Below are 72,089 nucleotides of genomic sequence, written 5' to 3'. Positions count from 1 at the left end.
AATCTGGGGTTAAACCAATCAGTTTTGAACAATCTTATCATGGCATCTCTCCCTAGGTGAGCCTGTCCATGATAGAACCGCGCTAGCTGCGATAAGAGACTATTTGGTAAAACAAATTTTCCTTCATTTGAAACCCATAACTCATCTGGTCTCCTTGTACATTGTGACTTAATCCAGGAAACTCTTTCATCCTCCCTGACGCTATTCTGTAATGCTTTTAGCTCATCCATTGTATCCACGACCTTCAAGGCAAATGCTTCAGCTGGTTCGAGCTCTGGCTCACTTATCAAATTCCATTCATCCCTGAGCAATATACAGTTCAAGGCACAAAATCTTGCGACTTGATCCGCATATGCATTTCCCAGGGAAACATAGTCCTGTCCTTTTGTATGAGCACTACACTTTACCACTGCAATTTCGGCTGGCATCTGAATGGCGTGTAACAATTCCCTTATTCTCTCCCCGTTTTTCACTGGGGACCCTGAAGAGGTCAGGAAACCTCTCTGTGACCATAGTTGCCCAAAGTCGTGCACAATTCCAAACCCGTACTGACTGTCAGTGTAAATGGTAACCTTCATCAATGTAGACAGTTGGCATGCTCTTGTAAGGGCTACAAGCTCTGCTACTTGTGCGGAATAGACTCCTCGAAGCCAGGACGCTTCCAAGACACCTATTACAGTACATACAGCATATCCTGCTTTCAAAATTCCCAACCCATCTCTTAGACATGAACCATCAACAAAAATAATATGGTCATTTTCATCAAGCTTAGTATCCCTAATATCAGGTCGGGGTTTTGTGCAAAATTCATTCACCTGAAAGCAGTCGTGCTCGATGTCTTCAGCGTTCTCAATTTCAGCATTTTCACTGGGAAGCAAGGTTGCTGGATTCAACGTAGTGCACCTTTTCAGCTGCACATTCGGTGAGCCCAGAATTATTGTTTCATACCTTGTGAGTCTTGCTCCAGTCATGTGTTGCGTTCGAGAGCGGGTCAAAAGTATCTCAACTGAGTGAGGGACCATGACTGTTAATGGGTGTCCCATCACTATTCCTTCACTCTGAGTGAGGCTGATACCAACTGCTGCTATGGCGCGCAAACACCCTGGCAGTGCTGCTGCAACCGGATCCAAAGTAGCTGAAAAATACGCTACTGGTCTGTTTATGCCACCATGGGCTTGGGTCAAGACAGACAAGGAACACGCATCACGTTCATGACAAAACAATGTGAAAGGCTTTGTATAATCAGGCATACCTAAAGCTGGAGCCCTGCACATGCATTCTTTCAATTCAATAAAAGCGTCCATCTCATCTCCTTTCAGCTCAATTTCATCCAATGCATCCTTCTGGGTCAGTTTCAGTAAAGGCTTTGCTAGAGTTGAGAAGTTGGGAATCCATTGGCGACAGTAGCTCACCATCCCCAAAAACTTCCTCACCTCCCTCCTCGTCTTTGGTGGACTCATTTGAAGTACACTTGTTATTCTTTCCTTCATTATTCTCCGTGACCCTTTCTCTATTTGATGACCCAAATATTTCACTTTCTTCTGACAGAACTGCAACTTTGAAGGAGACACCTTGTGTCCATTCCTTCCCAAATGGTTCAATAGGGCAATGGTGTCGGCTGTGCAGTCACTTTCTGTCTTAGATGCAATCAGTAAGTCATCAATGTACTGTACTAGGGTTGACTCGAATGGCAATTCTAACGCTTCCAAGTCTTTCTTTAGAATCTGATTGAAAATTGACGGTGACTCCGAAAACCCTTGAGGAATTCGACACCAACTGTAAACTCTGTCTAAGAATTTGAAACAAAAGAGAAATTGGCTGTCCTCATGAAGAGGCACCGAAAAGAATGCTTGTGACAAGTCGATGACTGAGAACCACTCGGCATCGCAAGGGACTTGAAACATTATCACAGCTGGATTCGGTACTACAGGGCAGCATTTAATTATGATGTCATTTATTTTCCTCAAGTCCTGCACAATTCGGACCTTTCCTCTCGGCTTTATTAGTCCCATGATTGGTGAATTACATGGACTGCTTAACACTTCTTTCAGTACTCCCTGTTTTACAAACTCGTCAATGAGTTGGGCGACTTTCATGAGGGTGTCTTGTGCCATATGATATTGTGGGGTCTGGGGAAAGGTTACATTGGGTTTTATGGTCACTTTCACTGGGTCCACTCCTTTCACCAATCCCACCTCTTTTCCTGTCATATCCCACACTTCCTTTCCGACTGTTTCCCGTAATTCAGCTGGAATATCTGCTTCAGTTATCATCGGAAAAAGGGTAATCAGAGGATATTCTTCATCGACAGTTTCCATCTCATCCCCTTCTACACTGTCCCCTTCTTCCCCATCACTGCTCGTCTGAATTCTAATTCCATCGTTCGAACACATAATCGAACATCCCAATTTGCACAATAGGTCTCTCCCTAACAGTGATATCGGGCTTGAGTCACATACCACAAATTTATGTGACCCTTGATAGTTACCAATTCTGACTTGTACTGGATCTGTGATTGGGTTCGTCAGGTGCCTGTTTGCTACTCCCACTACTTGAACTGTTCTACCTGAGAGTGGCAAATTTGGTACTTCAATGCTCCTAACAGTTGAGCGTGTGGCTCCTGTGTCAACCAAGAATGAAACACAATGACCCATAACTCTTCCCTCCACATACGGACCCTTTTGATCAACTTCCAAGGATGCTGCAAGCACACAATTTCCCTCCTCATCTGAACTTTCACTCTCCCATGCATTGTTTATTCCATTCTCACTGTGTAATGGGAACTGTTGTACTGTGCCATTTGTATTCATCACCTGACCCGAGACCTGTGGAGGAACCATCACTTGCTGCTGACTCATTGGTGCCAAAGGTATTTGCATTTGCTGATTAGGTACCATGGGAAACTCCTGTTGCATTGGCTGCATTTGCGTCATCTGCATACGGGGCATCTGCATCTGCTGCGGCTGCATGGGCTGTAATCCTCGCAGCTGATTTATGGTCTGGAAATTTGGGTTTGGACCTCTCATTTTCGGTCCCCTCATTGTCTGGAATGCATTGACATCATTGTTTTGCTGACCAACACCTGCACCTTCCTGCATCACCATCGGGCACTCGCGTTTCCAATGCCCGACGATTCCGCACACGTGACACGGCATCACCCTTTTCATTGCCTGCACACCATTCGGAATCGCAACAGTGTTCAAATCCGGACCATTACTCCCAAAGCCTCCTCTGCCTCTGCCTCTCGCCTGTGGCTGAAACACCATGTTTCCCTGCGGCTGCGGCTGTGGCATCTGCTGTTGGAACCCTTGCAACCCTTGCAAACCTGTCTGAGCTGCTTTAAGTTGCATCAATATCACTTTCTCTTTCAACCTTTTCTGTTTCACTTCAATTTCGTCGCTACAGTATTTCGCATAATTCAACACCTCATCAATCGGTTTCGACTGCCAACAAATCAAATGCGTCTTTATCATCTGACTTATCTCTGGTCTCAGCCCTTCCACAAATCTAAACACAAAATGGAGCATGTCCTTCGCCTCTATTGTTTCCGTGCCACTGTAGTTCTTGAACGCCTTCAACAACCTCTCATAGTAACCATGAATCGACTCTTTAGCCTCTTGGGCAGTCCGATCAATCTTCTGCCAATCCACATTTTTCGCGGCAACCTTCGTCTTCAAGTGCTCAATCACCTTATAGTACAAACTCATTACCATAGGTGATGGTGCACCCGTATCCCTGTCTCTCTCTGGTTCACTTGTCGGCCAACCTACAGCCCTTTTGCAGTCTTCCCACAAATCTGCCGGAACCACAATCTCAAAGAGGGTGTTCAGGTCTTCCCAAAGACATTTTGCAAGCTTCACAAACCTATCAGTCTGTTGATACCATTCAATCGGTTTCTCTCTCAGTTTGGGAAAATCATCCGTAAAAGACTGAATGTCGCTCCTGTGCCACGGTACATGTATTAATTTTCCCCCTGCTGTCTCCCTCATTGGTAACATAGTTATTGCATCACTACTCTGTGGTCTTTTCTCCTTGTGCTCTGGGACACTGTCTTTCTTCTTTTCCTTTTTCCTTGCCCATCTGCTCTCCCATTTGTCTAAGCACCTCCACACTTGTGCACTCTGCAGCAATTCTCTAAGGTGCGTTTTCATGCCTGCTGACCTCATGTGTTCAAAGTCTGTGGTCCCGAAATCCAATCTATAGCTCCTGCTCAAGTGTTTTGTCTTGTCTATCTCAACCCCGTTTTTGTCAGCTATCTCTTGCAACCTTCTATGTACCTTGTTCACTTCTCTCGTAATCCTGGGACATAGATACCTCAGCTCTTCTTCCGAGTAGGACTCTAACCTATTCAAACCCATAGTCCCTTCCACCAATTCTTCTGCTTCCATGTTCAACCTGACCTTATTCAGATAGTCTTCTCCCTTCCCACTGGCTGAGCTTTGTGTGGAATTCAGACTGTTGAACCACTGCGTCAGCTGTTGCGCATTCAACCCCATCAGTGTAGCATTCACATCGACTGCCTTTGATGGTTGCGGCAACTTTTCAGTGTTCGATGATAGCGGTATCATCAGTGGGGGACTCGACCTCACCACTGTTGACTGAGCACATATGGGACTAAACTCCATCAAGGACCCAGATCCAGTCGGCAGAGCCGCTATCGGAGTTGTCTCTGGAGTGTTTTCTATGCACCTCCTTTCCGTCCCACTCTGCACCATTGATCCTTGACCGCTCATACCTGAGTTAGGCTGAATGTACAAAGGTACCGGTGGACCTACAGTAATGGGTAGGGATATCGCATCTGAGTTCTGTCCATTCCCCAGGTTCTGAGGCATGTTCATTCCCACACTATGGGTCATCATTGCCGGCATGCCCGTCTGACTCCCCGTCATCTGAGCATGTGCGGTTCCCCCCTGCATCTGCTTTTGAGACATCAAAAGCTGGGTTGATTCAGCTTGTGCCAATGTTGGGTTGCGACCATTCTGTACTCCCATTACGGTTGGATCTAGAATCATTCCCGTACTGTTGTCACTGCTGTAGTACCTTGGGACCTGCGGCTGATAATTTTCTGCTGTTTTCAACATAGGCACATCTGGATATATTCTCCTAACCTGCGGTATCTGCGGGGTAAACAGTAAACTCGGGTCCTTAGATCCCAATGGCGTTTCTGAATTCGGAGTTTCATTATTCTGTACCGGTGCCGGAGGGGCAGGACTGGTACTTGGACCTTGTTCACTCTCTGCATAAGGTGGTGGATGGTCGTTCAGCAATTGCATGATGAACTCCTCATCCTCTGACTTGTCTTCTCTCCTTAACTTTTTCTCGTCCTCTCTATCTTTGGAACACCTCCTGTTTGTCTTACAGGTAGCTTTCTTGCCTGTCGCCTCTTCTTCCTTAGCAATTGCGGGAAACAATTTTATCCCCTGCAATATATCTGACCTCCACACCTTCTGTGCATTATCCCACCTAGCGTCCGCTAGTCTCTTTTCTACCTTTCTTATCCTGGCCTCGAACTTCTTTTGCTGTTGCTGTCTAGCCATTAGTTCCCAAATCGCTAGAGCCTCAAACTGTGCTGGCCTTGGAGGTACCTTCATGTCGTACATCGCGAATCTCAAATTCTCTAGGATCCTTATATTGAATGTCCCATGGATCGGGAACGCTACGCTCCCATGTCTCTCTGTCAGCTTGTGCCATTGCTTTAGCCAAAGGCACGGAGCTACCCCCCTTTCCTCCATTACAATGTAAGCTGGTGTACCTTCGGGTGGCGTCTCCTCTCCTACGCTCGCTTTAATGTAAGACTCCCCCTTCATCGCACTCTTTAATGCTTTAAAAAATTTCATTTTCTCGTCTTTTATTTCACAAAGTTTGTAATCAATAAGTGACTTTAATTCCCGGAATACTCTTCGCTTGCCTTTCCCCTTCCAATCGAGCCCCACGGACTGCGTCCAATCCGTACGCGGCCCTTCTCTGCAACCAACCTATCCCAGCGCGGCTCCTAGTGACGTCACACTCACACACACTGCGGCTGACAAAGCCTCGCGGCTTGTCCTCCTTCACTCAGCTCCTCTCGTAACAACTTCTGGCATGTATCGCGAGCAACCAAATAATAATAAAACAGATCTGTCGGTTTACTACAGGAAGGGTAACACAATCGCTTCAGGACCTTAGGGATTTTTCACTAGCCTCGGCAGTTATTCCATCTTTCTCGGTCCCCACTTTCGCAAGCAAATCCTGGCCCGCAGACTCTGCTCTCAACTTGTCAATGATCTATTCTAGTGCACTTAGAATTTGTCAAAGCCCGAAGTCGAAGTTTTCTTTCACTCCCTTAACACACGTACCGACTCGTTGACCACGCCCGGTCAACCTATTAAACCGACCAGACCACAACATAAAACAAGTGTCTCAGACACTTTTCAACATACTCCGGAGTCTCTTGACCTCGCAGGGCCCGTCTCAACATCAACAACCACGTGGACATTTTTCTGCACAAAGCGCCACATGCACATGAAGTTCGACGACTTCCCTACTCTCACACTCGGAGTCGCAGCTCCGCTATTCTCTAAAATCCTCGCAACCTTTTCACACAATCTGCGGCAATAAGCTGTGCAAGCGCAAAACCCTGACTTCACTCATACCGTCACTAGTACCGCCAACGCCGATTTCACACCTCCATTCTCTCCATTCGCAAGCTCCGAGATCCCGGGAAAGTCGCGGGGGACTTAGGGCATCATCATTCTCTCAATCTGTTTTACCCAAGAAAAATCTAATTCAACACCATATACCTCTCGAGTGGGGTCTCAAAGGGCGCAACCGTTACCTCTCGAGTGGGGTCCCAAAGGGCGACACCGTTACCTCTCGAGTGGGGTCCCAAAGGGCGAAACCATTACCTCTCGAGTGGGGTCCCAAAGGGCGAAACCGTTACCTCTTGAGTGGGGTCCCAAAGGGCGAAACCGTCCTCTGCTACCATCTACTGATAGAGCGTTCCGTCCTAATAAATTACCTGTATCTGGACGCTCTTGGGTCGATGAATCTTTTGACCAAGTGGGGCTCTCTTCACCCGAGAGTAATCAATTTAATCAAATCAATAATCAATAACGAACATAAGCAATGCCCTGATCAACATAACACTTCACAATTAATCCAGAAAACATTTCGGCGAACCATGACCTTTCGGCCATGAATAACCACACCAGTTTATTCAAAATTAATGAATTTATTTCCCTATATTAACAAAGCTAGCACGATATAAATGTGTCTCAACACCAAATGATATATGTAAATGAACATTAATAGCTGTCCATAACGGCGAAAAAATGCAATCTATGCAGCATTTGAATAGCAATGCATTCGATGATAGCAACGCAAACCACTAAAATGATAATCTGTAATAGGCTAATTGCATACATTAGTCAGCATAACAAGGTCTCAAATTGCATCGTGCAACAAATGAATCCTCATCTAACATCAAATTAGCATCTGCATGTGGGACTTCATGCAAAAAAAAACAATTTAGCAACATTAATTTGGAAAAAACTCTTAACTAGGGCTCATATCAAAAATCAGCAGTTGGTTACCCAAAAAGAAAACACAATGCAATTGTACATTTTATCCTTTCATATTTACCAAATTCAATCAGCATTCAAAGAAGTCTTCGTCTCACAGGTACCGGTTGATCAGCATGGGACGGGGGTAAAGGGCAGGGTGGACGGGGCAATTGCCTCACAGCGGCAAGATAAAAGGACAAAACTACTACTTTATGCAAAGGGACGAATCAAAGTTAAAGTCTCTAGGGTGAGAATTTCTTAAAGTCTCTTTCTCTCGATTAGAGAAAGCATCAAAGTCTCATTCAAAATGGCGTCGAACATCAATTGGCATCGTAGAAGATGGCAAAATGACGAGGTCGGCAAGATGGGCCATAATGTCTGCAATGTCTAATGTCCTCAATGGGTGCAATGGGTAATGGCCGCTTTCTTCTTGTGCACCAGGTTTAAATAATCAACAGTTCAAATCCAGTAGGGTCTTCCATTGGAGGGTTCATAGGTTGGCTTCAAATTGTCCAATCAAAAACAACAATTTACAAGCTTCTACCTAGGCCTACATTATCCTTGGAGTCGGGAACGTAAGTTGCAACATATTTTACCAATGAATTCACTTTCAGAGCTTCCATTGTCTGCACCTGCAGATTGACCTTGGAGCAAAGAAGAAGATGCCAGGCTGGCACGAAACCTTAAAGATAAGCATGTGAACCGATCTCACTGGAAAAGTACAGCTTCAAGCAAGAATACACGTTTTATTAGCACATTAGAAAAATACGAGCATCTAAACCGTGAGACAAGGCAACTAGGCCGAAGCCTCCACTAAAGTTATGCTAAGTTAAAACATTTCAAACAAGCAAATCATGGCACACGTTTACGGTTATGTCAGATTAGTACAATTCTAATACATCACGTTATATAAAGCACGCTTATAAATGTTGGCGAACTACTCTGAGGGCACATTTGTCCCCGTACAATCTTTATTAGTTCGGTTAAAGTCACACTTGATTATTGCAGCACTACGTTTTATGCGCTAATAAAAGTAAAACCTTTGTTTCTGCGTCATCAAGTTTATATGCACAAAAAGAATAAACAGTCAACTCTAGGATTAATCAGTATGGTTACTGTCAGAGTTGAGTGGAATAAACTTAAAGTGGAGTTGACTAAAGAAGATCATGGATATGTAGTAGCCAGAGTCGGGTTTGTCTAAGAAGGCATAAGTCATTCCACAGATACAGATGTATACATTTATGGAGGTTCACAATGGGTCGTAGAGGCATCAAGAGACTTCCACATGAGTCTGTGAGGTCGGTGCCACGGGTAGCACTGTAATGAAATGTTGTCAGAACCTCTCAGGAAAATGAGCCATTCACTTCACATGTGACATTAAACTATTGTACAGTTCTTCCAATTGTTAAGAATGAGCTTGCAGGCAAGAGTTAGCATTAGATCAAGTAAGTCCCTTTTTGACTAGTTTTTTTATTTGAGGATCTAGTGGTCCGAGAAATATACATGTGAATTTGTGTGTAGGTATAATATGTAAGGTGTTCTGAAAAAATGGAAAAATGCTATCCCAGTAATTCTGGAGAATAGGACAATGGAAGAGCATATGAGCTAGGTCACCTACATTGTCGTTACAGTTCCAACATTTGGGGTTTTGTGTAAGGTTAAGCTTTTGGAGCTTTTCTGGTCTCCAATGGCATCTATGTATGATCATGTATTTGGTCTGGGAGAGCATTGGTGCTATCTTATTTGTAAAAGTGGATCTGTATTAGGCCTGGGCAGAGTGCGCGGAGTCGCACTACGCAAAACTCCATGAAGTGGCAAAAACACCTCTGCACGTTACGCAGAGTTCTACTATTGGGTGGAGTTCTCCGTTGCACCCTTTTAAGTTGCATTTGATGTCACTGGTAATGCGAAGTGCATACTCTTGTTCTAAATTTCACATGAACGGCAACACACGGTTCGCAATGGTGCGGCCATCTTGTTTTCTTCTTGGTTAATGGTGCTGGGGCTTCTACTTCAATCTGCCCTCAATCTTTGTAATCGTCTACCCCATACTTCATCTACCCCTATTTTTTAGTTATTGTGTTAATGTTTCTTTTTGTGTCTCATTATTTTTAAGTTGTTTTAATTTTTGTTTTGTGTGTTTTTGTGACTTTTTGTATTTTTGTTTATGTTTCCCTTTTTCCTTCCTTTTCCTCCTGTTTGTTTACCTTTTCTCCTACCCTACCCACCCATCATCATGGCAGAGCAGCAGCAGAGCAACAGCGGCAGCCTGACTTGTGGGCGGTGCCACCATGAAAGGGTGCAGCCCTGCCCAATCTTCAGCAAGGTGGAGGTGGCAGCACTTGTTTTTTTATGTGCAGTACCACCTCCCATCCATGCTGGCAGCAGATGGCTGGCCTGGAAGTGGGTACCCCCTGTGGGAGCATCCGCAGCGCTCTGCTATGAAGTGCTGGTTGGTCAGGGCTGCCACCCAGGTCCAGTCACCCCCCCAACGGCTGATGCACCGCTTGGCAGGTATCATCAGCTGTGAGCAGGACCTGCTCGACGTGCTAGGCGTAGAGATCCCTAGACTTGATAAGTATTATATTTTTATTGTACTTGTGTTCTATAATGCTAACTTTTTTTTCTGAATGGCATGCAGCTTCTACTCAGAGGTAAGTTATGTTTAGTTTACATTAGATTATTGTTTATTATGTGATCCAGTCAGAGCTAGCCAGGTGCCCGGTGCTACATCATTGATTTTTGTACTCGCAGGTAGGCACTTGCTTTGGCTGATTATTTAAGAAGTCATTGCAGAGCAGACTCCTCTGTACTCCTCCTCAATCCTTAGTTAATTAGTGATATCAGTGAGTTAGCGTTCTCTGTGACAATATGTAGCTCATACAGGCCCAAGCAATTTCACTTTGATGCAAGTATGCCTGCATTGCAAAAAAGGGAGACTGAGGTGGGGGCCATCAAGGGGCTTGGTAATCAGAATAGAATGAATGTTCATTCATTACAATGCATTAGTTTTAAAAGTCCATTGTCTTAAGGAAATTTCGAATAGGGATTTTAGGAGCATAGCCAACTCAACAATAGTTGACCATACTAGTAGAAGACCATAGGTGATCTTATTTAAGTACAATGTTATTGCATTTCCATGTTAAATAATAATTTTGTGGAGATTAACGGTACCACAAATGTATTTTTTTTAAATCTTCTTTCTAATCTTACGTCAGCACCCAAGGCCAAGAAGAAGGGCACTGCACCGGCGGGTCCTGCAGGAGCTGGGGAGCCACCGACCACCAGCACTAATGCTGATGGCTCTGCTCATCCCGGTACCACTTTTGATTTGCCTCATTTACTTTTTCTGTACTTTCTCCCTTTTTCCAACTCCCCTATTCAAGTTTTATAGAATTAATTCCTGTCATCCCTGCATTATCTTTTTTTCTGTCTTTTATTGACCATTTTGTATTCCACCCCTTTGTTGTTCTTCAATGATTCTGAGCTATCGTCAATCATAAGCTATGGACCTGCCCCTCTATTACATGTAGCTTTTGGTTGGCTTGTCTGAACCTCTATTACAGAAAGCTTTTGGTTGGCTTGTCTACCAGGCTTTTCTAACGTTCCCTCAAAATGCCCAGAGTGATATTTTTGACAGAAGATACTGTAGTGATCACTGAACTGTAACGATTTTGTTTGCATGTTTTTCTTTTAAAAATTAAGAATAGGGTCAGACATCTAAAAAATGTATGAAGTTTTTTTATAGCCACACCAACCACCTGTGAACTAGGAAGAGCTGGTTCAAGTTTGACCACTGCAGGAGCAGATGAAGCAGGGAGAGATTTGGCAGCAGGAATCAGTGCTGGCAAGTAAATTGCTTGCATATTGACAATTATTCACACTCACTTGCTACCAGGACATGATCGGATTCATTAACCTCCTGCATTACAGCTACAACGGTGGTTGGGTTACCTATGGCCTCTTCTATCTGCAACTCAGTAAAAGCAAATAATGTATGCTAAAAATGATGGTTTGATGGAAACGGGAAAGAATGGAAGGTGAAATGAAAATGATGGGTAAAAAGAGTGAAAGGAAAGGATTCATTAGTGGATGAAAAAGGATGCGTGGGTGAGTTTTGGTAATTGGTAAACAGATGGATGGGTGAAAGGAAGATTGAAAGAAAGGGTGGATATTGTGAGTACTGAATGGATAGATAAAGGATTGTGAAGTTGGGTAGAAGACTGGATAATCGAATGTAAAGGTTAAATCATGGTGCTATGGGTGCATATAGGGGAAGAATGAAAGGATGATTGAATAATTGCTTGGAAGAATAAAGAAGGGAGCTCATCTTTTGTAAACAGATCTGTGATGCCCCTCTAGTCTTCTATAGCAAAATCTCTACCTACCTGCCTTATCAATCTGAATTACTCTGCAGTAGAGTAAGTCAGGTTTCTTTACTTTCCTTACTGCCCAGCAAATCAATTTGTTGGAAAGAATTTGTGATGGTGGGCCTGACTAGTGAGTAAAGCTGGACTAGTAAATGCCCAATTTGATTTCAAGTTTGGCGTAGGGGATACCCACTGACAAACGTGTCAAATACAATCTCTATAGCCCATTCCTTTCCCTGTAGTTTAGTAGTTTGTTACTCTCCCTTATCTACATACGGCAGACAGGAAAATATATCTGCATTTTACACATGACATGTATGATGTATCTTGTATTTACTCACCTGCCTCTTTGGAGTCAGCGTAGGAACTAAATTAAGTGAAAGACATGTGAGGAAGAGCAGGGCCATTGGACTTAAACATATATAATCATCAGATGCAGCTGCCTGAGCTGCAGACAGTAGCAACGTACTTGAAGCGCGGGCTAGCATGCCTCAACAATTTAGCACAGCAACCTGCACTCCATTGTGCATAATGCCTTACTCATCATAATGAGAGGTAATTATTTTTTTTTTCAACTAAATGTTTCTAATTAGTCACTAGAAAAGCCTTTAAAAGAAAGAAAAAATTAGATCACCAACTTTTTAATCTGGTCTTATTCTGCCTTAATTATTTTCTACCAGACAGTTAGTGCTTCTCATGTGAGGCATGTGTAGGTAAACAAATAACATTTTATCCCTGTGGCTCTCCTAATCATAAATAATCACATAAAATTCCATCGTCCCTAGGGGACCAGCAATGTAGTGCTACTGCTCCACCCACTATCTATCATTTGAACAAGTGTTTGTTCAGACCATTGTTTACAATTTGTCTTTTGTTATTCTTCTTTTCTTGCTTTAGCTATTCCTGCCCGATGACCACCACCAACTAGGCAGGAGATAGCGGCCCATCTACGGCAGCAAAGGCTGGGTAACATTCAGACCGAGCACCAGCGCCTGGTGATCCTGGTGGAGGAACAGGCCTAAACAGCTGCCTCAGACCAACAACCGAGCTAAGGGCACGCCAGCCTCTGGCCACTATATCACTAGTGCCACCGCCAGCAGTTCGGGTCTCTAACTACATCTGCACCCTCCTGCTCCATCAGGGCATTTCAAAGATGCATCCTACAGCGGATGGACCGTTTGGAGAGCCGCCTCACCAAGTTAGAGCAGAGCATCGACCAGCTCCGGACCCACATAGACAGTGCCCTTTTTTAATCCCTTTTTTAATGTTTTTATTTTGGGGGGAGGGACTTCTTGTGGGTGGAGAGGGTGTGGAGGGAGTTAGGATGGACTTCTAGTTTGGACTTTTCATTGGACTTTTTTGTGATGAGGTTATATTTGCTCAGGCGGAAATGTGGGACTGTTGTGGGGGAATGGAAGGTTTTTATATTTGAAAAGAATAAAGGGGATATTATTTTTTACTTCATTCGCGTCTTAAATCTTTATTTTGGTGTTTTAGTCTTTCAGATTGCACTGATGTCTTTTAGTGTAGCCTGTTATTTTTAATCTGCCAAAAACAGAGTTTATGTCATTTACTTAGACCCTTGCTCTACTACCATTTGCAACTATTATTGACCACTAAGGGATGATTGCCCTTACCTATTTTGCCTACAAAAACCCAGTACACATAGACAACATCTTCTTCAGTAGGAGTTAAATACCAACTAAACAAGTTCACTTCAATCCATAGTACTTCTCCTACCTGAATAAATGAAGTGAGAGAGTCTTCTTCTTACTGCAGGGTTTTCCCAAGATGGCATCTTAAGGAGGTGGTAGGTAGGCAGTAATAGTAGCAGGCTAGCACACTAACAGGGAAGACAGAACTTGACAGAAAGTCAGTCAATCAATCTTTATAAAGAATAAAAAGTAATAAAAGCATAATACATAAATACATAATATGATAATATATAAAATATAAAAATAATCTGACGTATAGATTACAACCTCATAGTTGTTCTTAGTTCATACCATTTCTAGATTATAATGTCCTTTTGGTAAAATTCAGTATTACCTAACATATCCCTATTCACGAAAACCAACCAGACCCAATAAAAAAGTGTTGATCTAGGGTTCAGGTATGACAGGCAGATGTAGATAAAGTGACATGTGCTTTGCTTTAAAACCAAATTCCAATGACATGGAAATAAATAATTTTTCCCTGTTCCTCGGATGGAAAGCAGCTTTAACATATATAATATTTTAATCTAAAAGCAGCTAAATAAGAACAAAAACTTAAGATCTTGAACCTAAAATCACTTTTACATCATTACTTAGAATATGATATGTTCATGGCATAAAATAAAAATGCCATCCTCTCCTATTTTTACTAAATCATACTAGGCAGCATTACACAACATACTTGTAATTGTTTTTTTTTTTTGGGGGGGGGGGGCAGATTTAGGCCTGCCTAACCCTAAATGCATTTTAGTTAAAATTTACTCATTCCTTTTCATATGGTCAATTGCAAAAATAATGTAATCCTTATAAATGCCTTTAATTAATTATGCCTTGCATACTTGCTCTCTCATCCCTTACAGAGCACCAAAAAATCCCATTAAGGAACCTCATATTTCATTAAGAATCGGCCTAGAGTACATGTCACATTCAAAATCTCATATTTACCATTAGGCTGAGAGCTTGATCCTAGTTAAAAACATTATGGCCCCCATTACAACCCTGGCGGTCGGTGATAAAGCAGCGGTAATTCCCCCAACAGGCCGGTGGTAAAAAAAATGGAATTACGACCAGGGCGGAAACCGCCAACACAGTCAGCCACTTTAACACCCTGGTCGCCACAGCGGTAGCAACAAACACCACGGTTGTAACCGGCAACAGACAGGCGGAAGACAATGAACCGCCCACATTATTACAAGGCACCAATCTGCAAGCTTTTCCGGGAAGGTACCATTGCCATCAAAAGCACGGCAGAAACAGTACACAGAAGGGAAACCACTCACCTCTCGAAACTCACGGAAGAACCAGGACGCCATGGAGCCTGAGTTACAGGTGTTACCAATGTTGGTTTACCTCCTCTTCTACCAGGAACATCAAAGACGGCGGTGACGACCACAGTAAGTACTGCACCCAGCACACAGGGGAGGGGGGAGGAAAAAGAGAGTGACACACACACGCAACACACAACACCCCCACCCCTCACCCACAACAACAGACACACAAACACATGCATCAACATTACATTTACACCCCATAACCCCCTGGAAGAAAGCAACGACCAAATGAAATGATTGTGACGAGTGTAATCATCGAAAATCGAGATAGGCCAACATAACTTTAAAAGATCAGTATATACAAATATTTACAGCAAGTAGACAAGTCCGTATACTGTTCCATTACATGTCCGTGGACCAGTGGTCCCAAAAAGCATGGGCGAAGCCCACACAGGACACCTGCCTCAAAACGGAGAGAATACTGCTGGGGCATCAGGTAAAAAAAAAAACAGCCACCTCAGGGGGAAGAGGAGGAGGGGGCACCTCAGCCGGATGACGGGATGACACCACTGCTCCACGAGGGGGCTCCATGCCCACTGCTTGGCCCTGGAGAGTGCAAAGCCACAGTCTCTCAAGTGGGTGGTTTGCCCACTGCTTGGTCCAGGGGAGTGCAAAGCCACAGTCTCTCAAGTGGGTGGTTTGCCCACTGCTTGGTCCTGGGAAGTGCAAAGCCACAGTCTCTCAAATCTCTCAAGTGGGTGGGTTGCCCACTGCTTGGTCCTGGGGAGTGCAAAGCCATAGTCTCTCAAGTCTCACAAGTGGGTGGTTTGCCCACTGTTTGGTCCTGGGGAGTGTAAAGCCACAGTCTCTCAAGTCTCCCAAGTGGGTGGTTTGCCCACTGCTTGGTCCTGGGGAGTGCAAAGCCACAGTCTCTGGGGTGGTTCTGGAGGGGGCATTGTGCCCAGAGTGCTTCATCCTGCCAAGGATAGGGTGAGTGGATGCTGTTCTCCTTTGGTTCTGGAGGGGGCTTTGTACCCAGAGTGCTTCATCCTGTCAAGGATAGGGTGAGTGGATGCTGTTCTCCACCGGATCTGGAGGGGGCTTTGTGCCCAGAGTGCTTCATCCTGCCAAGGATAAGGTGAGTGGATGCTGTTCTCCAATGGATCTGGAGGGGGCTTGGTGCCCAGAGTGCTTCATCCTGCCAAGGATAGGGTGAGTGGATGCTGTTCTCCACAGGTTCGGGAAGGGACTTGGTGCCCAGTGTGCTTCATCCTGCAAGGATAGGGTGAGTGGATGCTGTTCTCCACTGGTTCTGGAGGGGGCTTTGTGCCCAGAGTGCTTCATCCTGCCAAGGATAGGGTGAGTGGATGCAGTTCTCCACTGGTTGTGGAGGGGGCTTGGTGCCCAGAGTGCTGCACCTGGGGTGTGGCAGTTCCCATTCCCTCACCTGGGTGTCTGAGCCACAAGATTTTCTGGGAACAGGTAGCATGATACTCCATGGAGGCACACTCCACCCTGCGGCGACTTAGCGTGCCAATTACTGATACTGCCAGTGCTGGTTGTGGTGCCTCATGTAGTGTGTGCTGGGTCCAGGATGTTTCCTGCAGCCTCGGACGGCTGGACACTGGGGATGCTGCTGATGTCCTCTGTGGTGGCACTGGCTGGGCACGTCACGGGGCAGGTGGCGGTGTCTGTGGCGGTGTATACAGCGGAGATGCTGCCTGTGGTGCAGGTGTCAGCACCTGTGGAGGGAGACACCAGGATGTCTCCTGCAGGCTTGGATGGCTGCCCTCTGGGGATGATGCTGGGGACTGTAGCAGAGGCAGCAGACGTGCAGGTGGTGGTGCAGGTGGCGGTGCAGGTGGCGGTGGTTGCGGCGGTGGTCACCGCAGTACAGGTTACTGTTCTGTCTTGCAGAAGGGGTGACACCAGTCCCTCACCCAGAGGCTCCGTGCCCTGAGCTGGCTTCCCTTTGGCCTTGTGTCTCTTCCCCACCTTGGAAGTCGCTGCTGGGACCTTGGCACTGCCCTCTTGTGTCTTGGATGAGGCCTTGCTGGGTGGTTGGTGCAGCTTTTCCGTACCGCATGTGGGCCCCCTCTTCACCTTGGCAGGTGGCTGAATGGGGTGATCCTTGGCCTCATTAGGTGGCACACTGGCAACCCTGATGGGTGCCTCCTTCGATGTTCCCTGACTTGCAGGGACCACAGTGCTCGAGGATTTTGTGGCTGAGGTGCTGGGCTGGGATCTGGACATCCTGGCCCTAGGGGAAGGACGGGGGGAGGTGTAGGGAACAGGTCAATGTTAGCTAGAAAAAGTTTTTTAGACACACTGGGATGGGAAGATGGCGGGGTTTGGGAGTGGAGGAAGAGGTGGTGGTTGTAGGAGGTGTACATCTGCTGAGTTTGGGTGAGGGTGCATGGGCTGGAGGCTGTTGTGAGGTGGATGGCTGTTAAGTGGGTGTGTGCCTGCGTTTGTGTACTTTGGGAGCAGGGCTCACAGACACTCTGGGAGAGGACACAGGGGACGCTTGCATGGTAGTGGGGGTGGTGATTGCACGTGAGCGGTGTGTGGTGATGGGCGTGCTGGTGATGAAGGTAGTGGCTAAGGATGTAGTGCATGCAGGTGTGAGTGGAGACGAGACTGGAAGGGCGGTGGATGACGTGGAGGAGGGGGACAGAGTGGAGGCAGTGGATGTTGGTGTGTCTGCATGGGTATGGTGAATGTGTGAGTGCCTGTGGGATGTGTGGTGCTCATGTTTGCCTGAGCCACTTTTGTGTGTTGATTAGTGTGCAAGCTGGTCTGATGGTGTGCTTGGGATAGACTGAGATAGAGGGGATTGGATCTGGCTAAAGGAAGTAGGAGGGGGAAGGCTGGACACCGGGACAATGGCTGCCATCAGTGCTGAGGCCAGAGCCTGAAATGCTCTCTGTTGGGCCGCCACGCCAGAATGAATGCCCTCCAGGTATGCATTTGGTTGTTGCAAATGCCTCTCGACACCCTGGATGAGATTCAGTATGGTTGACTGCCCAACAGTGAAGGATCTCAGGAGGTCTATAGCCTCCTCACTGAGGGCAGCAGGGCTGACTGGGGCAGGGCCTGAGGTGCTTGGGGCGAAGGAGATGCCCACCCTCATAGGTGAGCGGGCACAGGAAACACACTGAGGGGCTGCTGAGAGGGCGGTGCTGGTGGGGAGGTGGCAGCTGTACCTATTGTTGCGATGGGCACAGAGGTGCCCACCACTGCAAGGGAGCTCCCATCAAAGGAGGAGTCGCTGTCGCTGGTGTCTCCTCCTGTCCCCGTCGTGGAGCTCCCCTCGCCCTCCGTCCCACTGGTGCCTTCAGACTCCGTACATTCACCTTCCTGGGCCATGTGGGTTGCAGCTCCCTCCTGCTCCGGTGCCAATGCTACTCCGCCAGATGATGCTAATGCACACAAGGACAGGGTGACAAAACAAAATGGGGGGAAAGACAGAGGAGACACATGGTCAATGCCAGCAACAGCACAACCGTTGGTGGACACAACACACAGGGAGCAGCCCTATACACTAGGCCATGCACTAACAGTTATTAGGAAAATCACCTGCACATGGGGGACTGTGCCTAAGGCCATTTGATGCACACCTGGAACCCACAGGGGCCCGACTAAGTGTATATGGCCACTACCACTTTTGGGGTTTGAGTGTACTCACCCCCTTGTGGCTGCTGTGATGCCCTCAAGCGTCCATCCAACTCCAGATATGCCACTGCCAGGATCCGGTACATCAGGGGGGTCATGGTGCGACGGGCACCCCTTCCACGTTGGGAGGCCATCCCCAGCTGGGCCTCCGCCATCTTTTGCTCCAGCGGCGCAGGTCCTCCCATCTTTTACGGCAGTGGGTGCTCCGTCTATGGTAGACCACCAGGGTCCGTACTTCCTTGGCGATGGCCTGCCAAATACCCTTCTTCTGGTGGGTGCAGACCTAGAGGAAAAGTGAAGTAAGAATGGATTTTACTCCCCCGTCCGGTTCTTCTTACTGTTGGCCACAACTTCCCAACCATGCCCTGAAACACATACACTGACCATCCTCACATGCTGGACACAGCCCTCCCCACATGTATCTTCTATCCACGCCACTCCATACATTCATGTCCCATCCGTCATGGTCACAGTGTAATCACCTGTTTGTCTGGAGAACCGTAGAGGAGCGTATACTGGGGGAGGACCCCAGCCACCAGGTTGTCCAACTCCTCAGCGGTGAAGGCAGGGGCCCTTTCTCCAGACACTGTAGCCATTGTCGCTTTCAGACTCAGGTCACAGCAGCAGTTGCAGTGTAGGTCCTCTCCTGTTGAAGGTCAGGTATCAAGTGAGTGAACAGATAGAAAATGGCAGTTACGTCCGCGGCGGTGCATACCGCCACCGCTGCCGTACATCGTCATTGGCTCCTGGAAGCCAAAGTGCACAGTGATAACCAATGCTGAATTGTGCCACGGTCTTCGTCCGCCTACCGTCCGGTTCTTCTTACTCATTGGCCACAACTTCCCAACCATGCCCTGAAACACATACACTGACCATCCTCACATGCTGGCCACAGCCCTCCCCACATGTATCTTCTATCCACGCCACTCCATACATTCATGTCCCATCCATCATGCTCACAGTGTACTCATCTGTTTGTCTGGAGGACCGTAGAGGAGCGTATACTGGGGGAGGACCCCAGATACCAGGTTGTCCAACTCCTCAGCGGTGAAGGCAGGGGCCCTTTCTCCAGACACTGTAGCCATTGTCGCTTCCAGACTCAGGTCACAGCAGCAGTTGCAGTGTAGGACCTCTCCTGTTGAAGGTCAGGTATCAAGTGTGTGAACAGATAGAAAATGTCAGTTACGTCCGCGGCGGTGCATACCGTCACCGCTGGCGTACATCGTCATTGGCTCCTTGAAACCAAAGGGCACGGTGATAACCAATGCTGAATTGCGCCACGGTCTTCGTCCGCCTACCGCGACACTGCACAACGACAGCGCAGTTACCTCATTTCCCCTTGTCCCTCCTTACAGGTAAGGCAGCTGCCATTTCAGGGGCCACATGGCAGGGCAACTAAGTGCTCTTTTGGGCAGGAATACGGACAGACAGCGCCACACACCGATTACATCATAATAGTGCAAAACACCCTTGTGGAACCTATGTGGTGTATGACCCTCTGCTCACCCTTCTCCTCCATAGGGCCCATCTGCTGGGGCAGATGATGAAATGGTGTCATACTCCAGTATACAGACCCCTGGTGGACCTGTCGACAATCGAAGACAGACACATCATTATCACCTACAGACTTGATGGTGCCACAATCCATGAACTGTGTGCCCATTTGGAGCCAGACCTGATGTCAGCTATCCGCCATCCCACAGGTATCCCCCCTCTAGTGCAGGTCCTGTCAGTACTCCATTTCCTGGCCAGTGGTTCCTTTCAAACAACAGTGGCCATGGCATCAGGGAGGTCACAGCCAATGTTCTTTAACGTGTTGTCCAGAGTGTTATCTGCCCTGCTGAAACACATGCACAGCTACATCGTTTTCCCTCAGGTGGAGGATTTGCCCACAGTGAAAGGTGACTTCTATGCCTTGGGACATATCCCCAACATCATTGGTGCCACTGATGGTACACAGGTGGCATTTGTCCCACCCCACAGGAAGGAACAGGTGTACAGAAACCGCAAAAAGCTACCATTCCATGAATGTGCAGATGGTGTGTTTGGCAGACCAGTACATCTCCCATGTGAATGCCAAGTATCTTGGCTCAGTGCATGACGCTTACACTTTGAGGAATGGCAGCATCCCTTATGTGATGGGCCAACTCCAGAGGCACCATGTGTGGCTAATAGGTGAGCCCAAAGTCCCCACACAGTTTGAACAGGTGTCTGGGTATGGGGTTGTCCCTAAGGGTTGGTGTGTGTCTAACAGATATCCTTCGATATTTGCAGGTGACTCCCATCTTTTGCAGCAGTGGGTGCTCCGTCTATGGTAGACCACCAGGGTCTGCACTTCCTTGGCGATGGCACGCCAAATACCCTTCTTCTGGTGGGTGCTGAACTAGAGGAAAAGTGAAGTAAGAATGGATTTTACTCCCCCGTCCGGTTCTTCTTAGTCATTGGCCACAACTTCCCAACCATGCCCTGAAACACATATACTAACCATCCTCACATGCTGGCCACAGCCCTCCCCACATGTATCTTCTATCCACGCCACTCCATACATTCATGTCCCATCCATCATGCTCACAGTGTACTCACCTGTTTGTCTGGAGGACCGTAGAGGAACGTATACTGGGGGAGGACCCCAGCCACCAGGTTGTCCAACTCCTCCACGGTGAAGGGAGGGGCCCTTTCCCCAGACACTGTAGCCATTGTCGCTTCCAGACTCAGGTCACAGCAGCAGTTGCAGTGTAGGTCCTCCCCTGTTGAAGGTCAGGTATCAAGTGAGTGAACAGATAGAAAATGGCAGTTACGTCCGTGGCTGTGCGTACCGTCACTGCTGGCGTACATCATCATTGGCTCCTGGAAGCCAAAGGGCACGATGATAACCAATGCTGAATTGCGCTGAGGTCTTCGTCCGCCTACCACAACGCTGCACAACGCCAGTGCAGTTACCACATTTCCCCTTGTCCCTCCTTACAGGTCAGGCAGCCACCATTTCAGAGGGCCACATGGCAGGGCAACTAAGTGCATCACAGCACTTTTTGGGCAGGAATACGGACAGACAGCACCACACACCGATTACATCACAATAGTGCAAAACACCCTTGTGCAAGCTATGTGGTGTATGACCCTCTGCTCACTTTTCTCCTCCATTTGGCCTATCTGCTGAGGCAGATGATGAGATGGCGTCATACTCCGATATACAGACACCTGGTGGACCTGTCGACAATGGAAGACAGACACATCATTATCACCTACAGACTTGATGGTGCCACAATCCATGAACTGTGTGCCCAGTTGGAGCCAGACCTGATGTCAGCTATCCGCCATCCCACAGGAATCCCCCCTCTAGTGCAGGTCCTGTCAGTACTCTATTTCCTGGCAAGTGGTTCCTTTCAAACAACAGTGGCCATGGCATCAGGGAGGTCACAGCCAATGTTCTCTAACGTGTTGTCCAGAGTGTTATCTGCTCTGCTGAAACACATGCACAGCTACATCGTTTTCCCTCAGGTGGAGGATTTGCCCACCTTGAAAGGTGACTTCTATGCCCTGGGACATATCCCCAACATCATTGGTGCCATTGATGGTACACATGTGGCATTTGTCCCACCCACAGGAAGGAACAGGTGTACAGAAGCCGCAAAAAGCTACCATTTCATGAATGTGCAGATGGTGTGTTTGGCAGACCAGTATATCTCCCATGTGAATGCCAAGTATTCTGGCTCAGTGCATGACGCTTACATTTTGAGGAATAGCAGCATCCCTTATGTGATGGGCCAACTCCAGAGGCACTGTGTGTGGCTAATAGGTGAGCCCAAGGTCCCCACACAGTTTGAATAGGTGTCTAGGTATGGGGTTGTCCCAAGGATTGGTGTGTGTCTAACAGATATCCCTCGATATTTGCAGATGACTCTGGCTACCCCAACCTGTCATGGCTACTGACCCCAGTGAGGAATCACTGAACAAGGGCAGGGGAACGCTACAATGAGGCACATGGGTGAACTAGAAGGATAATCAAGCGGACTTTCGGCCTCCTGAAGGCCAGGTTCTGGTGCCTCCATCTGACAGCTGGCTCTCTATACTACTCACTGAAGAAGGTGTGCCAGATAATCGTGGCATGCACAACCTGGCTTGGCGACGCCAGGTGCCTTTTCTGCAGGAGGATGGGCCTGGTGTTGGTCTTGTAGCAGCTGTGAAGCCTGTGAACAGTGAAGAAGAGGAGGCAGAAGAAGAAGACATAGACAACCGAATCAACATCATCATGCAATGCATCCAGTGAGACACAGGTAAGAGACTGGCACTGCTCCTCTCATATCATACTACTGTAGGACATTGCATAATTCTGCCTTTTTACCTCTGTGTATGGGCCCTGACAGTTCACTTGCCTTTCCATTTCACAGATCTGGGTACCACTTTCTGCCGTCTGCTATGTTTAATGCTGCCCAACAACTGTCAAACATTGGCATGTGAAAATGAACATTGACATTGATATTTGTCAGAGAGTTTGTAATAACAGACTTGTGAAAGTACAGACTGACTCCGAGTCATTTTGTGAATCAAGGGTGTTAATTTAAGTGCTATTCAGTGGAGGGGTATGTGCAATGGATTGGGGTGATGGTGGAGGAATGTCCATGGTGGAGTCCAGTCTCTTGGTTTCACAGGTGCATTGTCCAAGGGGTAATAGTAAGTGGAGTAATGGCAGTTCAAGGTTGTCAGGGTGACATAGTGGGACAGAAGGGTGACAATCAGGAGAGTCTTATTCCCTGGTGGGGTCTTGGCAATGTTCTCTGACTTGTGTCTGGATCTTAGGGACCGTTTGCAGGGTGGTTCTCCTTCTGCAGGGGGTGTGGTGCTGGTGGCCTGTTGGGCTTGTGGCGGGACCTCCTGTCCACTTGCGCCAGCGGACGTGGAGGGCTGTTCATCTTTCAGGCTAGTGTCAGGGGCCCATTGGTGTGCCACTGTCTCCCTGATGGTGTTATAGGGATCTTCTTTGACAGTGACCCACCAGTGTCTAAAATCAGTTGGGCCCAAGTTTGCGTATGTAGGCCCTGGAGGAGGAAAAGTAGTTCAGAACTGCCCCCAAGCTGCCTCAGCATATCCCACAACAAATTCTGGTCTAGAGGTTCAAAAGCGGCTTGAAAATCCAGAAAACAACAAAATAAACACCCTTGTTCCTCTATTTACTTTTTTGCCATTGCCCAAAGACTAAAGCAATGGTCTATTGTAGAGTGACCTTCTTTGAAGCCACCTTGCTCTACTAGAATCAAAATATTTAACTCTACTCAAGACTTCATTTGCCCTAACAGTAGCTTTGCCAACATTATTTTGCCTACGTCCAACAAGCTGATCAAACAATTGTTTCTTGGTTGTGTTGGGTCATCCTTCTTATAAATTGGTCTAATCACTGCACCCTTTCAGCTTTCAAGGAAGCTGCCAGACTCAAAACGTTTGTGAAAAGTAACATAAAAAAGACTTGCCCACCAACCAACGTTATTGTTTATTATTATTGCTGGAAGGTTATCTGGGCTAACTGTTTTAGTTAACTTAAGTGCCATAATTAGTTCGTTGATCTTTTTAGGGGAGAAATATGCCCTTACACCTCCACCTACCTCAACTTTATTCTCCTGGTCTAATCCAGCATCCTTCCCTCCATATAAATTGCTCAAATGTTCATTCCAATCTTCTTTGGCAACCAAACATTGCATATATTGCGGGTTCCTATCACGTCTAACATACCTTTCCAATTCATATTCATATGTTCCCATTTACTTTTTCTCAGGATATTTTAATATTCTTGCTTGGCTATGAAAGTGTCTGTTCTGAGCCCTTATGCACCTTTTCCTACATTCCCTTACCAACATCTGCATCTTCTGCTTCTGGATCATATAGTCTTGATCATACCAGGTGTTTTTTCAGTCCCTTTCAGCTTCTGCCTCAGCTTTATTCACATGCATTATTTTTAAGTTTACTTTCAGACAATCTACTACTTGTTCAATCACCCTTTCATATCCCTTAAATACTTCATTCTGATCTTCAGACTCGCTGAGGCCACTATAGTTTATCATCAGATCATTAGTACTTTTAAGCTGTTCTCTGTAATACGGGTAGTTATTCTACCTGCAATGCAACTACTCTTTTTCTTAGATCTTTATTCCCTAGCCTAATTGTTAAGTGTAAGGGCCAGTGATAACTACCTTCTCGGCACATAACGTCGAGTCCCGCCACTGCCTTGAAATGCCAAACATTTTCGAAGGCATAATCAATAGGGCAAACTTTATTTCCTGTTCAAAAGTTCTGCTTTGCCCTGACGGTCTTTGTTTAAATGTCCATTGATATAAAACAATCCTAGAAAGCCTAAATTTCTTACTAAGGCCCTATCCCGTGCCATACCCCCTGATCTAGGGAAAATAGCTTGCGGCACATGTGCAGTGGCCAACAGCTCCTTGTGCAATTTATCACCAATTGTCGGATCTGATTTATGATTAAAATCTCCTAACATCAATACCGACTGCTCTGCTTTATTTATACATATTGCCTCTAAATCTTCCTCAAATAAACCCAACTGGGTATTATAATCAGCTGTCATCCCTGGCTGGATACATACATTAGTTACAATAAGCTGCCTTAATCAACCAATATCATTATGAAGAGCTACCCGACCTGCTAATAGCCAGCAACTTTTTGTTTTTATCTCTGTAAATCTATTGGTTATTCTAGTCGAGGGTAAAATAATAAGGCCACCGAAGGTCGTCCTGGGCCGAACCAGGTGGCATCCTTAAAAAGTCTAAAAAAAACATCTACTGGTCCAGGTTCTTCGGACAGCCAAGTTTACTGGAAAAACACTATATCATATTTTTCTAGCTTCACTTTAAAAAAGTCCTGTTTTAAATGTTTCTTATATCCTCCTAAGTTCCAGAAAAAGCCTGGAGGCTGTGCGAAGAGGCTAATACCTTGTCCAACTTACTTTCCTCCCCCCCACTATAATCATCAAGGGGAGTTAGAAGTGGATCAAAACGATTCCTCAATGTTATGCTTTCAGGGTCGGCTGCTATGGTCACACTTAGCCTGCCCTTACTCCCATCCACACACGTTCTTGGATTTTGAAGACCTACTAGACTGTATTGTACCTGATCTGGTAGCAGCCCTGTGTGGCAATTGAGGGCTCTATAATTTCTCTCTACATTCTCCATCTCCCTCGCTTGAACCAGTCTTAATGCCCTCCTTCACTAATTACTTCTCTGTCCTCAATACCGTGGGCTGATGCAGTTTTGTGTCAAAAAGATTAACGCCGGCTAACGCCATTTCTTTGAAAGCACTTGACATAAGAATATCATAAAATGCTCATAGTAGGAACACTAGAAAACATATGGCAAGTTAGAAAAACATATTAGCAAGCATGTCCATAAAAGGAACATTTACACACATGTATAAAAACATCATAAAACAGGTAGGCAATATATCTTAATTCGCAAAGTCTTTAGAAAGAACTTTAAATTAGGAACATATTGGCTCTCTAGGCAATACCTGGAAATAATGAGGCAGGCACCTTCCGTGCCTAGCAGACAAAGAAGAAAGGGGGCCCCATCGCTCCTCTGCGCACGTGGGAGCCTCCTTAAAATCCTGGGTAAGAGGGGGCGGCACGCACCCCCTCTGCACTACTGATGGGCCCCTCCTGGGGCCCGTGATCACTGGGGGCCCCCCAGGCCTCCACCGGCCCTCACGTGGGGGGCCAAGGTCACTCAATACTTTTAGGGAAGAGGGGGGCACCACACCCCCCCTCCGGTTCAAGGCGGGCCCCTCCTGGGACCCGCGAACATTGTAGGGCCCCCCCGGGCCTTGACTGGCCCTCAACGAAGGGAGGAGCCCAAAAAGATCCAAACTGGCCCACACAAGGGCCACGCCAAGGACCGGCGGCACAGGGGGCCTCTGGTGAGGCTTCCGCCCTGGCTGCGGTCACAGAAAAGCAGGACAGCCTCGTTGGGGCCGAAGGGAACCTCAGATGAGGTTCCCTTTCCTCCACCCGGCCTTCAACTGTGCGTGGTGGCCCGCCCAGCGGTTGGAGAAGGAGGCAGGCACTACAGTCGGTGTCTGGCAGTGCCTCAGGGGCCCTCCACGGAGCGCGCTTCACCCCGGGGGCACGACAGGAGCGCTCGAGCTCCAAGTACACCAAAAAAAGGATTCTTCTGGTGCCCCGGGGGCACGGAAAGGCAGCGCGACTCCGGCGCTGGCAGCCACAGAACCCGGGTCGCAGTGGTGATTTCTCTTAGTCAAAGAAATAGCGCTTCCAACAGCGCTAGATACCAGCAAGGGGTAGCGCTTCCAAGCACTAAGAAAACCCCCTAATGGAGCGTTTTCCCGAGCGCTCAGCTCCTGGGAAAGGTGAAGCACCCCTCGTGCTTCAGGGTAAATGCAGGGGTCAAGGACCACAGCACCCTGCCCCTGGGGAGCAAAAGTTCAGGAAAAGGCCACAGGTGGAGAGGCCCAGCAACAGGCCAGCACAAGGGAAAGGCAGCAAGTGGCAAGTCCTTCACAGTGACCAAGCAGGTCAGCACAGCAGCAGCAGTCCATGGCGGTCCCTGGTGAGTCATTCCAGCATTTCTGTGTCCAGTTCCATGATGTTCAAAGAGTCTTCCAATTGTGGGGAAAATTCCCCAATACTTATACTCAGTCCTTACAATGTTTTGCAATGTTAGGGAGAGGAGGTTCCAGCCAGTTACAACTGGTTCTGGGAGTGCCCCCTCTCTCCTTTCAGCACAGGCTCCAAACATCAGTTGGGGGGTTAACAACCCTATTGTGTGAGGCCAGGGCACAGCCTTTAAAAATTTAGGTGTGCCCCACCTCTCCCTTCTCTCAGCCCAGAAAGACTATTCAGTATGCAGATGCACCTCTGTGACACCTCCACCCTCCCTGTGTTCGGGCTGTCTGAAAAGTATGCACAAAGCCCCAACTGTCACTTTGCCCAGACGTAAATTGGAGTCAAGCTGTAAAACACCAGACTCATAAGCACAAATAAATGCGCAATTTCTAGAAGTGGCATTTCTGTGATAGTAATAAAAAATACAACCACATCAGTAAGCAGCATTTATTATCACCATCACAACTATACCAAACAGGCCTATGCTACCCCTCATAAATCAGACAATACCCCTTACACATAAGGCAGGGCATTTCTAATGCAATCCTATGAGAAGACAGCACTCACAGCAGTGAGACACCAAGTTAGGCTGTTTGTCACTACCAGGACAGGCCAAGCAACCTGGCACATGTCCTGTCTTTCTACATACATGGCACCCTGCCCATAGGGCTAGCTAAGGCGTACCTTAGGGGTGACTTACATGCAGTAAAAGGGGAGTTCTGGGCCTGGCAAGTAAATTTAGATGCCAGGTCCCTGTGGCAGAAAACTTCGCACACAGGCCCTGCGCTAGCAGGCCTGAGAAAGGTTTGAAAGTCTACTTCAGTGGGAGGCGCAAGCAGCGCTGCAGGCCCACTAGTAGTATTTAATTTACAGGCCCTGGGTATAGAGATACCACTGTACAAGGGACTTATAGGTAAATTAAATATGCCAATTAGGTATAAGCCAATCATACCAACTTTAGATGGGAGAGCACCTGCACTTTAGCACTGGTCAGCAGTGATAAAGTGCTCAGAGTCCTAGAGCCAACAGCGAGAGGTCAGAAAAACCAGGAGGAAGGAGGCAAAAAGACTGGGGATGACCCTGCGTAAGGAAAAAAGTCCAATACAAAGCCAGTTCAGGAGGGTAAGGTACAACGTAAAACTGGCCTGCTGTCACACAACAGCTGGTAATGTCGCTACATGAACTAGGGCTCAATTTCCAGTCTCAGGCCATATCCACAATTAATAACAGTTTCCACTACCACCTCTACTGTGTGTGCAGGTCAAGTAGCTAATGGCAGTTACGTGCCCATGGATCAAACACACCCAAATTAGAGGGTTCAGGATGACAACGTTATTAATCCCCTATAATTATTAAAAATGTGCAAATCCTGTCAAATGCCCATGTCAATAGGTGCTACAAACATCAGGTATTGTATGTAACATTATGAGGTACACAGCAGTAATGTCATACCCATGCTGCACATGTCAGGATCTACCCTGTGCCTGGGTCACAATAGCTGCAATGCCACCATGCAAAATCTCAAGAGTCATAGTGCTAAGACAACATCATTGAGGGAGAGGACATATGTTTCCAGCTAGTGAAACACACCCGCACAGTCATAAGAGGAAATGGAACACTGCTAGGACCATCAGTACAATCCAAAGTAGCACACATTCCCCAACATCAGCAGTACACACTACCAATGCTGACACCCGTATCGTGCCATGCCAGTGCTATACATAGTATATGCTAGGTCTCAGCAACGTATAGGTGGATATGAAATATCAGAGACTGGGTCAGTTCCAGATTGTTAAGTGTAGTGCAAGTGCCATCAGAACACCCACAGCCAGTGCAGGGCAACACCATGATAATGGAAGTAGACGGAGGGTTGAGTAGGACAATAAGGGGGTAACATACAATTTGGGCAGAACCTACACCTAGAGGATGTGACGCAGACATTTCCCCAAACTGCCCACACTACATGTGATATGCAGATGGGGCACAGGCCTGTGCGAATTCTAATCTTAATGATAGGAACAATGAACAGGAACCAAGATCACAATGTACAACTAATAGGAAGTCAGGCACGTCACATTACAAATGCCACAACACAGACACAGTATTTGTACAATATCTCATTGCAGAGGACGATGGCTCTCCTCGGGATATGCCTGCCCTGGAATTCCCTGATGACCTGGATAACGAGCTGACAAACATTAGCCAGCAGACCCTCCAAGATGCCCTTGGAACCTTCCAGACCCCACCTTCAGTCTCAAGGAGGAACACAGAAGTAGCAGCCATCACAGAGGACCCACCCACCACCCCAACTGTACGACCTGCCAGCTCCAACCCAGCTGAGGACTCTGACAACACTGGCACCAGCTTTGAGAGGACTGTAGTTGGAGTACCGCGGGAGCTGGCCAAGGAGGTGCGGATGGGGATGCAAAATATGGCAGCCAGCCTTGAGTGGGTGCATTCGTGCATGATGTAATCTGCAGAACAGGCAGAAGCCATGCAAGGGTGAACATCTATCCTGCAAGAACTTCAACAAAGTGTGAAGGAAATCAGCACAGCAGTAAGGGAGTTGCCACAACACCTCACACACCAAACCTTTCACTGAGTGTATGAATGCAATAATGACCCTCTCAGGGCCGACCTGGCTGCCTACCACAGTGATGTAGGTGCTATACTTAAGAACCAGCAGCCCCTCCTTGCTGCTTTACTGCCCTTAACAGCCCCACAGTTGGCAGCTACTGGGATTTCTGACTCCACGTTTTCACACACTGAAGTGTGTGTTGCCCCTTCAAACCCACCACCACCAAGGGCAGAGGAGACGACACACACATCAGAAGATGAAGACGTGGAACAGATCACCTTCACCCGTAAGAGTACCCGGTAACACAAGTCTATGCCAAATGGGCAGTTATATCTAGGTCCTGTGCTTGTTAACATGACAGTCTTGCAATAGCTGCTCATATGCAATATTCTCCAGCCCACTGTTTACCTTGACACTATGCTCTGTGATTGTCTCTCAATACCTCATTGGCAATTCATGTTCATCTGCAGTGTATGACACTTCACCCCAGCATGTCCAATGCTATGTCCCATTGCACCTGTGTAGTATTACAATAGAATGCGTCACACTAATGGAATCACAATCCTGGACTATGTAAATATTGCACTACAGCACTTTAAAATAAATAGCACTTACACAACCACTTTGTCTCTGTAATGTGACACATCAACTGTGTATGAGATTAGTGATGTTTGTCACATGTCAATGACCATAGAATGTCAATACAACTGCGTTGAAAGATTGTGGACTGATAACTATGCACTGGGGTCTGGACTGTATCATCATCTGTGCTTCCTAAGGGTTATTTCTGAAGTAAATAAAAAACTAACAGTATAATGCTGTGTTGGACAGAAAAAGTCCGCTTCCAGGGATGTTTAAGCAGAAAATCAATGTGTTCACATTTTCCTTCTAGACAATCTTTATGTATGTGAGACCTGTCTATAAACTTTCATCACACACACACCATACAGCAGGAATGGATGAGTACGAGTGTATGGACAAAGATGTAACCTGGCAGTACAATGTAAGAAATGATAGGTGCGAGTTATGTATACTATACTGTATAAGATTATACCATCACTCACCTTGTCAGGGTTCACATGAACATCAGGCTGCAGGCAGATGTACCACAGTGCCCAAGATTCCAAATCTGGTCTCAAACTATGACAGATTGAAAACACACATCCAAACTTAAGAACACATTGGGAACCATAGTAACCTTGAGTGGTGGGTGCAATGGATGGCAGATGCATAGAGAAGTAGCTTTGGTGTAGCTGCCAATGTAATTGAGAATAAACATGTCAATAATGGGATTTGGATGCAGGATGGAACACAAATGCTAATACTAAACTGACACTGTTCACCCATGCCAAGGCCCTGATCCCCAAGCATATGACACATACTGAAAAGGAGTACCAAAATATTTATTAACAGTAAAAAAGGATACTAAAACTAGGGGAAACACCTTAACTAACCTCACCTAAACTAACTACACATTACCCACAACTGGCCCTACCTACCCTAATCTAAACGTACTTATCACATTTAACTAAACACTCTAAACATCAACCCCCCACACCGCTTTATATGACGGGACACATGTAGGACAACATATACTAACCTAAACACATACTATCTTATCCTAAACAAATATATAGATGTCCACCTGTAAAACATGGAAGGGTGAAATGGGCCCAATGTCTGCTCACTGTACAAAACTTGGAACAACAAATCACTGTATGTGTGACATTTTATATGATAGAGCAGCACCTCAGGCATGTACACACCCCAACAGATACACTACTGCAAGCATGTATTGACAGTGTCCCTAACAATCATGTGGTGACAAACATGATTACTCAATTTTGTGCTGTAATATTCATAGCGGATACTCCATTTCTTCATTTGTTGTTATGAGAGACATGCAAAGCCACATTCCTGGTGCACTGCAATACCAGTCACTCAGGTATTGTGGCTTGTGCATCAAGGGACAATCTGTTACCTCGTGATGCTCATGTGGGTTGAGTTTAGCTCATGAATTATTGTGCTTCCTATGGTCCATTATATGTGGGCCTGTGTTGTCTGTAGGTTACATATGCCACATTGCCAGTGTACCCAGAGCAGTATATGCCCCCTATGACACCATGATGGCGTGGATCCTGTGTGGCCATTTATCTAAATCAAAACAACAAACAAATATATGCTGACAGTGTCGAATTTGATCATCCATGACTGAATGCATGGACACAGGTGTTGTCATTGCAACTGAAATGTGTTGCTCAGGGCCCTGTGTACCTATATAAAGTATTGTAAATCACAGTTTGCCACATTCATCATCTTCCATTTGCCAAGTTGGGTGATCTGTGGTTATACAACAAACGGACACTGCCCCCTATTTGAAACATGATTTAGCAAATGTCCTACTGTGGCAATCTTGATGAGATAGGTCTCAATTTGTCTGCACCTTGGGAATGGCAGCAGTAGCAGGAATGCTGGTCTGCTGATCTTAGCATACACCCATGTCTGTGATAGCCTTCATTCTGAGAAGGTAACAATTGTACATATGGTGCACTACATCAGCAGGGGTGTACCAAACGTAAACTAACAAACTATTTTGGCACTTTAAATGTATGATGGAAGCAGTCAGGGGTCTCTTGCACAACATCATGCAGATAAATATTTAGTGACCATGCATTCACAAAGTTCAGGGATCCCATGATGACCCATGAACTTACTAAAATTGTTTGGCTATAAAGTGACACAGATGGCAAATGCATCAGCTCTGTACCAGCAATTGTGGCGAAGGCAAAATAACACACACAGGAACAATGAACATAGGGACAGATATTCTCTTTTTTTAATTGTGTAGCATTTGCTTCATGTTTTTACGCTACAGCTATGGAAAGTAGCACCAAACATTTAGATTTAATTCACTGTGCATTACTTTGGCATCCATAATTAATTTAAATGCTGCGCAAAGCAAGTCAAAGTATCAGCCTAAGACATTACCAGAGGTTAGGAAGAACTTTGTACGTATGGCCATGAATACAGTTCAGACATGTATTCCAAATAATAGGGGACTACATGCATTCCTTGCTTTAGCGTGTGAAATACATCTCATTCCTGGTTCACTCACAGGCCATGAATAAAACATATGTTTGAGCCGCATTACCATCATCTATTGACGTCAAAGCAGCGCTAATTTCCAAGATAAAGTTATGTTTTGTACGTTTGTGCAGCTTTTGCATCCACAAATGACGGCAATATGTTGCAAATATTGTATAAATCCGGGCCACTGTATATTTAACTTGCATTCCACATGTCCACCAACATTTCATGCATCATGTCAACAAATCTGCTACTGTCACTACAGAGCATTTAAATGTGCTCATTAGTCTGATTTGTACTCACCAACGGGGCCACCAATCACCACACCCAGGTGATCCAGCAGGTCTTGCTCTCCGGCCACAAGGTCAGCCCAGCAATGTTTGATTTGTTGGTCGTTGCGCTGGGTGTTAAATATTCTCTTCAGTTGGAACAGCACCTTGAACCACCTGAGCCTGCTCACCTCGGTGTGATACCCCTGTATCACCCTGCCACCAGCCTCTAACATCAGGTATAGGAAGTTGCACACCAGCCAAATGAAAGCCCCCAGCTACTTCTCACCCATTCTCCCCAGACGTGGACTTCCGAACATGACAAAAATTAAGGGGATAGGAAAGGGAAAATAGGAAAATACAGGGAAAGAATGTAGGAAAATGAAATTTAAAGAACCCACAAACAGCCCAACAATACCCGAACTAACAATACCCACTACACACTCCCAACAGTACAAAGACAAAGGTAGACACCAAAAATGACAAAAACACACTTACACTGAATTACTGAGAGAATTACAAAAACAACAGATGAAAATTAGAATGGCACATAGGAGACAAAAGCACAATTTGGACAGACATAACTCTCAACACAGCTACACAGTCTAGAAGAAAACACATTGCAAAGTGAAAGTGAAAGTACACCCACTGTACCATTTCTGTATACAGGATATCCTATTGCATCACTTCCTGTCTCAAATGCGGTGCATTTTTATTATGATGCGTGAAACTTTTATGACGCTTACGGGCTTTGCGTCAATATTTTTTGACATATATGCTTAAAAATTACCCTGCATTCAAAGATCAATATATTTTTAATGGATAACTAATTTTATGGAGTGCAGTGTTGGTAATTACCGCTAGGGACCAATGGAAGTATAATGGCTGTGAGCGTCATTTTTCTACGCATATGTGGCATATTTTGACAAATATGCGTCTTTTTTTAATCGTTTGCGTCAAAATATCTGTCTTTAACTGTGTTTGTGTCATTTTTCTTATTTTTAACATACATGAAAGCTGTAACTATACAGAGATAGGCTGTTCGGGCCCGCTGTGTGTGTTCCAGTGTTTGGGCACATGTGGCAGACCACAGTACTGCGGACCATAATACTCATGTTGTTATGCCGGATTAGCACTCTTAACTGACGGGAACAGCAACCCAAGGATTTGTATAAAAAATTGGTATTCCCCAGTTTGAGCAGGTGGTGCGTCAATGGAGGATAGCAAGTCAACGCAACATAAAACATTCACTCATGGCCTGTGTGTTGGCTATTTCAATTGTTGGTGTGCCCCCTGTGTGAACGTCAGAAGACGTGTTTTGCGTAATGTGCTTGTATGCATGTGTTGTATATGTGGATAACCATCATATGCCTTTCTTTGAGGTACATCAGTCAGGATATGTTTTTGCCATACCCGTAGCGTTTTATACTGTGTGAACTTCCCTGACTTTGGGGACAAAACATCTCCCATGACAAACTATGCACAGGATAGATAGAGGATGGTTGATAATGGCAATGTTACAAGGGTAAGCCATCACATGTACTGGAATGTTGGATACCACTTCCTAGTTACTTGTCTGTATACTACCCATGTGTCAGGCATTTGAACATGCTAGGTAGGTACAGTGTGTGTGACACAGAGTCCCAACACCAATCCAAAAAAGTTATGGTGCACCGCAGTTTGAGTCTTATAAATGACCTATGTTTCTCCTGTGGCAGTGGAGGACCAGCAGACCATGCTGCATGTGTTCACATATTTTCATTGGTTCATTGCACAAAGGTGTCCAGCTCAAGTGTGTTGACATGTGTACCCTGTGTCAGTATTGCCCTTCATGTTGTCACAGTTACATGCAGGTCTCGTCATGAGTCTGTGGAGCCATTTCATGCATTTACAGAGTATCCTTCAAATCAGATTTAACCTAAAGCCAAGGATACATTGACAACACACATGGGGATAGTCCAGCTATGACACTGCAGAACTTTTATAAGGCTGACAACAGGGCAACCTCACAGTGCTCACAAACTTTATGGATCATCAATAGTAAACAGGCAGGTTTCATCACAACATTTGTACACAGGGTGGCCTCTAAAATTCCCACGGCAACAGGGAACATCAGTGCCTCTGTGCTGATTAATCTCACAGCTAGCCACCACACAAGCCCCACCAATAGGTTGGGGCTGATGTGAATCCGTGTGTGGACCGTCAGGGCACAAACATGTTTTGTCCTTTTCATACATATTAGCAAACCTTGTTTGATGTGCTGGAGGCACTGTACCAAATCCATGCATACAGCCATAGTACACTGTCACTGTTTGGCCCACACGAATACATGAAACCCAGACAAGGGATAGGGGCTGGATTAGGCAATTTGAATATATGTCCCAGACCATAATATGATAAGTTAACTGATTAAACTATACTATCTATTTGAGGATTCATCGTAGACCTACCAGACACAATACCCCAGGAGGAAAGGGAAGGCATGGAAAGCAACTATGAGACAAATGTAGCCACAGGGAACCTCTATGGTAACGCAAAGACAGGAACCAGTCAGGCTAACAGGATGCAGGGTCTGTCAGGAACAAAAAAGAACAAGGCAAATACACAGTGAGCAGACTCTGAGTGGGAAAAGCAGGAACAACACTGTGGGAACTAAGGGCCTGATGTATTAAAAGGTTTTTCACTCGCAAACGGTAAATTTGGCCGTTTGCAAGTGCAAAACCATGGTCTGCGATGCATGAAATGCATTCGCAGACCACAAATATGAAATCGCTAAAATAGCGATTTCTTGCGTTGCGACCTAGAAATTGCGAGTCGCAATTTGCAATTTGCAATTTCCAGGTCGCAAGGCTATTCTGGAAAAAATCGCAAATTCCGATTTTTCCAAAAATGGCATTTTGCACTTGAAAAATACCATGCTTTGCAACCAGGTGGTAACCTGGTGCAAAATTTAAAAATGCAGTTATACTGCATTTTTAAATTAAACATGTAAAGCACACATGCCCTTTTGCCATGTGTGTATCTTACATGTTTAAAAAAAAGTTTTTGGGGTGCAGGAGAGGGGGCCTTAGGCCCCCAGAACCCTGGCCATTTGCATTTCCAAAATTGCGATTTCTGGTTCAGACATCGCAATTTTGGAAATGCAAAATTATGGGGCCGGTATCGCAATTTGCGATTCGGTAATAACATTTGCGATTTTTAAGAAATCGTTATTAGCGATTCGCAAATGTGATACATGGCCCTTTGCGAGTCGGTAAAAGCGATTTCTTAAAAATCGCTATTACCGAATCGCAATGGGCCGTGATGGTACATCTGGCCCTTAAAACTGTACTTGTGCTGTGGGCTGCAACGTTACACAATCCCCCAAGGCCTGTGTTACCCAAGTGATTTATATGGCAATGCACAACAAGGATATTCAGAAAATGGCAGCTTCTAAACAGTTCCCGGCCGCAGCATTGGCAGTGCAGGTTCAAATGGCTGGTCTGCATGGAAGTGCTCACAGGTGTGTGCAGCTTCAGTCTCTCAGTCCTGTAGTTGAGAATCAAGTTCAAAGTGCCAACAGTACCTTTCACATGGGAAGCAATGGACAGCTGATTACAGGTCTTACCGACTGCCAGGCAGTGCATTATCGGACGTGAAGTCCATGCAGACTGATGAACTATGACTATGGCATGCCATACTGAAGAGGGAAGCACACAGGAGTCTGGGTGTGTGTAGATGAAGGTTTTCAGGGTACAGATAGTCCATTTACAGGGTCCCCTAGAGAAGGGTGGGAAGAGACTGAAAACATGGCAGTGGCAGGACTTATTTCCTGGGATGGACTGGCAGGGCATGTCTTGTGAACAATGCTTGTCATTCCTGGGGCACTCGTGCTATCCATTTTCAGCTTAGATGGACTTCTTGTCACACATGCTCCTTGAAAAAATAGCTGATGTCACACTTACAGCTGTCAAGGGTGTGGTCATTCCTGTTACCAATGCAATAGCACATCCACTGACTCATGTATGAAACACTTTTTTACCTTATGATTGATGGTGTTTTAGTTGTGTTCAACATCTACATGGGTCCTCTCGCCAACATCCTCCGCCCCCACGGCATCACCATCATTTCTTATGCTGACAACACCGAGCTCATCATCTCCCTCACCAAGAACCCAGTCACCGCCAAAATTAACCTGCACGCCGGACTCCTCGACACCGCCAAATGGATGACAACAAGCCACCTCAAATTGAACTCAAACAAAACAGAAATCATCATCTTCAGCCCTAACAAGGCAGCATGAAATGACTCCTGGTGGCCCACCACCCTCGGACCACCCCCAGCACCCACGCACACAACCTTGGCATCATACTGGACTCATCCCTCTCCATGACCCAGCAAATCAACGCCATAGCATCCTCCTGTTTCAACACCCTTTGCATGCTACGCAAGACTTTCAAATGGATACCCTAGAAACAAGAAGAACAGTCACCCACGCCCTCATCAGCAGCAGACTGGACTACAGCAACGCCCTCTATGCTGGGACCACAGCCAAACTTCAAAGAAAACTCCAGCGAATCCAGAACGCAGCCGCACGACTCATCCTCAACCTCCCTCGCCACGAACACATATCCACCCACCCCAGATCCCTACACTGGCTGCCCTTCAACAAAAGGATTATTTTCAAAGTCCTCGTCCACACTCACAAGGGCCTTCACGACACCGGACCGTCCTACCTCAACGAACGAGTAAACTTCCACATACCTACTCGCCAGCTCCGCTCCGCCGACCTTGCCCTCGTCACAGTCCCCTGCATCGAACTCACCACCTCCGACAGCAGATCTTTCTCCCACCTCACCGCCAAGACCTGGAACTCCCTCCCCACCAACCTACGCAAGACCCAAGACCTACGAACATTCAGAAAGCACCTAAAAACACGGCTTTTCGAGGAGTAACCGCCCACTACCCCCATCCAGCACCTTGAGACCCTACCAGGTGGGTAGTGCGCTTAAAAAATTACTTGATTGATTGATTGATTGTGTCATGTGCTGCAATGGCCCATGTTGGCAACATGGATGTGTCTCATATCTGTGGTCCTCTGATTTTGCCCTTCACATGTGAAATAGACAGGACATGTGTCATTTCCACTGTGTGTGATGTTGGGTGTACATTCATACCCATCAAATGTGATGGGGGTTTTTCAGTATCCTAATCTGTATTTCTGCAATGCTCCATAATTCTAAACTCTGATTATGATTCCTAGGGATCATGTGATGCATAAATAATTACCCAGACCATGATTGAGTGATGAAGTGAGGTGTTTAATGACATATGGTAAGAAAGTGGTGATGGTGACTAGAGTTAAAAGAAGTTTTGTACAATGTGTTGTCTCCGACGCAATCCTGCTGCAGTGTTTGGATGGTCCCCCTCATGTTGATGAACAGCATCCTCCTCTTCCTGCCATTCAGGCATTTGTGGGTCTGGTTCATGGAGGGGAATGTTCCTCCCTACACAAATGTTGTATAGATGGCACAGGTCAAAATGATTTTGCAGACCATTTCAGGTGAATAGAAGAGGCTGCCTCCGGTGATGTTAAGGCACCTGAATCTTGACATCAGGATGCCAAAAGCCCTCTTTACTATGGTGCGTGTCCTCCGATGTGCCTCATTATAGCCACGCTCTTCTGCAGTGCTTGGGTTTGCAAATGGGGTCATGATCCTTGGCTGGATCCCATACACCTGATCAGCTGAAAGAGAAAATGAGTGTAAATATTTGGATGTTGCTTGCACCTTGATTATCACTTTGCATGGTAGTTGTTATCTTGTGTTGTTTGTGACTCATCTGTGTTTGTGTTATTGTGTGGGATCCTATTCTTCTAGGATGTTCTATTAGCATTGGGTTGTTTATTTATCTAAACTGCTGTTTGGCTGATTGACCGGATATCAGCGGTATATTTGTAAACTTGTAGTTCATTGTGTATCTCCCATTCATTATGTCATGTGAAAGAACTGTCCATGTGCCTTCACTGGAGGTGACATGATTCTTCCACATACAGAATTGATTCCACTGTGGAGGTAACACAGTTGTACTATGTGGCCTGAACATCCCATCCAATTCAACATATGTAATAGCATGTGAAAAACAACAGTGACGCCCTTTGATTTGGCTAGGTGACAATCTACAACACATCTCCATAAGTTGGCAGTACTGAAGTGTTCTCAATTGACAATGCACAAATATCACATGTGTGACAAGTTCTATGCAAACCTATATTTTGTGCCCTCACCGAGTTGTACCTGCACAACTGAACCTGCTCCAGGTAAGCTGGCTAACTTGGTTGTGGGGGTGGAGGTTTAACTGTCAGTCGGTCCATATGCCTGTACATCTGTTGTGTATATGTGTAATTGTCTCAATCTGTATGTGAAACAATGTTCACTTTGCAATAATGTCACATCAATATGTGTTCTTAGCACAGTCCTCTTTCTTATTGGTAGTGGGCAATGTCACCCCAGGAGTGATGTGAGATGTTGGTACTGCCTCAATTATTCCATGTCACCTTCATTAGAGTCAGCGTCATCATGCTATGTGTCTTATGGTGTTTGACCTGCAGTGAAACACATTACACACCCCTTACACAGTACGTATTGCTTGGAAGGGTGTGTGATTGAGTGTTATTGATGTGATATTGTAAGATTCATGTTCCAAGTTGTACTGCCAGTTAAGGCCATGTCATTGTCACTATGTGGTTTTAAATTGGTCCCTTATGGCTATAGAGTGTCATCTGTTGTTATTTGCATCTGTCATTTGTCAATAGGTGTGTATCCCATTGGGTCAGGATATCAAACATGACTAGCAGTGTCACAACCTCAGTGTCTTCCTGGTCACGTGTCAATGTAGTGGTGTATGTGTTGTGTTTCCTACAGGGTTGCTGTGCAATGTGTGTATATAACTAGGTTTCTGTACTTACCAACAAGTAGGCCATTTCCATATCGTCCATCCTGGAAGTGTTGATTGATGGTGCAGTGGCAGAAGATGAATGAATCATTCACACTCCCAGGATACTTTGTCACGATGTTGGTGATCCATCCCCGGTGATGGACAATGGCCTGCACATTGATGGAGTGTGTGTGCTTCCTGTTGCGGTAAAGATGCTCGGTTGCAGCAGGTGGCACAATCGGTACATGTATGCAGTCAATAGCACCAAGTATGTGTGGAAAGCAATTGATTTGGTAGAAGCCCTGTTTGGTCTCCTGCTGTATCAACTGTGTGTTGGGGAAGCTGATGTGGCGGGGTGTGAGGGAGATGATGGCATCCAGTACCTTGGGTAGGAAGGCAGAGAATGAGGCCTGTGAGATCCCGGCAACCAGGGCACCAGTGGTTTGAAACGAGCCACTTGCCATCATGTGGAGGACAGCTGGCAGCTTGGTCTCTGGTGGAATGGTGTGGAGTGTCTGCTAGCTGGGTGCCAACTGTGGCTCAATGTGGCGCAGCAGCTGCTGTATGGCTTGCCAGTTTAGTCTGTACCTCTGGATGATGTCATGTTCCCTGAGGCCCTGAAGGGTTGTCCTGGTCTGGAAAATCCTCTCCTGACTTCTGCGTTGCCTTTGGGGTCCCTGCTGGTGTGGTGGAAGCTGCTGATGTTGGTCCTGTGCTCTGCGACTTCGTGCATGCTGGAAGAATAGCACCTCCATGTCTTCCTTTTGAAGCTCTGATGTTGCTTCTGTGGGTTTTCCTTAAGTAGTGGTGTGTTTGCCCCATTTTAACGCCTACCCTGACCCAGGCGTTAATTTTTTATGCAAATCGGGATGTGTGCCATTTTTCGACTCTGCCACCGAGCCATGCAGGATTTTTGGGCGGTTGGATAAATATGGTGCACGGGTGTTTAAATCATTTTGTGGATGGAAACGCCTACCTTGCATGTCATTAATACAAGGCTGTTTCACGCACCCAGAAAATGACGCACACTGGGATATTTTGAAGTTAGTGGGGTCTAACGTCAAAGTATAAATATGGTGTTAGGTTTGCGCCGAATGTGCGTACAAAAAAATATGCAAATCCGGCACAAGCAGAGTATAAACATGCCCCCAAATGTCTAAATACAATAAGGGCCTTTGTCACCTCGTTCCCTACAAGGTTTGTTTTAAATCCTATTTGCCTTATGGCCTTTGAACCAATCCCACATGGGCTGGGGCATTTGCCCATAACTTCTAATAGGCACAAGTGATTCAAGGGCTTAAGCTTCCTCCATCTCTTCCTCCCAATCTCCCTTCCCCAGGGTTCCAGGCATACCCACACTTCCATTGTAACCCTCTATCTTCCTTGTATTTCTGTGACCACTAGATGTCAGTAAAGGGCCTCCTTTCTCCTGTCATTCTAATCTTTCTTCCGTCCTATATTTTCCACTAATTACCTTTCTTTTAATGTCAGTAACTTGCTTATTTCCCTTACTTTCCTTCCTTATGATTCTTTGGGAATACCTATCCATCTTTATTAACTGTGTATCTTCCATGTCTACTACTCTGGGTCCAATTTGAGTCGCACTCCTTTTCTTGGGGATGCCCACTTGCGCCTCTGTCACGGGGCTGTTCCTAATTTTTCATACTGATCTATCCTCCCCTCTCTCTTCATGGGCTTTTACCTTTTACTATTCCTCTGTTTATTTCTTAATATATTGAGGTAGGGCATATAACCTCTTACTCCCCAACCTCGGCCTCTTTTTATCACCAACATAGGCTGTTTAGAGATATACTCCAATGTCGGACCTTTATCTTCGTCTTATCTATGGGCTTTCCTTAACAACTTTCTACAAACACACCCACCTCCTGGTCCCTTTTCTATGGCACTGGTTGCCCCAGTACCGGCATAAAGCTGTTTATTTGTTTTAATTCTTCCATAATCCACTGTAGCTGTTTTTTATGTGATTTACCTAGATTGTTATTCACCGTAAATACCTCTAAAATAGCCTGTAAGGTGTTCTGCATTAAGAACATTACTTTTAATAAGGGTGCTGCTGGAATTGCTGTATTATCTAAGCCTAGAACAGATTGCCTATCAATGGGAGAGGAAGTATTCAATCCACATGCACCTCTACCTTCCCCTTCTAATCCCTCCTTCTCTAATGCTGTATAAAACAGGGGTCTTTCATCCATTATGTGATTTTTTACCATGGGGGGAGAAGTAAGGTGATGAGGATAACCTAAGCTCCGGTAAGAGCCGCCCTACATTCTTATTGCTCTCTCCACCTAAGAGTAGATTCTCACACTGTAGGGAGTCCAACAAGATGGAATCAGTTGCTACAAACCGTTCATCGTATCTCTGACCAATTTTTTCCTTTCAGTATCATTAGCATCAGCATTTTTCTTAAATACTTCCTGTTAGAAATGGCGTCTTTGGTTGACAGTCAGGTAACCCCCTGTTCAAGCAAGGACCCTCACTCTAGTCAGGGTAAAAGAGAATCACCCTTAGCTAACCCCTGCTTACCCCCTTGGTAGCTTGGCAGAGCAGTAGGCTTAACTTCAGAGTGCTAGGTGTAAAGTATTTGTACCAACACACAAAGTAACTTAATAAAAACACTACAAAATGACACAACAGTTTAGAAAAATAGGAAATATTTATCTAAACAAAACAAGACCAAAGTGACAAATATCCGACATACACAAGTCAAGTTATGAATTGCTAAGCATTAAACTCAAAAATAGCGCTTATTAACAAAAAATGCTTTGATGAGTTATTAACAGGGCGTTCTGACAGAGTCATTCCCAACAAGCCAACACCAGCGGCGCCAGACACGGAGTCGCGTAGACCCCCAAGTACAGTACCTTTGGTGAAGAGTGAAAACAAGTCAATGCATGAAGTCGGGGATCGCGGAGTCTGTGCGAAACGCTGAATCCGCGCACTTCGAGCGGCGTCGGTCACGACGTGGTGCGGCGACTTCCACGGAGTCGCTGACTTCAGCGGGGCTGCAGCGACGTCGGGCCTGCAAAGGTCATCGCGTTCCAGCGAAGATCAGGAGATGGTTGCAGGCGGCGTCACCAGATTCAGCAGCGGCGGCGGTCCGAAGTCGTCCGAAGTCGATTTCCTTGGATTTCCACCAGCTTTCCTTTCAAGGGCCTAGGGACTGAATAGGGCACCACTTGCCAGAGACTCCAGGTGCTGGCAGAGAGAAGTCTTTGCTGTCCCTGAGACTTCAAACAATAGGAGGCAAGCTCTAAATCAAGCGCTTAGATTTCTTCACAAGATGGAAGGCACACAAAGTCCAGTTTTTGCCCTCTTACTCTGGCAGAAGCAGCAACTGCAGGATAGCTCCACAAAGCACAGTCACAGGCAGGGCAGCACTTCTCCTCAGCTCTTCAGCTCTTCTCCAGGCAGAGGTTCCTCTTGATGTCCGGAAGTGATCTAAAGTCTGTGGTTTTGGGTGCCCTTCTTATACCCAATTTCTCCTTTGAAGTAGGCCTACTTCAAAGTAAAGTCTCTTTTGAATGTGAAATCCTGCCTTTCCCAGGCCAGGCCCCAGACACTCACCAGGGGGTTGGAGACTGCATTGTGTGAGGGCAGGCACAGCCCTCTCAGGTGTGAGTGACCACTCCTCCCCTCCCTTCTAGCACAGATGGCTCATCAGGATATGCAGGCTACACCCCAGCTCCCTTTGTGTCACTGTCTAGTGTGAGGTACAGCCATCCCAACTGTCAAACTGACCCAGACAGGGAATCCATAAACAGGCAAAGTCACAGAAATGGTATGAGCAAGAAAATGCCCACTTTCTAAAAGTGGCATTTTCAAACACACAATCTTAAAATCAACTTTACCAAAAGATGTATTTTTAAATTGTGAGCTCAGTGACCCCAAACTCCACATTTCCATCTGCTCCCAAAGGGAATCTACACTTTAATCAGATTTAAAGGTAGCCCCCATGTTAACCTGTGAGAGGGACAGGCTTTGCAACAGTGAAAAACAAATTTAGCAATATTTCACTGTCAGGACATGTAAACCACATTACTATATGTCCTATCTTAGCCATACACTGCACCCTGCCCTTGGGGCTACCTAGGGCCTACCTTAGGGGTGTCTGACATGTAAGAAAAAGGAAGGTTTAGGCCTAGCAAGTGGGTACACTTGCCAAGTCGAATTTACAGTTAAAACTTTACACACAGACACTGCAGTGACAGGTCTGAGACATGATTACAGAGCTACTTATGTGGGTGGCACAACCAGTGCTGCAGGCCCACTAGTATCATTTGATTTACAGGCCCTGACAACTCTAGGGCACCTTACTAGGGACTTACTAGTAAATCAAATATGCCAATCATGGATAAACCATTCAACCATACAATTTACACAGAGAGCATATGCACTTTACCACTGGTTAGCAGTGGTAAAGTGCTCAAAGTTCAAAAGCCAACAGCAACAGGTCAGAAAAAATAGGAGGCAGGAGGCAAAAAGATTGGGGATGACCCTGCATAAGCAAAAAAAGTCCAACACGACCCCCTACCAGCCTAAAACCAGGGGAGAACGATCAATACCTTGATGTACTTCCCTGATTGGGGCGATAGAACAAGGACCCAGGCCCACAACAGAAGGGGCATGTTCCAGTTCTACGCCTTCCTGACTCCAGTTGGATCCCTCTGTCCATACTCTCAGGGCCCACTAAGCTAACCCATGGGTAACCCTTCTCCACATCTGCAGACACCGTCTGTGTAGCGCCTAACTTTACTTTGCTCACAGATGTATCGCAATGGGCAGATAGTACCACCAGGGCCAACACAGTGGTGTTGCCCACTCCACTCCCGGGGTGTGACTCTCGTCCCCCCCCCAGGGGTAACTCTGTCCACCAGGACAGCAAGCCACAGGGACCCCTGACAACTGTCAGAGATGAGAGCCCGACCTCAGGCCTTGCCAACCACTGTGACTGTGGAGAGTGGTGGGTGGTAGCCCCAGGTGCCTGGCACCCTTTGACCACTCTCTCTTCCACCAGGTCAGGGATGACAACCTGACCCTGGTCCTCCCCTCTGGGGCTTTGCACCCTCCCTTCAGGAGCGGCACCCCTAGAGTCAACAATTGTCAAGGTGCTTGTAAAAGCAGTCCTGCACAATTCTCCCACCAGTGCAGGGATGTTAACCTGCAACTGGTCCTCCAACCTGGGGTCTGTACCTTCAGGTTGGACCAGGGCTGAGGCTTCCATCCCCCTGCCTTCCCTTCTGGGGTCCTGCACCCCCCAGCTAGGAGTGCTCTCCCCAGAAGACAACATGGTAGGGGCACTTTTAGCAGTAGCCCCTTCCTCCAGGCCAGGAGGGACACCCTGAACCTGGTCTTCCAGTCCAGGGTCTGTACCCTCAGACTGGACCACTGCCTGGCAACCCAGTACTTCCTGGGGGGCATACCCCCTGAACCTGATCATTCAACCCAGAGTCACCACTCTGCGGTTGAACCATTGCCTGGCACACCAGGACTTCCAGGGGGACACACTTAACCCCCCAGGGGACACACTGTCCCCAAGGGTCACACAAGAGTCTGGCTGACGCAGGTCTCCTGACCCCTGCCCATCTGGCAGAGTCGGGATTCCCCCCAACCCAGAAATGGTCTCACCAAGGTAATTCCTGGGGGGCTCTGCTCTCAGAGGTGACTCCTGACCCTCCAGGTTCTCCACTGGGGTCCGCAACCCCCTCTCGACCCTCTGTCTGGACTTCTGCACCCCCTCACTAGGAGTGGTACTGCCAGACACCAGAACTGGTGGGACGCTGGCTACAACCGCCCCCCCAAGTTCTCCTGACACTGTGGGGTCTCCCTCAACAGATGGCCCTATGGTACAGGCTAGGTTCCCCTCCTGGTGTTCCCTCATGGAACCCTCCAGGACCTGGGACTGGATCTCGGGCACCTTGGGCCTCAGCCCATCCCCATTCCCTCTCCTCTGAGACTGGACATGGGGTCCCTCACCCATCGCACTACACTGGGACCTACCTGGGACACTACAATCCTTCCCTATCTCATCTGGTTGGGAAATGCCTAGACCACTCCCTTCAAGAGCACCCCCAAATGCCTCTTCAGACTCTCTGGTACTCACCCAGAGGTCTGCCTTCAGTGTAAGTTCCCTGGGGTCAGAGAACTCACACTCCACATGGTGTTGGCCTAGCTCTGGAAAATAAGGACTAGATATATGCTCTCCAGCAATTACATCACACAGCCCCTTACGTGAATTAACCAAACTACCCTTCACCCAACCATCCAGTTACTCTGCTTTGAAAAAGCACCCCACATCACCCTCCTGAGACTGGTGAAACAGTACCTGACTGTCCCTGACACAACCCACACTCTTCTGGGATGTCTTCCCACTCCATAACCAGGACTTCTACTTGGGGGGAACCCCTCTCCCTGTCACTCTCACCTAGAGCCAGTAGAGTGTCCCTCCCATCACTAGGAATATGACTCCCTATGCCAGTTCCCCAATCCACCTCAGTGACCCTGTGCACCACTGGAGCTATCTCATACCCCTGAACCTCCTGGTGTGTGTTAACTCCCTCCTTCAAGAAGGGCACCACATCTCTGGGCATGTGCACTTCTTCAGCAGCACTGGATATAAAATTGTTGCTGTCACCATTCCAGCTGGACTCAGCCCTCATGACTTCCAGCTCCTTCATTTTGAGCTCATAAGCCCAAATCCTCTTTTTGATCTCTAAGTCCCTCCTCCTTTCTTCCAACTCCTTCTCCCTTTGCATCCTCAACTTCTTGAACTTCAACCGGCGAGCCCTCTCTGCCTGTCTGTCCTGTAACTCTTCAGGAGTCAGACCCTTGGATGACACCCTGCTACCCCTGCTGGGCACCCTCCCCCCAGGCGTAACAGGTACCTCCACTACACCACTGTGTATCCTCTGCACTTCCCCACCCACATTCTCCTCCTCTGTGTGCCCTCCAGCCTCCTTGACTGTCACCCAGGCCCTCTGTGCCTTTTGCAGCCCCCCTCCCTGGTGGAGCTCTTAATGGGACAGTCAAGATCTTTAAGGAACTGTTTTAATTGAGCAACTGAGTACTCCCACAGTTTCTCCATTTCAAACACAGCTCCAGCTGTTGCATCTCCAGATTGGGACATGATGGTCACAAGTGCAAAGTTCCAAAGGCAGAAAATAAGTTCCCAATGAAGTAAAAAGAATCAGTCAAGGGATCAGCAAAATCATGGAAGTAGAACAAAAAGGAGTCCTTAAGAGAAAAAGCAAAAGATCACCATACAAGTAGTATGTGGTCACGTAGTGGTCTGCACTCAAAATAGTAGTGTACACTTAATCACTATATGTCAAGTACAAATACAAGTACAAATCGCAACCGCTGATCACCAATGTTAGAAACTGGGTCTTTGGTTGACAGTCAGGTTACCCCCTGTTCAAACAAGGACCCTCACTCTAGTCACGGTAAAAGAGAATCACCCTTAACTAACCTCTTCTTACCCCCTTGGTAGCTTGGCAGAGCAGTTGGCTTAACTTCAGAGTGCTAGGTGTAAAGTATTTGTACCAACACACACAGTAACTTAATGAAACATTTCAAAATGACACAACACCAGTTTAGAAGAATAGGAAATATGTATCTAAACAAAACAAGACCAAAACAACAATAATCCGACTTACACAAGTCAAGTTATGAACTTCTAAAGATTAAACAAAAAAATAGCGCTTAGAAACAAAAAGTCCAACACTTCCCCACAAATTCTTTAATTGATACCCCCAATGACGTTACAGAAGTTTCTTCCCTGATGTCTATTGAGGCTTTTTCATGTCGCAGAGAAGGGAACATATCTCCTCCTTCAAGACTGATATCAGTGTCTTCAAAGTGATGACACTCCTTAGGGACTCCCTTTTTCCTAGCAATATCTTTTAGACCCTTCTTCAGGCCACACGACCCCTGTGTCTGCATTTTGTTCGAGGGCATATTATATTTTTATTTTCCCTGGAGACAATCGAGCTATATGGCTTAAGGAACTTTCCTTCAGCCTTCAATTTCTAAATGCTGCTACCGCCGCCCCCAAACCCCATGTTACTTATCCACCAATAATACTCCATGACCAGAATTCCAACTTCAGTCTCTAATACTCTGCCCCAACACTACTTGATACTTTCAACCACTGCACTTACTACCCCACAACTTACATGTTTCCACAGCACCTTTAGCTTCTACCAGGATATCGAAGCTCAGGGTCAGGAGTCAGGGATGTAATGCAGCCATAGAGGGGCTCAAAGGACACAAAGACATGAAAGTACCAGTGGCAGACAGGTGGCAGGTATGAGCACAGTAGCAGTAACATTGGAATATCCGTAATCCGTAACTCTCCAGTACACTGCTGGTAACTCTACAGGTGTTCTGTTTCTACTAGAATCCGAGAGGGCAAGTCACTTTACCACAAGATAGGGTAGAGTAAAGAGAAGAGTAAAGCAAAATAATATGTATGACAGTGCTGGGTCGGTACAAAGCACATGACACAAAGCTCATCTCTTAGAACCTCATAAAATGGCCCAGGGAATCCTCCTTTCCTCCTGCTTTCTTCTGCGTAGTTGCTACTTTCTGTTTCGGGTGTGCACAATAGGGGGGGAGCGGGCACACTCTCCAATTGTTCGGGCCCTGTTCTCCCCTCAGCACATTGTACCAGGCTCTTCAACTGGCCACAGCTCCTCCTGAGATCAGGGAAGAAGCCTAGCCTGCCTGCACTTGCCTCCTCGATTGGCTAGGATGGCCAGCTGCAGCTCCTCCTGCAATCCGAGTGGAACGTCATCCACTCCTCAGTAATATCAACAAACCGCAGCTTCTCCCATGGTCCAACCGCGGTCAGGAGAGACGTTTCACTTTTTGCCCCCCTCCTCAGATGGCCTCAGACAACCCGGCTGGCCCATCTGATGCTCCCCCTACATCCAACTGCATCTGGTCCGGTCCGAGACTGGAAGCCAGGAGTCGGGTACGGGGAGTCGGGAGTCAGGAGAGACGCTGGCTACGGGTGCCAGCCTATACCCATAGCAAACAGCCAAGACGGACCAGAATCTGCTGCAGCCAATGAATTACTACAGAAAGTTGACAGAAAGTGCCACTCCCAACTATGCAAACTCCAACTACAGGATTAATCAAAGGGTTATCCATCACTGTCAATTTGATTGAAAGAAAATAGAGAGTTATTGGGTCATCATCATACATCATACCTGTAGGAAGACTGAGACCAGACTACAACAATGACAGTATTGACACACAGCAAAGGAGCAGACCAGATATGATAATTAAATATAGGAATATCAATTTTCTTCTGAGAAATGGTGGGGAGCTATAGTATAATAAAACTAAACTTAGGAAATAAGATCATAGGGTCAGAAGTGGGCTCAGACTCACTTAGAATGTTTGGACCAGGTTAAGCATTTACGGAACACACACACAAGGCATAAATGAAGATGTCGATGAGGCCAGTATGAAATATAACTCAGGTAATAGAAGGTAGAAGGTCATGCTGTGAGTTGGCGTTGTTTACTTGCTTTCACCACATTGGCCCCAGCAAGTGTGTGATTTATTTATGGTGTAAAATGTAGATTTTCCTAGTAATTTATGACGGAAAGTCTTAATTTTATTAAAGACACGGAGGCGAATATTATGCGTTCTTTACTTACTTTATTTTTAAATAGCAGCAGTCAAGAACTACAGCTCCCAATAGGATTAGCAACAGGCTGTCCAATGGGAGCAAAAACAGGAACTAAACTAGGCCAATCAGAAGAGGCCATCAACCATAGAGTGTACCCTTGACTGCAAGCAGCCCTCTTTTCCTGAACGAGCTAGTCAAATGGAGTCATAAAACAGTGGGTAAATAAGACCAACAATTGACAAAGCCAAGGAAACGGAACAAAAGTCTTGAACCACAGCGATGAACCGAGAAGTCGTTGAAGGAGGAAGATGATCTCGAGGAAGTTGCCAAGTCTCATCCAGAGGTTTCTTTTTGAAGACGGAGAGGATGGAGCCAGCGGCGTTATCCGGAAGCTGGAGGCAATGCAGGAGTCGCTGGGAGGAAGAAAGAAAGTACATATTAATAAAGGTACTGCGGTGGGATAATATTCGCCTCCGTGTCTTTAATTAAATTAAGACTTTCCGTCATAAATTACTAGGAAAATCTACATTTTATGTCAAGACCGGAGGCTCTATTATGCAAGTTTAAAGCTTGTCAATAACCAAAGAAGAAGCAGTTCTAACAGGTTTACAATAGAATGTTTTGAAAACATTATCGTTAGACCAATCTGCTGAACTGAGAATGTCCTCTAAACTGGACCCCAGGGCGAAGGCTTTGGAGGCCATAGCTCCCCTGGAAGAATGGGCTTCGAAAACAGAGGTATCAATCCCCGCTAGGGACATAATCCATTTAACCCAACGAGCCAAAGTTGCAGAAGTCACTGGATTATGTGGTTTGCGAAAAGAAATCAACAATTGATTGGAAGAGGACGTTCTCAGGTTACCAGTTCTTTTTTCATATTCTTTTAAACAAAGACCCACGCACAGTTTCAGTTTGTCAGGAAAGAAAGGATAGAAGACAGAATGTAAATTAGTTTTGGTGCGTTTAGAAATATGGAACAAAACACCTGAGGGTAAAAACTGATGGGCGGACGCGTCTAAAGACCTAATATCCGACACCCTTTTGATAGAAATCAAACACAGTAACATAGTAAGCTTGGCAGAAAGCATTTTAAGAGAGAGGCTTGAATTGTCTGGCCAAGAGAGGAGTAAATTTAAGACTAGTCATGGGAATATTTGGCGGATGGGGGTCTCGATAGTTTCACACCTTTTAGGAGCCGGCAAATTAAAGGATGGATTCCGATTGGATTGCCATCAATATTTGCGTGATTCATAGATATAGCAGATCTATAAAGGTTTATTGTCCGATTTACCCATACCCGCATGGGCAGCTAGAAAATTGATAATTAAATTTAAATCTGTTGAAAAGGGATTGGCACGTTTTCCCATACACCAGCCTGACCAAAGAGACCAAGCTGATCTGTAGGCTCATCTTGTGCCTGGAGCCCATGCGTTATTGATGAACTCCGTAGCTTCTGACGAAATAGAGAAGGACTGTTGGGAAGACCGGAAATGTTCCAAGCTCCCAGGGTTAGAGATTTGTTGAGAATGAGATTGTGGGGACGCCCGAATGGATCCAGGAGAAGGGACGAAACGTCGGGAGTAAGATTGGAAAATCCACTGTAAGCTCGAGGAGGGATGGAAACCAGACTTGTGATTGCCAGGAAAGGAACTACCAGAACAAGGGACGCCTTTTGACGTCTGACCTGATTCAAAACTCTGTTGATCCGAATGAAAGGAGGGAAGGCATAATTGAAGGTCCTGGACCAATCTTGGAGGAAAGCGTCTGTAGCGATGGCTAGAGGGTCCGGATGCCAACTGAAGAAGTGTGGAAGCTGAGTGTTGAGTCTGGATGCAAAGAGATCTATCTGAAATGGACCCCATTTTCTTTTGATTTGGAGAAAGACTGAACGGTATAGTTTCCAATAGCTGGAATCCGTGAGATGGCGCGAATGCCAGTCTGCATTGGAATTCAAGGAGCCTGGAAGATATTCGGCTAGAAGGGAAAAATTGTGGGACAGACAAAATTCCCAGAGGCTCTTGGCCAGAAGCGCAAGGGGCCTGGACCTGGTGCCTCCTAGGTGGTTGATATAACGAACTGTGGATATATTGTCCATACGGAGTAGGATGGAGCATCGTGCTCTGTTTTTTGTAAAGCTTCTGATTGCAAAGGAGCCTGCAAGAAGCTCTAAACAATTTATGTGCAATCTGGACTCCTCTGCGGACCATATACCACCAGTCGATATCGAACCACAGCGGGCACCCCAGCCCGTGAGACTTGCATCTGATTCTAACACAAGATCGGGCACAGAGGGGAAGATGGATCTGCCGTTCCAAGCCTCTAAATGGGATATCCACCATTGAATCTCCATTTGAGATTCTTGATCTAGAGACACGAGGTCGGAGAAGGCCAAACCTCGACGGAGATGAAGGATTTTGAGACGCTGGAGGGCGCGGTAGTGAAGTGGTCCTGGAAAAATGGCCTGGATCGAAGAGGAGAGAAGGCCGACGACTCTTGCAAGAGCTCTGAGGGAAATAGTGTCTTTTTGAAGTGTCAGAACTAGCTCCTTTTTGATTGCGGAGACCCTGGAACGAGGAAGGAGAAGAGAGGCCGATACTGAATCCATCTGGAAGTCCAGAAATTCTATTTGTTGCGAAGGAATCACCACGGATTTTTCGCGATTTATAAGGAAACCGAGATCTGTGAGGAGAGTGGATGTTATCTGGAGATGGGACAGAAGGGAAGATTTGCTCTGGTGCATGATAAGGATATCGTCGAGATAGATAATAAGTCTGATGCCCAGAGATCAAAGGTAGGCCACTACTGGTTTCAAAAGTTTTGTGAAGCACCAAGGTGCCGACGATAGACCGAAAGGAAGGGAGGAAAAGTGATAAGTTTATGCATTCCAATGGAATTGTAAATATTTTTTGTGAGAAGGATGAATAGGAATTGTCAGGTATGCATCTTGCAAATCTAGTCTGACTAACCAATCGAATTGGAGTAAAATATCCCTGAGATGGATGATGGTTTCCATCTTGAAGTGTCGATAGACGACAAATTGGTTGAATGCTTTTAGGTTGATTACAGGTCTTAGTTTTTTGTTCTTTTTGTGGACAAGGAAAATAGAGCTGAGGAAGCCGGTAGGATCTGGGGTGCAAGTGTGGATGGCATTTTTGTTTAGTAGGGATTGAACTTCTAAGGAAATTAGAGAGGACATTTCGAGAGAGAATTTTGGAAAAGGCGGGAGATAGGACTGGCAAGGGGGATAAAGGAGTTTGATGTGATATCCCTGAATAGTGGATAGAACCCATGGGTCTGAAGTAATTGACTTCCATTTTTGAAGGAAAAAACAAAGTCGACCTCCCACGGGAAGGCCAGAAAGTTGGCTTACCTTGGTTATTGGACATTCTGGAGAAGCGTTGCCCATGATTGCGGAAACCCCTTGATCTTTGGGGGTAAAAGTGGGGTTTAAATTCTTGGGAATAGGAATCGAAGGAGTTGGGATAGCCTCTTGAGCCTTGATTCCGGTATGAGCGGCCGGTAAAGTGGCTCCTACCTCTACCGGCCTGGGCAAAAACCCGTTGGTTGAAGACCTTTTTCAATGATTGTTGGGCCTTGTCCAGAGACGAGATGGTGGAAACAAAACTGCTAAGGTCCTTAATAAACGAATCTCCGAAGAGTTTGCCATCAGCCTGGATGCCGGGATCCCGAGTAGCTAGGTTAGCCAGTTTGGGGTCCATTCTGAGGAGGAGACCCTTGGTTCTTTCATGAATAATTGCCGAATTCGCATTGCCCAAAAGGCAAAAGGCTCTTTGAGTCCAAAGGGAAAGGTCCAAGGGGTCGATTGGGGTATCCTCCAATCTTGCTGATTCCGCTAAATCGAAAATTCTTGCCAAGGGACCGACAACGTCTAGAAGTTTATCCTGGCACGTGGTCCAGGCCTTGTCTACCCCCTTACGGGGATCTTTACCGAATTTGGTAAAGAACGTAATGAGTGACTCGTCAATAACTGGAGTTACAGTAATGTTAGAATCCAACGAAGGTCAAGAACATTCTGATTTTAGTTTGGAGCGCGTTTGTTTTTCTAGAGGTAGACACAAGCGGGAAGAAATATATTCACCCACGTGGTCCAACAGGAGCCACTCGGTTGAATTAGGATGGTGAATCAAAGACGGGTCGAACATGGGAACACCCTCTGAGTCAACCACATTGGAGGAGGCGCCACCGGAAGAAAGTTTGATACGTTTTGGAGGAGGAGAGGATGGGGAAAACGTATCCTCAGGATTATCGGATTGTGATAGATCGTCCATGTCCTCATCATCTGTGTCCAAAATTTTCGAGATAACAATCTTTTTTGGCGCAGGAATGTGTTTCGTTTTTGATTTACATTTCAAAAGTGACGCCGGTTTTTTGGCGGTATTCCCCTCCTTCATAGGAGGCCTGGGAGGAACCAAGTCCTCATTCTGATGTGAGGCAAGCTCACTTTCTGTTTGTGTACCTTTACTTGATTTGAAAGTAGTTATTTTTCGTTTTCTGCCTTCCCCCGCAGAATGGGCCATAGAATAGGACACCATGGACATAACCGAATTCTCAATATTTTTAGACATTTTATCCATTGATGCTTTTAATGCATGCTTTACTGAGGATTGAATAAAATTACTTAAATCCTGTTTGAATGATTCCTCATCCGAATCCGGCCTCAGAGGTGAACTATCAAGTTCCATCGTAAATTTACCGTGGAGCAATAAAGCAGAAGGAATTTTGAAAACTATTGGGCAGGAAGGGGTTAACGAGAGCAACACGCTCTCTATGGCACAGCACGGCTCCTCCCCGAGGGCGGGGACGAAGGGGAGAGCCGTTCGGGAGATGCACAGATGAGTCGGCACGTCGGACGGGGCAGAGCGGGGAAGCCCGGCTTTCAGGGACAGCGTCCCGAGAAGTTGCCTCAACGCGCGAAGGTGAGGAAACAGCTCAGTTTGTCAGACGCGCGTTGGCTCAGAAGCGCGCTGACAGAAAACGGAGTAAAGGGCAATTAGAACGCGCGACGGTTGCACGTGCTGGAATAACGGTTGCACGGAGGTGGGGGAGAGGAGGGGGGCCCCTGTAAGTCGCAACGAGCACAGAATATCAATATAACAATATAACAGTAATGAAATAGTAAACTAGAAAACACTACTGTATAAACTGCATTAAATAAAGGGAAAGACCGAAAGAGTGTACTTATCTTGACTGCGAGCAGCAAGAAAAGGGGGCTGCTTGCAGTCAAGGGTACACTCTATGGTTGATGGCCTCTTCTGATTGGCCTAGTTTAGTTCCTGTTTTTGCTCCCATTGGACAGCCTGTTGCTAATCCTATTGGGAGCTGTAGTTCTTGACTGCTGCTAATTAAAAATAAAGTAAGAAAAGAACGCATAATAGAGCCTCCGGTCTTGACATAAAATTAGATCACACCTCAATAAATCACACAGCCCAGGGGATGAGGGTTAGGGGCTCATTGAATGGATGGAAAATGGGATTTGGGAAAAGGTGTGACAAAGACAAATAATACACATAAGAATCCATAACAATATTCAGTGGGCCACTGAGCAGCACTACATCATCAATATGTTGTGGAAGGAAACAAACAGATAAGTAAGAAAGTATGGCACAGTTCAGTAAATTCATTGGAAACAGTCCTTCTTCCCCAGAGAGACCCCAGATAGTATATCCTAAGTGTTATGTCTTTCAGTTTTGAAATATGGGAGATTGAATGTAACCCACCATGTTCTAAAAATGATGATTGTGAAAAGGAAAATGATACTGTATTTCCAAATTGGGTGAAACATCTCCATTGTTCTTGGAATGTCTGTCACTCCGGTGCCTGTCTGAGCCTGTCCAGTAGATAAGCTGGAGTCTTGAGCTTTGTGAGTTTTGTTTGTGCAGGAGAGGCAAGGAAAAGGCCTGTGTATTGAAAACAACAGTAGCTGTATTATAGAGTAAAGGAAAAGGACAAAAGAAAGCAAGATAAGCTTCACGAAGAGTCAGGAGGACTCAGGAGTTTATCAAGAAAATTTCAGAGGCAGAGCAAGAACATAAGAGGAGTTTCACGTTTGAACTAGCAATACAGCAACCACACACTCATCTGCATTTCCAAATCAATGCATTTCTCCCCAGTTCACAGAGCTGAGTGAGTACTAGGCCTCAGAGTCTTCACTTTCATCATGGGTTCCCTTTGAAGTTGAACACTTTCTCCTTTTTTAGCTGTTGAGGTAGTCCCACCACAAGTCCTTCCATCTTCCTCCTCAAGATTCAGAGTAACTCCAACTCTGTCCCAAACCAAGCAGGGTAGACTTGTGAAGTGCACTGCTGTTGAAAGACAAATAGAGAAACAAAACTGGACTCTTTCTTTGTGTAGAGTTGTGTTTTGTAAGAAAAGTGGCTGGTTTGTTAAGAGAAACCAGAAAAAAGGAGTAGATCACCAATCAGCCCCCAAACATTGCAAATCATCAGAGACAAGTTTACAGTTCTGTTGAATACACTCCCTCACTGTCAGCCACCACATACATCAGTTATCGCTCACAAATTCACAATCACAATCGATCAATATATCACCACTCATTGGTGCAATAGTTACTTAGTTACCTCTTCTAATCCAAGCAAAGTGGTTGAACAAAATACCTCCTCTTTGTTGGTACCGACACTGTGGAATTAGACATTGGCACTTGCAGTTTTTTTATCAATGATCTTCTAGGGGAGCCCTGCTAGGTGATGTATAGGACAGGGAATGGCATGTGAGGGAGGGAGGAAGCATCTCCAACGCCCTGAATGGTATGTGAGAGTTTCTTCACTGCACATGGGTCCAGCTCCAATCTGTTTTGCATGTGACTATAAAATTAATTAATGGTGGGGCAGCATAAATCCGACTCAAACAAAATGTTGCACTTGATATTTTTTTTTAAACAAAGAAAGAGAAAAAGAAGCTGAATGAGAAATAATGAAAACGTTCTGTGGTGGCACCTGCATACTCAATCCGGGAAATAGAGTTTGTCCTCAAAATTTAGTGGTTCACCCAGAAGTTGGTCAGCTAACACTCTTGATTTGGACAAATCATCCTCTTCCTCCTCCTGTGGTGTTTCAGGGACGGTGTAATCAGGTGGTATGAAATGCTGGTTCATTCTGATCATGATAAATCTCCACATGTTTTGAGGAGAGAGACTGTCCTTCTCACTGTAACAACTGCACCAGCTGCACTGATCACACGTTCAACAGACAAGCCAGAAACTTTATTGCCAGCATGCTGAGCTCTGGCCATTGGCACATCTTCCCATACCAATACACCAATGGGTTTTGATCCACGTATACCTCTTTTGGGTCATCCAGATACTCCTGGAACATCCATGGTCATTGGTGGTGCCTCCTACTCAACCGCTTTTTCCTTCACCTCAGCACTGAACTTAAGACCTGCCACTTGAAACAAAGCCAAGGCAGAGGTTGGGTCAACTTCTTCTGTTGCTGTTGTCGCCGGTTTTCTTGTTGGTGGGGTTGGTGGATATGAGACAAGACTGCCCTCTCTGGAAGTTGAAGGCGGCACCCCATAACTGTGGTGAGACTTTAAGTTCCAGCCTTCTTCTTCCAGTTCTTCTGCTTGCTCAACAATGCACCTCTTGCGTTGTGAAACATTCCCTTCAGAAAAAGGAATGATAGTGGGAAGAACGTTTTTGTAGAGTGGATCAAGTAGGCTGACACAGATGTACTCTTTGGATGGGATGATGTCATTTTGCAGCCTTGTATTACAAATCAAGTGATAGCTTAGGCTAGTAACCAAGGCAGGCGATTCTGATTTTCGTTTGCACCTCCAAATACAAACCTTTCAGACATCTTCTTTAGCTTCTCCTTTAGCAGGGATAGCTTTGTCCATTGTACTATCCTCCTTGCTAACTTCCTGCATGAAAACCTCAAAAGGGAGTAGCATCAGTGTGAGGCATTTGACCAGGCCCCATTTATCCACATCCATGGTTATAGCTCTCCCAATTGTATCATCTCCTCTGTCAATGACATAGTCGTTGATCTGTTTGTACCGCTCAAACAGACGTTGCAACATATGATAGGTTGAGTTCCAAAGTGTGGGCACTTCCTGTATCAGGGCTTTAACTGTACTCTGTTATAACACTGAATAATCTACGACTGTTTCTGTGCTTTAAAAGAACAGCTGAAATTAGTGCAGATGTGTCTGCAGGTGGTCAGCATGTTGCTGATTTTGTCTCCATTATTAAGAAAGTCGTGCACATGCCATTCCCTGTCCTATACATCACAACCAGGTTCATGCAGTGTGCCAAACACAGGACCCTAAAATAGCCACAGTCTGCCATGGCCTTGACTATGTTACTGCCATTGTCCGTGGAAACAAATCCAACTCAAAGACTTCTAGGTCGCAGCCATTCAGACACCTTGCTATTAAATTCCTCCAAGATGTTTGCAGTGGTGTGTGACTTCTCCATGGCCTACAGGGCTACTGTTGCATGCCACTGAATGCTCTTAAAAAAATATTTAGTGCCAACACATGTAGATAGCTTTTACTTTAGCCCTAGAAAAGAGATCCAGTGTGCAGTGATGCACATGTAATCAGTCACCTGACAATTGGTCTGCATGTCTGTCGTCAGGTGGATAGTGTGGACAACACTTTGCTGCCAAGTGTGTCCAACCAATTGCAGCACATTGTGATGCAGTACTGGAACAACAGCTCTGGCAATGAGGCCTAAATTGCGACACCATATTTACAAAGTGACGCAATGCATGCATTGCACCACTTTGTAAAACCTTGCTCTACATTATTCTTGCACCAGGCCTAATGTATGCAAGGGGGGGGCATTCCCCCATTAGCGGGACTGCAAAAATGGCACAGTAGGATCTAGGAGATTCCACAATGTCATTGTTTTTGGCTACTTTTAATGCCTGCACAGAGCAGCTGTTGAAAGGGGGCACATCATTGCTTCCAATGGGCCCCTATGTACTGTGGAGGATAACAGCCAAGATTTTGGTGCTAATCCTACACAGTATATCAATAGCGTCACAAATGTCAACGCTATTGCCCCTAACCTGCCCCATGGTGCGCCTTACAATAAATATGGCACACACATGGTGGCATCAGAGGGGTGCTAAGGAATGCAAGAAAATTGGCACTGCATTGAATGCAACACCACTTTTCTTAAATCAGGCTCTAAGAATCCTACTCCTTCCACAAAAGAAAAAGGGAGGAGGTCCAGCGCTAACATTTTTGCCAACTTGCAATTGTACAAATGTGCCGTTGGGTGGTTGTGGTCATATGGTCCCTCCTGCTAAACATGCCCGTAATTGTAGTCTGGATTTTCTTCTTTTGTGGGGCCACTGACACAGACGACGTTTCAGATGTAGGTGGTGGTAGACTCAATGTGGGTCGTGATGGTACAGTCATAATATGCTGTGGTGTCTCCATCTGACTGTGAGTCTTTCTGTGCATTGTAAGGTCGCTGAGGCCAGTGATTACGGTGCACTGCTGGGGACAGGGCTGCTTTGAATGAGGATGATGTCACCCTCTTCTTCCTCACCTTCCACAGTGATTTGACCAGGGTTAGCTGATGTTTCCTGGCTCTTCCCACCCGTTTGTTGAAGGTGCTGCTCCCACCAGATTCTATAATGTTTTTTCATATGGGTCGTCTGGCCTCCAGTACCATAATGTGAACCAGGCTTACCTCGATGAACACGCGTGTGGCAAATGAAGCCTTTGACAATGTTCTCCTCCTGTGTGGCAGCTTCTAAAATGACAGTGTCATCGTCATTATCCTTGTCATCATCCTCTTCCATGGTTGTAAGGCTTTTTGGAACTTTTCTTTTCCCTTGCCTCTCCTGTTGTCTCCCGTACTCTGCTGGGGGCCACTTGATGTCCCTGTCATCATCATCAGAAGTGGTGCTTGGTGAAGATGGTGGAGTAGTACCCTTCCTTTTTCTTGCTGGAGATCTGAGAGCCCTTGGTTCTAAAAGAGGAGGTTCTTACTCAACAGAAAGCTCAACCTCCTTTTCTGCTCCAACCTAGGGAGGATCTGGCTGAGGCTGCTGTCCACTTTGCTCTGTTTCCTGAACTGATTAGGTACTACTTTGTGAAAGGGACAAATCTAATTCAACATCACTGCTCGTTAGGGTTGCCATGATTGCAGTGGCTGCCTCACTGACAGACATCGTCTTGGACTTTGGTTGGGGAGGTGATGTTGTTGATGTAGGAGTGCTCCAAGGTTCCTCCCAGGAAGCCGGTGTGGCAGCAGGCACAGGTCTCTCGAAAAAAGGTTGCACTTGGCATGCCACTGGTGGAAAGCTGCTTCTTCTCAACGGCCACTTTCTTGGGAGCAACTTTCTTTGGGGCCATATTAACTAGCTCTACGTTGGCACTGGCACTAAGATGCACAAGTGAAAGAGCTTGCCTGTGGACCGAAGTAACTGAAGGGTCTGCTCTTTGGCAGTACTGTGGGTGATGTGGGGTCTCTTCTCTTGTACACCTAAAAACAACCCAGCAAGAAAAACATGTAGTTAATGAAATGTGGCATGCCATTGTGGCAGCAGGTTGAAAATAGTACAGAGAAACCCAATCTCAGTGGATTACGTATGCATGATTACTTTAAATAAAATAAACTATGGCAGCAATGTGGTCCAGGGGAAATGCTTTGGTGGATGGATGGATGGAGAAATGGAATGGAATGGATCGGATGGATGGATCAAGACAAAATACAGAATTAAATACAAATTAAAATATAAAAATAAAAAAAATTAAAAAAAATTAAAGAGTATCAAAATTAAAAGGTAATAATTTTTTAAAATTAATATAAAGATTAAAATAAAAAATATATATTAAAATTAAAATAGAAAAAATATTACAACGTAAAAATAAAATAGAAAAATTACAATAAAAAAGCAAATTAAAAATAGCATAAAAATGTAATTAGAATTAAAAATAAAAGTGTAAACAATAGAATTTAAAACAATAGAAACTTAAAAAACAAATGATCAATAATTAACAATGTTTATATGTAATCCTATGTCAACTCAAAGACACACTGGCTGCACAGTGTACATGCAAAATAGCTGTTCAGCCAGCCACATGGTCAAACAACAACAAGGGGCAAGGAGGAAGCATGGAGAACAAAGAACACATGAAACTCCATGACAAAAGGACACTGGCTGCCTGGACAAAATTGCTGCAGCCAGCCACATGGTCACACAACAACAACAAGGAGCAAGGAGAACAAAGAATAACACATGCAAGCCTATGGCAAAGGGACACTGGCTGTATGCACAAAATGACTGCCAGCCACATGGTCAAACAATAACAACAAGGAGCAAGGAGGCATGGCAAACAAAGAATACATGCAAGCCAATGGCAAAGGACACTGGCTGCATGGACAAATGGCTGTCTGCTAGCCAGCCACATGGCCGCACAACAACAACAAGGGGCAAGGAGGAAGCATGGAGAGAAGAAAAACTCATGCAAGCCTAAGGCAAGAGACACTGGCTGGATGGACAAAATGACTGCCAGCCAGCCACATGTCAAACAACAACAAGGAGTAAGGAGAACAAAAAAGAACACATGCAAGCCTATGACAAAGGGGCAATGGGTGCATGCACAAAATGACTGCCAGCCACATGCTCTAACAACAACAAGGAGCAAGGAGGAATGGCAAACAAAGAACACATGCAAGCCTATGGCAAAGGACACTGTTTGGAAGGACAAAATGGCTGCCAGCAAGCCACATGGTCAAACTGCATCCTCCTATACCTTCAAATATTATTTCTGCACAATATATAAACTTTTTGCAAAAAATGAAATGCAAACAATAGCCAACATTTTAAATGTAAATTAATCCAATGCCATCCCTACCCTAAATGAAGTTTTAAAAACACATACAACTGAAACATTTATTTCATGCACTGACAACTACTAGTACTGCCCTGGTATGACTGGCTTAATGGTCCTTTGAAAATCTAGGCCACATACTAAAATAATATCGCAAATGGAAACTTGTAGGAAAGGTCATAAGCTATGCAACAATGTTCCTTTACAAAAGAGGAAAAAACAATGAAATGCTAAATAAATAATAACTAGGCCTATACTTAAACTCCAGGCTACCCACTACTACAACTTTTAAAATCAAATTGAAGAACAAAGAAATACTGGTGTATGCCCAAGCAGATAAACAACAACACCCTTGTTCAATATAGTTTTAGAACTTACTTGTGTGATGATTTCACAAAAACAAAGTCCTTAAATCCAAAAGTATACCCAGGAGACAAAGAGAGTGATCCTTCTACCATGAAATCCAAGTGAAAAGTGACCAAGAGATGGACAAAGCACTGGGAGGAGCATGCTGGACAGGAACAGGAAGTTGGAGTCTCTGACACACTTTCTTCCTGTTTGAAAAAAAAACAAATTGCAGGGTCCATTGGAGAAGAAAATGTAGTCGAAAAAGCTCTTTTTGACTAGATTTAGTAGCTCTGGAGTAGAAAATCTACTTCAGAAGTGAGTTTGTGCTCGCGAGCAGTCTGTTTTAGCCACTGGCGCATCTGGAAGAAACACTAGAGAAAACAAGGTCTGGTGTGCGCTCGCTAGCAGCCCAGGGGAATTGTCAATCTTGCGAGAAAGCACCAAAATCCATTCTCGTTAGCGTGAACTAACTCCAATGGGCCCCGGAGAGCAGAATTCAGGAACTCTTTGCTACTTTGCGTAGCACGGAGTGCCTGGATTCCGCAAACTCTACTGGCAGAGCTGAGTTCTAAACCCAGGACTAATCTGAATATCCGGCCCTAGTCAAACATTGTATTACTTGAAGATGACTGTGTTTCCCATTTCTGTTAGTTATTTGTTTTGGATTATGAGAATTAGGTAGGAGCAATTTATACACCTTGGATACAATATTCCTCATTTTATACAAGTTGTCAATGAGGGTTGGGAGTGAGGGCTTGCTATGTAATGATGGGTATTTTGAGATTTGGCCTCTAAGTTTCAAAAATGTATAGAAGTCCAAGTTATCTAAACGGAGGCAAGATTGCAAAATGGAAAAGGACAGTGAGATATTGCCATCAAAGATGTATTTAAACAATTATATCTCTTTTTTACCACTCAGGCCAGAAAACAGGTTGACCATCAATTTTAATTTTGTGGTTATGTGAAATAGAAGATAGATTTATTTTTTAGAGATAATCTAGTCTAAGTATTGGTCTAGTATTATCCATGGTGTATTTGGAGTGGGTTTTATCTAAACCTCAGTAAGATACAAATTTGATGCTGCTCTGCACTGAGTAAAAAATAAAACTGGGGGTCATCAGTAAAAGCCACTGAGATGTGAGAAATGAGAGATGGCAGTATTCTAGTTTTTTCCCACCATTCAGGCACATGCAATGAGTAACACATATAGTTCATAGCCCTTTTGCTCAAGGAATAAAGAGTTGGTGGAGTTTTGAAATAAGTCTAGTCTGGACAGGGCCCTGGTCATGTCCCTAAGTTACTTCAAACATGTGATCTCCAGACCAGGGTCCAAGGCGAGGCAATCTTCAATCTTCAATTATCAATCTATTTAATACCAGTGCCTCATTGGTCCATATTCTGGGCCCCAAAATAAATGGGTGAGTCTGTATTTTATCCTGAAAAGGAAATAACCCTATCTCCTCGATGCAGATAAAAGTAGTGGTTCATTAAGAGAGTAAAATAGGCAAGCCTCTTCTCAGTGGTCTGTAGCGTGATTGCTTTATGAATTCCCCAGCCCCAGAAATCCCCTCACTTGAACATTTAGGGGCAAATTTCGAGTTTAGTGGCGGGGTTACACTGTCACAAACATGACAGATATCCTGTCTGCTGTATTATAATTCTATTATAGCCTCAGCCAAACTCTAAATTAGGCCCTTAGCCTTTTAAATTGCCAACATGTGTCAAACAGATCTATTGCTTAATTTTGCAGCAAAGCAGTAGTGGGCTTTGATACTCCTAGCATACTGGCTGTTTCTAATCTCCTCTTGCCAGTACCAAGATCCTTTGTGCTAAAGGTCATACCGAGGTAGCTAAAGTCACTCTTGTCTTCAATGGGTTTGGAGTGTAGGAAAAATGTTGATTAGTCAATATGTTTGGAGCTGCAGGACATGGCAAAGGCTGTGCTTATATTAACTTTCAGGTCTAGCCATTCCATAAAGGCTGAAAACTGATAAAAAAATAAGCTTGTCAGCCACCGGGGTACGACTTATAAGGACAGCATCATCTGCATATAGCTGAGCTGGTATGGTGCACTGTCTGGTCTGAGGCATGTCCCTGCATATTGAAACCAACTTCCCTCTCCATCTCATAGATGTGAAGGGTGGAAGAGGAAGGGTGCAAAGAAACAGCCTTGCATAACTTCTCTACAGACACTGAACAACCCTGAGCATTTTTTTTTTTTAAATTTGAAATGTTTTATTGTGACCAGTAAACAAGAGACCGAACAGTCCAGGCATGAGCAACTCAACTGCATGGAACATATCAGATCTCAAACACACTAAGGGCCAGATGATCAAAACTTTTTGCACGTCGCAAACAGCAAAGTTTGCTGTTTGTGACGTGCAAAAAGCACATCTTGATGCCCAGTCCCCGTTTTGAGAGTCAGTAACCTGGTTACCGATTCACAAAACAGGACTGCAAGTCACAATTAGGAAGGGGTATTCCACTTCCTAATTGCAAGTCGCACCGCGATGCTGTATTGTTTTGTGATCGCGATCGCAAAACAATCGCAGTGAGCATCCATTTCAAATGGGTGCTAGCCATTCGCAAAAGGGAAGGGGTCCCCCCGTGAATGGCATTGAAAACATTTTTTCAGAGCTGGCAGTGGTCCTATGGATCACTGCCTGCTCAGAAAAAATAAAACGAAAACATTTCATTTTTTAGTTCTGTAATGCATCTCGTTGTCCTTTAAGGAAAACGGGCTGAATTACAACAACAACAAAAAAAAGCTTTATTTAAAAGCAGTCACAGACATGGTGGTCTGCTGTCTCTAGCAGGCTACCATCCCTGTGAGTGCTGCGAGTCTCAAGGGGGTTGCAAATTGCGACCCACCTCATTAATATTAATGAGGTGGGCCTTTGCAACCCCCTTGCGAGTCACAGATGGTGTCAGGGACACCATCCTACATTCTGAATTGCGACTCGCAAACTGCGAGTCTCTCTGACTCGCAATTTGCGAGTCGCAATTCAGAAAGTACTTACATCTGGTCCTAAGAGTCCCACTTCATAAGATTTAGATAAGCAATCATTCACAGTAGAATAAAGACATTTAAGCAGGTCTCCAATATACTTTCCATAACCTCTTACTCTGATCAGCTGAAGTCAACTGAGATACCTATTTACCATCCAGTTTTAAAATATTACCCCTATTCTCCTCTCCCCCAGAGGGACAATGAAAGCACAGTAGTGAAAAACAGGAAGAGACAAAAACCTAAAACATTTCCCAGAATATGTAAAAGGCATCCACTCATTTAGATGAAGAATGGACTAACCTCAGATGAAAAAAAAACACCTGATGAACAAAGACACTGGTCTAGGGAGACATGCCACAGGGACCAATATCCCCATTCCGAAGTGACACAGTATGCCGCCCCTCTAGAGCTATTACATTGCTACATGCCCACCACCACTCTAGAGCTATTACAATACCCCCCATTGACCAACACACCCCTCCTGGCTCACCTCCTTGCCCAGTTTTTGACTGATTCCGGCAATCTATTAAAGGTGCCCATATGCCTTCACAAGCTCACCTGGACTTATTCCCTCTTTTGGCATACATAACCATTTCAAGTCTAAAAACTGCCAAAAGCTGGGTGGACTATTGTTGAAAAGTTGGGGTGGCTTTTTCAGCCAGCAGGAGGTGATACAGAGCTGAGCTATAACCAGGGTTACAAAAATAAACCTTTGGGCTTGGCTAGTAACCTTGTCTCCTTGCACTCCCAGAAAAATAAGCAGATTAGTCAGTGCCACCCTTCTGCCCAGACACCTGTTAATGTTAGAGGTGATTAAAGAAGGGCAGCTGCTGAACATATAGACTAAATCAGCATCACAAGAAGTACACCGTGAACAAGCAGTGTCCACAGAGCCACCCCATTTTGTGATTTTAAGGGGAGTATAATAGTGGTTAAGTACTGTTTTAAAATGCTGGGCTTGCAGATTAGCCTACAATAAGATTGAGTTAGTCAGATCCAGAGACTTCAGAAAGAGATGATCAGCCCACACTAGCCCCCCCAGTTGCCCACTTGGCAGCATGCCGTTCTGGATCGTCAAGGGTTAGTGTATTTAATTATTTTGTAAATAAGGGTAATCATGCAGTTTTCTGTCCCTGGTAACAGATCCATAAGAGCTATAACCTGAAAGCCCGAGGCCCCCCTCTGTTCTTCATTAGAAAATTCTGCACCTGTCGATATTTAACCGGTACTGTGCCTTAGACGAGGTGACCTCGTCCAAGGCACCAGTTCCCATGTGCCTTGGACGAGGTCACCTCATCCAAGGCACAGGAACTGGGGGGAGCACTAGCACTCCCCCCCCCCTGTGCACCCCACCCACCCCCCCAAGGCGGGGATGGAAGGGTAAGCCTTCCACCCCCTCCCCCGGCAATCTGATGACGTCAGCGCGAGGGGGGAGGACTTCCCACGGTAAGTCCTTCCCTTTTTGGGGGTTTTGGGGGGCGAAAACAGACACGGGGGAAAGGAAAGGGTTTTTCCTTTCCCCCTGTGCCTGTTTTCACTAGATTCCGCTATTGTGGAGCAGGAATCTCCACTAGACACCAGTGATTTTTTGGGGTATGTTTCTTTTGGGGGCGACCCCCTGGTCGCCGATTTTTCGGCCGATCTGCCCCCGGGGGGGGGGGGGGGGCGAAATCCACTGGACACCAGGGATTTTGTTTTTATTATGTATTTTGGGGGCGACCCCTTGGGCAAGGTTCACCTCCCCCAGGGGTCTATTTTATTTAGTGTTTCGCCCCCCCTGGGGGCAGATCGCCGATTTTTCGGCCGATCTTCCCCTGAGGGAAATCCACTAGACACCAGGGATTTCTTCATATATGAAAGTTTATTTTGGGGGTGACCCCTTGGGCAAGGGTCGCCAACCCTGGGGGGCTATTTTATTTAGTATTTCGCCCCCCCGGGGGGCAGAGCGCCGATTTTTCGGGTGATCTGCCCCCGGGGGGGGGGGGGGGGAATCCACTAGACACCAGGGTTTTGTTTTTATTGTTTATTTTGGGGGTGACCCCTTGGGCAAGGGTGGCCCCCCCGGGGGTCTATTTTATTTAGTATTTTGCCCTCCCCGGGGGCAGATTGCCGATTTTTCAGCCGATCTGCCCCCGGGGGGGCGAAATCCACTAGACACCAGGGATTTCTTTATTATAAGTTTATTTTGGGGGCAACCCCTTGGGCCAGGGTCGCCCCCCCTGGGGGGCTATTTTATTTAGTATTTCGCCCCCCCCGGGGGCAGATTGCAGATTTTACGGCCGATCTGCCCCCGCGGGGGTGAAATACACTAGACACCAGAGATTTACTTTTATATGTTTATTTTGGGGGCAACCCCTTGGGCAAGGGTCGCTCCCCTGGGGGGCTATTTTTTTTTCTGTTTCGCCCCCCCCCGAGGGCAGATCAGCCATGTTTTTGGACGATCTGGCCCCCGGAGGGGGGCCGAAGCACACTAGGCACCAGGGATTGTGTGGTGTGTGTTTGGGGGCACCCCATGGGCAAGGGTCGCCCCCCCCAAAGTGGGGAAAGTTCATATTCGCCATATCTGCCCCCTTGGGGGCAGATGGGCCTATTTTTGTAGGCCCATCTGCCCCCAAGGAGGGCAGAAACCACCAATACGCCAGGGATTTTCTTTCTTTTTTCTTTTTTTTTGTTTTGTGCTGGGGGTGCCCGCTTTGGGAAGGGTCGCCACCTAAAGGGGGCACAGAGCTGTTGCCCATTTCTGCCCCCCTTGGGGGCAGATCAGCCAATTTTATTTACGCCCATCTGCCAGGGACAATTTCTAAGTTCTTGGTGGTGGGGTGTTTGTCAACTGGTGAAGTATGTGTATTTGTGATTATAACAATTTATTTCTTCTTTTTCTTCTAGTTCAACGCTTTTGCTTCCTTTGCTGTGGATCCTTGTGGTTTTGGCAGTAGTTGTCCTACGGTTTGCATAGTTGCATGTTTTAGGTAAGTGAAAGCAATTTACTCCAAAGGAGTATTGTTGACATGCATGAATTACATGTTTGTAGGTGGTGTACTAAATGCAGTATTGTGTGTGAAATTGTCCTTAGATTTGAGCACAATGATATTTGTGTTGTCATATGTCTAATTTGCTTTTTTCTTTTTTCTTTTTAGTGGGATATCATTGGTGATTGCTGTGTCTGTGCAGAGTAGTTGCTTGGTGAGTAGCTTTTTCAGGCAAGTGAGTGGTATAGTTTTTTTAGTACATAACTCTTTGTGATAAAGCTACACTTTGTTTATTACTTATTTTAGTGCTAGTTGTTGTTGGCAATCCATTTGTTGTTAGTGAGGATCATGGCTAGTTGCAGAGTGACCGCTCAGCAGGTTGTTGGCATGCTCTTTAAGTCGTCTTCAGACCATAATTACGAGACTGACTCTGCATCTGAGGCAGAGGAGGAAGTGGGAGATTCTGAAAGTGAGTTTTCTGTCCGAGAGTATTCTTCTGTTGAGGAAGCTACTCTCAGTGCAGATGAAGGGCCTGTTGTAGAGGAGGACATTGATGTGCCAAGAGTGCAGCAGCCTGGGGCTGAAGGGTTTCCCATTAGAAGACCTGACACCTGGATTGCCCCAAACATGGAGCAGCCACAGTTACCTGCATTTACTGGTCTCCCAGGGTGTAGAGTTAATACGGAAAACTTTTTGCCTGTCCATTTCTTTCACTTGTTTATGGACGATGTATTTTTGGAAGAGATTGTGGAGCAGACTAATTTGTATGCAGAGCAATATTTGTGGGACAACGCTGCCAGACTTAAGCCTCAGTCTAGATCTACTCAGTGGGTTCCCACATATCTGGAAGAGATGAAAGATTTTTTAGGTTTGACTTTTTTGATGGGGTTGATCAGGAAGCCGTCACTGGCTTCTTATTGGTCTACTAGTCCCTTGATGCCAACAGCTATATTTCCTGCAACTATGACACGTAATCGGTATTTGCTTCTTCTTCGTATGCTGCATTTTGTAGACAATGCTTTAGCCTTGCCACGAGATCACCCTGATTGTGACCGTCTTTTTAAGATTAGGCCTGTCCTTGATCATTTTGTAGATCGGTTTTCAGAGGTCTATGTTCCAGGCAAAGAGATAAGTGTGGACGAGTCTTTGGTCCTTTTCAAGGGGCGTTTAGTTTTTAAGCAGTACATTCCTAGTAAGAGGGCACGGTATGGGATTAAATTGTATATGCTGTCAGAAAGCAGTACAGGATATGTGTATCATTTCCGGGTCTACACTGGTAGGGATTCCAGTTTTGACCCTCCTGGTTGTCCGGACACTTTTGGAGTTAGCGAAACAATTGTGTGGGAACTTGGTAGACGGCTGTTTAACAAAGGTCACCATTTGTACGTAGATAATTTCTACACTGGAGTGCAGTTGTTCAAGGAGTTGTTTAGAGTGGACACTGTTGCTTGTGGCACAATCCGTTCTAACCGGAAAGGCTATCCAAGGGAGCTTGTCTGTAAAAAACTTGAGAGGGGACAGTGCAGTGCCTTGCGGAATAATGAGCTGCTAGCTCTGAAATTTTCAGACAGGAGGGATGTGTACATGCTGTCTACCATCCATGATGAGAGTACTTCCCCTGTGACTGTTTGGGGTCAGGTTGCGGAAGTGCGCAAACCTGCGTGCATTTTGGACTACAATAGGCACATGGGTGGTGTTGATAGAGTAGATCAGAGGTTGGAACCTTACACTGCTCTTCGTAAGTCTTACGTGTGGTATAAAAAGTTGGCCCTACATTTATTTCATTTGGCAACTTTTAATGCCTTTATTGTATTCAAGGATTGTTCACCTGAGTCAAGGATGACATTTGGTAAATTTCAGGAGTCGGTGATAGAAAGCCTTATTGTGGTGGAACAGGCAAGAGTTCCTAGAGTAGAAGTGGTGGAGGATGTGGCTAGATTGAAAGATCGGCACTTTCCAGATCACATTCCTCCCACTCCCAAAAAAGACTTGCCCACAAAGAAATGTAAAGTATGTGCCCGGAGATTAATCCGGAGGGAGAGCCGGATGTACTGCCCCGAATGCCCTTCAAAGCCTGGGCTGTGTGTGCCCAGCTGTTTTAGAAGTTACCACACAAGGAAAAACTTTTGGGAAATACCGTGAGCGTAAGCTGTCTGTTTTATATTTTCATATGTTTCACGGTTGGCATCTCTATCATGTATTTAGTTAGAGCTTTTGTGTTTGTAGTTTTGTGCTTATTTTATAATTAGTTAGTGGTTTCTTTGTTGTTTATAAACAAAAAAAAAGTGATGTCGGTGTGCGTGGGGTGGCGCTTGGCTGGCGGTGTGCTTGGGGTGGCGCTTGGCTGGCGGTGTGCGTGCGGTGGCGCTTGGCTGGCAGTGTGCGTGGGGTGGCGCTTGGCTGGCGGTGTGGGTGGGGCTTGGCTGGCGGTGTGGTTGGGGTGGCGCTTGGCTGGTGGTGTGCGTGGGGTGGGGCTTGGCTGGCGGTGTGGGTGGGGTGGTGCTTGGCTGGCGGTGTGCGTGGGGTGGGGCTTGGCTGGCGGTGTGGGTGGGGTGGCGCTTGGCTGGCGGTGCCAGCCAAACGCCAGTCCACACTCCCATCAGCTGGTGTGATTGTTGTATCAGGCATGTGGGCGTATGTAAGTGATGGGCCCTTGAGTGGTGCTGTCTGTCGATGTGAGTGTTGTAATGTGCTGGGCCCGTGGCTGGCGGTGTAAATGGTCATGTGCGTGTCATGTATGAAAGGTGTGTGAATGGACTGTAAAGCGGTTGGTGCCTTGTCGTGTCTTTACAGCTCAGGAGCTGTGAGTCATTGGTTCAGTTTTTTGCCTTTCAGTTATTAACAGTGCATTTCATTTTTGTGAAATCTCTTGTTAATAAAATTTGATCTACTGAACCATCACTCACCCTCGTGCCAAATCCAACCAGTATGTGTGGTACAAATGACAAAACCTGCTCCGCTGTAATCAGGCGTCGCAGCACACTTGAGACACGCTAGGTGTCTCAGGTGGGACCCCGATGATGAAGCATGCCACCAACTTGGTTGGTGGGTGAGGGGTCTTTTTCACATAACCTAAGTGCATTTCTTTTCACAATTTTAGTGTATGGCACATCACAGATGTATGTGGACACATCAAAATGATATATTACAAAACTACCTGTGTTTGGGGGGGAGGGGCCACCTATGTTTTTGGTCCTGGGTGCGGCCTTCATCTAGGGAAACCTACCAAACCTAGACATTTTTTATAACTAGACACCCCAGGGAGTGCAGGGAGATGTGGCTTGCGTGGATCCCCCAACATTTTCTTACCCAGACGCCTCTGCAAACTGCAAAATTTGCTTAAAAAAGCATATTTTCCTGACTATGTTTGTACGATCACCGCTCCAGCACAAAATTACTACTCCCAGCGTTCCCCTCAGTCTCCCAAGTAAAATGACACCTTACTTGTGTGGGTCCCCAAAGCAGAGTCACCCTAAAGATGTATAAAAGAAGAATATGTCCTTATCAACTCACTGTGCTATCCCCTCTATATCTACAAGATTTTGGCCTTATTCTTTTGCAGGCACCAAGCCCACCCACACAAGTGATGTATAATTTTTATCGGGAGACTTGGGGGAACGCTGGGTGGTAGGAAATTTGTGGCTCCTCTTGGATTCCAGAATTTTCTGTCACCAAAATGTGAGGAAAATGTGTTTTTTTAGCCAAATTATGAGGTTTGCAAAGGATTCTGGGTAACAGAACCTGGTCTGAGCCCCACAAGTCACCCCATCTTGTATTCCCCTAGGTCTCTAGTTTAAAAAAAAGGACAGGTTTGGTAGGTTTCCCTAGGTGCCGGCTGAGCTACAGGCCAAAATCTGCAGGTAGGCACTTTGCAAAAAACACCTCTGTTTTCTTTAAAAAAATGTGATGTGTCCACGTTGCGTTTTGGGGCATTTCCTGTCGCGGGCGCTAGGCCTACCCACACAAGTGAGGTATCATTTTCATCGGGAGACTTTGAGAAACGCTGGGTGGAAGGAAATTTGTGGCTCCTCTCTGATTCTGGAACTTTCTGTCACCAAAATGTGAAGAAAATGTGTTTTTGTAGCCAAATTTTGAGGTTTGCAAAGGATTCTGGGTAACAGAATCTGGTCAGAGCCCCACAAGTCACCCCATCTTGGATTCCCCTAGGTCTCTAGTTTTCAAAAATGCAAAGGTTTGGTAGGTTTCCCTAGTTGCCGGCTGAGCT

The sequence above is a fragment of the Pleurodeles waltl genome, chromosome 10 (genome assembly GCF_031143425.1).
Source record: "Pleurodeles waltl isolate 20211129_DDA chromosome 10, aPleWal1.hap1.20221129, whole genome shotgun sequence".
In the NCBI taxonomy this organism is placed as follows: Eukaryota; Metazoa; Chordata; class Amphibia; order Caudata; family Salamandridae; genus Pleurodeles; species Pleurodeles waltl.
The sequence above is the reverse complement of the archived record's forward strand: the minus strand, read 5'-3'. Positions refer to the sequence as shown.